The sequence below is a fragment of the Bos taurus genome, chromosome 3 (assembly GCF_002263795.3).
Source record: "Bos taurus isolate L1 Dominette 01449 registration number 42190680 breed Hereford chromosome 3, ARS-UCD2.0, whole genome shotgun sequence".
In the NCBI taxonomy this organism is placed as follows: domain Eukaryota; kingdom Metazoa; phylum Chordata; class Mammalia; order Artiodactyla; family Bovidae; genus Bos; species Bos taurus.
Genome location: NC_037330.1, coordinates 52,951,906 through 53,023,994, shown reverse-complemented (window position 1 = coordinate 53,023,994; position 72,089 = coordinate 52,951,906). Strand labels below are relative to the sequence as shown.

The window sequence follows — 72,089 nt, the reverse complement described above, 5'->3', positions numbered from 1 at the left end:
AAATGCCCTTGAAATTTCATTTGCTAAGGGAAGGCTAAACAAATAATTGCATACTAAAAGGGAGATGAGACTAGCAAGCTAGATAATTTGTAACATCAAATATTCCTTTTCCACAGTTAACATTTTCTCTGTGAGGAAACATGAGAAGTAAACAGACCAATGTATCTTAAATGTAATAACTAATAACAATGCCAAATGCATGAAGTGAAAATACCTCAGGATACACTTTCACAGTTCTGCTCCATCCCAGCTGAATGCAATATTCTGGAACAATAATAGGAGTCATGCTTGTCATATTCCCCTGATCTCTATAGAAGGATGTCGTTGCAATAGGAATACACCTTGCCTCTCTTTCTGGCTATCAACATTCTTTTTTGTTATTGGGGCCTATTACATACTCTGAAAAGTTTCTTCTGAAAACAAACTTGACAGTACTCCGAGGACAACGTAATGAGACAGACACCAGCGCTTAGTTTGAATCAATCATGACCACGAATGGAAGAGTTGGGTAAACATTGCAGACTTTATTTGGGATTCAGAGTGTCATTCTCCATGGGAAGGCAGCTAGGCGGTGTGGGGATGAAATTTCATTTCTTTGACTCAATGTCTTCCACTCCATCAGAAGGGTTTAAATGGTAAGACATACTTCTCATTGATTAAAGACAGAGTGGTGTCTTGGAAACGAAGGGCTACTGCTGCTAAGTCACTTAAGTCGTGTCCGACTCTGTGCGATCCCATGGACGGCAGCCCACCAGGCTCCCCTGTCCTTGGGATTCTCCAGGCAAGAACACTGGAGTGGGTTGCCATTTCCTTCTCCAATGCAGGAAAGTGAAAAGTGAAAGTGAAGTCGCTCAGTTATGTCCGACTCTTAGCGACCCCGTGGACTACAGCCTACCAGGCTCCTCCGTCCATGGGATTTTTCCAGGCAAGAGTACTGGAGTGGGGTGCCATTGCCTTCTCTGGGAAATGAAGGGCATTGTAATTTAAATGAGCAGGTTTGAATTAGGGAATAGCTTGATGTCTAGTTGCAGTTGAGTGGACATCTATATTTCTGTTTCCAGTTAAATTTCTCCTAAGAAGTGACTGTATTTTAACACTCAGTATTTGTGGGAAGATGGGTTCTGAGTGCTGAAAGAATATTAGGGAAGGAGTCAATCTATTTGTTGATATTGAGTGTGTGTGTGCTCTGTTGCTAACTCTTTGCAAGCCCATGGCCTGTAGCCTGCTAGTTTCCTTTGTCTATGCAATTTTTCCAGGCAAGAATACTAGAGTGGGTTGCCATTTCCTCCTCCAGGGGATCTTCCCAACCCAGGGATTGAACCTATGTCTCTTGCATCTCCTGCATTGGCAGGCAGATTCTTTACCACTAGTGCCACCTGGGAAGTCCTTGGTATTGAGTATCTGATCCTAAATCCCTACTCTGATCACCAAAACAGAAGATGTTTAGAGGTGGAAGGGGTTTCCCTTGTGGCTCACCTGGGTTCAATCCCTGGGTTGGGAAGATCCCCTGGAGAAGGGAGAGGCTTCACACTCCAGTATTCTGGCCTGGAGAATTCCAAGGACTGCATAGTCCATGTGATTGCAAAGAGTCAGACACGACTGAGCGACTTGCACTTTCAGAGGTGGAAGGGGATAGAAGAGAAAGAGGAAGGGAGTGCAAGGAGATTCTCAGGCTCTTCAGCCTCTAGACCTCTTCCCAGGCCCAAACTATTTTCTGGTAGTGTCTAAGAAGTTGGCTTTATTCTCCTTTAGTTATTTCTATCACCTACCCTTGTATATATTGTACAATTTCCTCCCCAACCACACCCCTGGTTGATTATTTTTACACTCACCACCACATACCTACTGGCCAGTCCTCCCCAGCTATCATCAGAGACAAACTTACAGATTACTTAGATTTTTCAGAATTCTCTTGCTGCTTCTTGTTGGAAACCACCAGTATCACATGATCATAACACAGGTGTGTGCCCTGGTGGGACTTAAAGGAGCAAAGGTCAATGAGAGTAAAGGAAGAGGATTTTATAGAAGAGAGATAGACCTCTAGGCCAACAAAGTAAATGGTCTTCCACTACTCCTGCCAAACTGGAGAGGATTCATTATTATGGAACGATGTGTGCATGCTCAGTCGCTTCAGTAACGTCCGACTCTTCGCTGACCCCATGGACTGTAGCCAACCAGGGTCCTCTGTCCATGGGTTTCTCCAGACAAGAATACTGGAGTGGGGTGCCATGTCCCCTTCCAGAGGATCTTCCCAACCCAGGATTGAACCCACGTCTCCTGTGGTTTGGGCATTGGTAGGCAGGTTCTTTACCACTGAGACACCTGAGAAGCCCATCATGGAGCCATGGGTTACAGTAAAGCCAGCATACAGCTTTTGATACTTGGTTCAGAGGAAGGCAACCACAGTTATAGATCACAGTGTGATCATAGGAGAGGTTGGCACCAGAGTTCTGCCTTTATTGTGATGATATCTGAATGAATGAGTGCAGGAGTGATCGGGCATACGAAGAAGCTGAGCTTTGATTACTGAGTCATACCTAGGTTTGTTGTATAAGTGAGGTGAAAAAATCTGCAGACCGATGTTTCCTGGGAATTCTCAGCCTATGAGTACTATGCAACCGTTGTGGACTACATGTGGCACATAAAATGCTTTAGTCATTGAAATTCTCTGTACATCCTGGGAATAAGAGTATCTGATCAGTCTATGAGAGGTGGTGGCGCTAATGGTAAAGAGCTAGGACTCTGGAGTCAGACTGCCTGCACGTGAACTCTGGCTCTGCCAAGGGATACCTGTGATCTTAGCAGATGTGTCCTCATCTAAAAAATGAGACTAACAATGATTCTCACCAGAAAGGATTAAATAGAGAAAATATATGTATTTATATATATTCAGTTCAGTTCAGTTCAGTTCAGTCGCTCAGTCATGTCTGACTCTTTGCCACCCCATGAATCGCAGCACGCCAGGTCTCCCTGTTCATCACCAACTCCCGGAGTTCACTCAAACTCACGTCCATCGAGTTGGTGATGCCATCCAGCCATCTCATCCTCTGTTGCCCCCTTCTCTTCCTGCCCCCAATCCCTCCCAGCATCAGAGACTTTTCCAATGAGTCAACTCTTCACATGAGGTGGCCAAAGTACTGGAGTTTCAGCTTTAGCATCATTCCTTCCAAAGAACACCCAGGACTGATCTCCTTCAGAATGGACTGGTTGGATTCCTTGCAGTCCAAGGGACTCTCAAGAGTCTTCTCCAACACTACAGTTCAAAAGCCTCAATTCTTCGGCGCTCAGCTTTCTTCACAGTCCAACTCTCAGATCCACACATGACCACAGGAAAAACCATAGCCTTCACTAGACAGACCTTTGTTGGCAAAGTAATGTCTCTGCTTTTTAATATGCTGTCTAGGTTGGTCATAACTTTCCTTCCAAGGAGTAAGCATCTTTTAATTTCATGGCTGTAGTCACCATCTGATATTAACAAAATATAAATTATACATATACATAGAAGTACCACATATGCATTTGTTATTGTTATTACTCTGTTTAAAGCTTTCACCTAGATTTCTGGGGATGGGAGGGTCATGTCCACTTGGACTTTATTGTTCTATTCCTTCTGTATCTTAGGCCAGCTGGACTCCTGCCGTGATTCTGGCTTGGGTTTCAAATTGTTCTTGGCCACCTCAATCTACGTTAGGTTTTATTTCCTTCAGAGACTTATTTGGGTTTTTCCAGGAAGCTCTGGTAGAGCCCAATTACATGAGTTGATTTTCACAAATGAAGTTAAAACAAAAGGTGAGCAAAAGTTTGCAGATCCTTTACAGGTTCTAAGAATAGTGGACCTTGGTTTGTAATTCCTGCCACCCTCCTAAGACACTGAGAGGAAGCCCCTACTGAGTTGCTGCTCCCCACTGTTATTTTGGGGAATAGAGGTATCAGCCCCTTATCCCCCTCTAATGTAGGCTGTGGGGGAAAGCTGGCCAGTCTTTCTCTTTATTATGGCCCCTCTTCCTACCGTGGATCTTGAAGAAGCATTTGGGACAGAGCAGATGTAGGGGGTTATTTCATTGACACTCTACTGCTTGCCAGAGAGATTTCTATGAGAAAATGCCATGAAAATGCTGGAACAATTGGTTAACCACTGAGGTAAAAAAAAAAAAAATGTATGTCAAGTAACTGGCTCAGTGCCTGACCCAAAATACAGCACCTAGTAAATGATGGTTCTTTTACACATTGTGTTACACACACAGAAACGATCACTTTGGGATATTTTCTCCAAAGACTGCTGAGATCATAACATATGTAAGTTACCAAACAATGTCTGGCACTTGGCAGACACTCCATCAATATTTACCTAATTCAACTATACCTCTTCCTTTGTCCAAATTCAAATGACTACATCAGGGCAGATCTGGGTCTCTAGGTACCCAATTAAATGGTCTTTACACATGTTGTTTCCATTCCAGAAACTTCAATTTTGTGATTTGAAAATCACTTGTGAAAAAGAACTACTTTTAAGTTGGAGAAAAAAATTTAAAGACAGAGTAGATATTTTGTTCAAATGCATTAAAGATTAGAGAAGCCTTGAATGGATTTAGCCATATTTATTCAACAGATTCAATATCTGTTGATTACATGTAATAATTTGTGGGGGACCAAAAATAGATTTTTACCCCTACTTTCAAAGAATTTGCAATCAGTTTGGGGATTAATGTCCCCTCTAAAAATCCCATGGGATTATTTTCAGGATAATGTAATTTTATAAGTAAAAGTCCTCTGAAAAGTGAAATCAAAGGCAAATTATGTAAACTTGAAATAGTAAATCATAATATAAAAACATATACCTGTAGATATTACTGGGCTTCCCTGGTGCCTCAGACAGTAAAGAATCTGCCTGCAATCCAGGAGACCAGGTTTGATCAAGGGTTGGGGAAGATCCCCTGGAGAAGTGAATGGCAACCCACTTCAGTATTCTTGCCTGAGAAATCCCATGGACAGAGGAGCCTTGCAAGCTACAGTATATGGGGTCGAAAAGAGTTGGACATGACTGAGAGAATCTCTGTCTGTCTGTACATATTATTAAAAATATTAACACAAGTTAATTGACTCATTGATTAATTCACTAATTCTTTCAGATATCTAATTTGCTTTTTTCCAGCTGATCTTCCTGACCCAGGAATTGAACCGGGGCAAACAGATTCTTCGGAGAAGGCAGTGGCACCCGACTCCAGTACTCTTGCCTGGAAAATCCCATGGACGGAGGAGCCTGGTGGGCTGAAGTCCATGGGGTCGCTAAGAGTTGGACACGACTGAGCGACTTCACTTTCACTTTTCACTTTCATGCACTGGAGAAGGAAATGGCAACCCACTCCAGTGTTCTTGCCTGGAGAATCCCAGGGACAGAGGAGCCTAGTGGGCTGCTGTCTATGGGGTCACACAGAGTTGGCCACGACTGAAGTGACTTAGCAGCTTAGCAGGCAGATTCTTTACCAATTGAACTGTCAGGGAAGCTTTAGAAGCTTAACATATTTTATTTAGTGAAAGCATTATTAATCTTAAAGATTAAGCCATAAAGATTATTCCCAAGGTTTTCTTTGTAGACATTGACACAGTGAACTTGTCTGTGACTTTTTTTTTTTTTTTTTTACTGCTCTGCTGTTAATTTGTTTCCTTATGACAAATTCCCAAGATTGGAATTACTATGTGTCTAGTCCCTGGTGACTCAGACTGTTAAGAATTTGAGCCATCTATGTGGGAGACCCAGGTTAGATCACGGGGTGGGGAAAATCTCCCTACAGAAGGGAATGGCAAGCCACTCCAGGATTCTTACCTGGAGAATCCCATGAATAGAGGTGCCTGGTGGGCTATACAGTCCATGGGGTCACAAAGAGTCAGACATGACTAAGCGGCTAACACATACAATCTGGTTTTTAATCCATTCGTTATATTTCTAACTGTATTTATTGTATTTTTAATTTCTTTTTTTTTTAATTTTCTAATTTTATTTTATTTTTAAACTTTACATAATTGTATTAGTTTTGCCAAATATCAAAATGAATCCACCACAGGTATAAAGTCTTATTTCTTTTTTTTCTAATCTGCTTGCTTGTTTATTTTTCTAGTCCCTTATTCCTTAGTCATACTTTTAGTCATTTCTTTTATTTAAAAATGTTAAACTTATATTCCGCATCTGGTCACTTGAATATCCACCATCTTTGCAGATCTAATTGCCTGCTTTTTGTTTCTATGAGTGATTTTTCATGGTGGCTTGATACCTCAGACATGTGAGTGTCTGTGTGTGTCTGTGTGTGTGAGGCAGGGGCAGGGATCGAGAGAGACAGGGCTCATGATCTGTGATCCCAGAAGTTTTTTCTGTGGTATGATTCTACAGAGGGGATTTGTATGTGATTCTGCCAGATCCTTGGTAACACTTTAAACCAAATTCATGACTTAGGTATTTGGGGCCATCAAATTCCAGCTCCAAACTCATGTGAAGACTGGCTGGCAGTTACAAATTCTCATGGAGATTTTTGTCTGCTCCCTACAAGCCATGGCTGAGATTGGAATTTTTTTCCTAGTTACCTCCTTATGGATGGCAGCAGAAATTTTCCCTGTCTACACATCAAAAGAGTTGCCTTCCGTGGTCCCAGCTTTATGTAGCAGGTTATCTGATACTGCTGCTGCTGCTGGTAAGTCGCTTCAGTCATGTCCGACTCTGTGCAACCCCATAGATGGCAGCCTACCAGGCTCCCCCGTCCCTGGGATTCTCCAGGCAAGAACACTGGAGTGGGTTGCCATTTCCTTCTCCAACGCATGAAAGTGAAAAGTGAAAGTGAAGTTGCTCAGTCGTGTCCGACTTTTAGTGACCCCATGGACTGCAGCCTACCTCCTCCATCCATGGGATTTTCCAGGCAAGAGTACTGGTGTTGGGTGCCATTGCCTTCTCCTATCTGATGCTACTCCTACTCTATATGTGGTCTAAGCTTTTTCCCCTTTAATCCTGTTGCCTATTAAAGCTGAAGGCACCAGCTCCATTGGGTGCTTCCCTGTCTTGGGCATTATGACCTGAGCTGTGAGGACTTCAAAAAGCTTGAAAAGATTAAAAAAAGAATTATCTAGAATTTTAATATGCTTTTCTCTTGCAAATATATTTTGGCTTTCCATACTGCTGAAATGAGGCCTTTCCATTAAATATCATATAGTATTTTCCTAATAGCATTTCCTGTAAAAATAACCATAATTCTCAAACAATATCGATGTTATTTCACTTACAGGTGTCCCCTAGTATTGAAGGTTGAAGGTGTTAATCCTTCCATGTGTTTTAACTTGGAAGTAGAATATGGGCATAGGGCACTGTGTATGGACAAAGTACCCTTATCAAAAAAGGCCTCATAATTCTCAGAATTTAGAACTTCCCAGAGAAGTTAGCTTGGAGAAAGAGAGCAGGATCTGAGAATTACCCACTGCCCACCACCACATCTCCCAATATTGGATATGTCTATCTGAATAACTGAGCTTACAAAGTGAATTCTGAGACACTCAGCTATGGCCACTCACATTGAAACTCTAAACCTGCGACATTAATCCAGTTTTTGCAGAATGGAGAATGTGGGAGCCTATGGGTCTTTATACTGAGACAGATCACACTGCTTATGAGGAAGCAGGGGTGGAGGTCTGGCCTTTCCTAATAATCCTGCTCTACCTCTGTGGCATATGATCCATCGATATGACGCCCTATGAAAACCATAAGCTATTTCTCTCTGGGAAAGAAGCGAGTAAAGAATGAAGAAATTTAATATATTCTCCTTGCCAGCACTTCCCAAGTGGGAGTGTGGACAGAAGTTGTCTATAAAGTGAAATGGTGACATGGAGACAGCAGTAGTGTTCTCCCTACACATAATTTATTTAGCCATTCTTATTGTCAGACATTTAGGTTATTTCCAATTGTTTGTGCTAGAGTGAACATATTTGTACACACCACTTTGACCATATCTTGGGTTATTTCCTTAGGGTAGATTCTTAACATGAATTCAGAGTTCCAGAAGAAGCACATAGTTGAGCTTTTTGGTGAAAAATCTTATATTTTACAAAGGGTGAATGCTCTGATATTTATTATACTCAATAAAGTTGTCTCACCACACTGCTAGCATTGGGAATGGCCATTAAGAAAGATTTTGACAAACAGATTGATAAACAATGGCATTTAATTATTTCCGTTTTAATTTTCTTTGTTGCAACTGATGCCAAGTTTCATGTTTACGAGACATTTATATTGTATGTTTATGTCTTCTGTCCATTTTATTGGTGCATTAGTTCAATTTGAATTGCCTCTATAGACTTCTTTGTATCATAATGATGACAACCTTTTTCCATATTTGCTGCATATTTTTTCTGTTTTTCTCTCTGCCTTTCAATTGTCTTTATGATGGTGTGGTGCATACTGCTATTTTCCACCTAAAACTGTTCTCCCTTTTCCACAGGCCAGATAACTGGGCGTGTGGACTGTGTGTGGACTGTGGACTTGCTCCACTTAATTCCACTTGTAGTTAAGTGGAGCAAGATGGCCAACTCCTTTCCAATTGAATGAGAGCAGAAGTGATGGTTGCCACTGTCTGGCCAGGTCTTTAAGATGGTGAGAGTGCATCCTTTCCCCTGCTTCCCACCTAGAGGACCGGCTGTGGCACAGATTAGCTGTAACCACAGGCAACAACAATGCCCTAGAAGATGGCAGAGCAAGGAATTTGAGAGAACCTAGGGAAACCTGAATGACACCTCTTGGACTTTTAGGTGAGAGTACATAAAATGCTTTGTTTTTTAAGCCATTATATTGTTGACTCTTTGTTACAGCAGTTAATCTAATATTTTACTTGAACTGTAATATCTTATATCATATAGAAGTTAATTTTAAAACTAACAAAGTATTTCCTAATGACTTATGTTCATGGAGAAGGAAATGGCAACCCACTCCAGTATTCTTGCCTAGAAAATCCCATGGACAGAGGAACCTAGTAGGCTATAGTCCATGGGGTCACAAAGAGTTGGACATGACTGAGTGACTTCACTATGTTCTCATAACTTAAAAAAATGTATTTATTTGTTTGGCTGCGCTGGATCTTCCTTGCTGTTCGCAGGCTTTCTCTAGGGGCTACTGTAGTTGTGGTGCACGGCATTCTCATTGTGGTGGCTTCTATTCTTGTGTAGCCTGGGCTTTAGGGTGCATGGATTTCACTAGCTGTGGCTCACAGGCTCTAGAGTGCAATCTCAGTCCTGGCGGCACACAGGTTTAGTTGCCCTGTGGCATGTGGGATCTTCCTGGACCAGGGTTGGAACCCATGTTCCCTGCATTAGCAGGTGGATTCCTTACCACTGAGAAGTCCCTGCCATAACTTTTACATAGAAAATTCTTTCTCAATCTAAGACTTTGTAAGTATTATTTTTCTAGCTCTTAACTGTATAATTTTTAAAGTGTAGTTCTTTAAACCATTTAGAATTGGTTTTGGTGTAGGTAGGTGAGGTAAAAATGAACATGTTTTTTCCAAAATGTATCCACTTGTTTCAGCACCAAGCTTTGAATAATCCTTCTTTTCTTCAGTACTATCTCATTAGGGCTTCCCAGGTGACACCAGGGGTAAAGAACCTGCCTGCCAATGCAGGAGATAGAAGAACGTGGGTTTGATCCCTGGGTGGGGAAGATCCCCTGGAGGAGGGCATGGCAACCCACTCCAGTATTCTTACCTGAAGAATCCCATGGACAGAGAAGCCTGAAGGGCTACAGTCCATAGGGTCACAAAGAGTCAGACATGACTGATGCGACTTAGCACTGGCACCATCTCATTATACACTTAAAGATACTGTTATTTCTGGAATAGCTATTCTATTTCATGTATTCCCCCTTTCCATTATTTTCCATTATTGTAAAATAGTAGTGTTTTAATTATTGTAACTTTATGACAGTCTGTTTTCTTTATGCTTGTTTTTCAAAATTCTTTTTTTTTTTTTGTACATTTTCTTATATAAATACAGAATCTTTTGTCAAGTCCTTGTCGTCTTCATGCCACACCAAACAAAAGTCCCATTAGGCTTCTGGTCATTATTGCACTTAAATTTCTACATTAATTTGTGAATAATTGATACTTTTGCAATAGTAAATTTTCCTATCCACTAAAATAACATTGAATTCCATTTTTTGTTATACCTAAATAAAGTTCTGTGGTTTCCTGTGTACAACCCCAAACATCAATTTGTAGTTAATATAAACAAATATATTACTTGTTTTATATTATTAATTTATTTATATTTTTAACATGAATGGAATCTTTCCCCATTATATTTTCCAGTAATTATTCTGATATATTAGAAAACTTTGCTTACTGAATATTTATCTTGTATGTCACCTGTTTAGTCACTTCACTTAGATCTCAACTGATCTTTGGCTGTTTCTCTGCATATATTTCCTCTGTGTTATGAAAAAAAGCTCTTCAAATGACTCCTTTGTAACCACTGACTTGATTTTATTCAATGACAATTCTACTCTTTACTGCTTCTTCTACTACAGATCTTAATTCTTCTATTTCATTTTAATTTTGTTTATAATTTTTACTTATCCCAGCCACATCCTTCTCATCTCATTCTATTAGGGTTAAATTGTACCCTTCTCCACTCCTTTGTAGAAAGCAGCGTTTTGGGTTTTTTTCTTTTAGAAGTTAAAAAAAAAGATAATCGTATAAGATTTTAAACAGCCTTTCTTATAATACAGTGACTGGAATCATAAGCTTCCTAGGTATAGGAAACCCATATTATTGAAAAGACTTATTTGTTACAATTTGATGCTTCCTTGGGCTTCCCAGGTAGTGCTAGTGGTAAAAAAACAAAAACGCCTGCCAAAGCAGGAGACATAAGAGACGTGAGTTCAATCCCTGGGTTTGGAAGATTCCCCTGGAGGAGGGTATGGCAACCCACTCCAGTATTTTTGCCTGGAGAATCCCATGGACAGATAAGTCTGACAGGCTATAGTCTTAGGGTCACATGGAGTCGGACATGACTGAAGTGACTTAGCATGCATGCAATGCTTTCTTACATATCTTAAGTCTAACATGATTTTTTTATCAGCTTATGTTTATTTTTATAATGGCTCAATAAATACACCTTCTGGGTAGGCTAAATTTCATTCTGCCACACTTGTCAGTCAGGGTCCCAGCAGCAAACAGATGGCAGATTCTAATTGGATAATTTGAAGGAAGTCTAACAAAGAGACTGTTGACAAGGATATGAGTTTTCCCATAGGAAAACTCATAGGGGTAGCACCAACTCCGGAGCAAATGAACTCCAGACCTGAATGACCAAGCGGAGTACTGGTTATCATAGCCCAGGAAGGAGAGTGGGGGGAGAGGGTCTCTAGACTGAGGCTACGTCTTTGGTTGAGGAACACTGCTGGAGAGCAGGAATCGAGTTTGAAGAATAAACAACCAGCCTCAACTCCTATCCCTAGATCTCCTACTGGTGCTTCCCACAGGACAAACTCAACTGGAAATCAGAGCAAGGTGTTTCATTAATCAGGCCATGCTAGTAAGCCCCCAGGGGTCTAGACCAAGATGAGGAATTGTAAACCTACACAGGCAGAGAAAAAGTATTAAGCATATCAGTCAAAGAGTCCTTAACTTTTCATTGGTTCAAACATTATTCTCCATTTATTGGATAGTGCTCAGTTCAATGAGTACTCTGGATTAAAAACCGTTCAAAGTCAAGGGTGCATTTCTGGAGGAAGAGAAGGGAAGACAGCCTAGAGGCTGATCCAAAGGAAGTGGCTGAATAGGACAAAATATCACTGGAGGTTGCAGAGGAGTTGGGTAGATAATTCATGTTTGTACAGAGCTGCACTCTGGGTAGGTTGAGAAGGCTTCTGCAATGAGTCATAGTTAAAGAATTATAGTGCCAATAAATAGTGCCATTTCCTTCTGGCAACCCACTCCAGTCTTGCCTGGAAAATCCCAGGGACAGGGGAGCCTGGTGGGCTTCCGTCTATGGGGTTGCACAGAGTCGGATACGACTGAAGTGATTTAGCAGCAGTAGCAGTAGCAGCACTGCCAATAAAAAATTGAATCTTCTTTGTATATCTCAGTCATTTAAGGACGTTCAAGTACATAGACCGCAGCAACAAATGGTAACATCACCCATTGTCTTCCATTGTTTCACTCAAGGGAACTTTGAGGAATTTCTCACTCACTTAGTCCAAAAAAATATTGAACGATTGTCCCTATGTTTATCTTTCTATCACCTCTCTTCTCCAAGATCCCTCACCTAGAGTCCTTCCCAATATGCCACATTTCTGTCATTTCACACAGCCCCTTGGGGGGTGCAAGCTTTCTTTTATTCTTATTGATTTTCTGTATAGAATCTTGCAGTGTGACTTTTACTCTTCCTTTTACAGAACCCTCAGGAAAGACGATCAGGTAAGTAGGCAAGTTCCCAAACCTGAGTCAGGCAGAGGGAAGGGAAGGCTGTGAACAAGTTAATACCTTTCTCACATCTTCTCTTTTTTCTCTTCCTACCCTCCCCTTACCAAGAAGGGAGAAGAAAGATCTGTAAAAATGCTGCCAGAGTTTGCCCACCAACCTGAATTACTATGTCAGATTTGTCCTGTGTTGGGTAAGCAATTTGGAATTCCACAGAGGGAAGAAAATGCAAGAAAGCTGCTGATACTATTATATTTGCATGGTGGAGTTTGGTATTCTGACAATAAACCTACAGATGTGTATGAGTTTTTCCCACAGAAAGTTTTTTTTAAGCCTAATTATTCCTTCTGAGTGAGATGTGTGCATCTGGAGATTTTCTTGTCAGGAAAACTGAGCAGATGGTGTGAGGGCCATGGGCTTGACCAGGAGTGTGTGGATGGTTGGTGGCTGTGGTTGGACCTGCCACCCATGATGCCTCCTGAACCCCCAAGAGCCCTACCTTGGGGTGTTCCCAAGTGTCACTGTCTGGACTGTGAGTATGCCATTTACTGGGGGTTTTCGAGGGATATGTGTGGTGGCAGCATTTTGTCTTTCTTGGCCTGCCAACCTGATTTCACAGAGTTTTTGAAAAACAGTACCCTCAGGGAAGTCCATGGTTGTTTTGACATTTGGGATAGAAAATATTTGCCATGTAACCTTTACATTAGAGGACTCGTAGCTGGGGACAAGCAAAGCATATTTATTTGCCTCCATGTGAGCATTTGGGATGGTGCTTAAAGCAAATCCTTTAAATGCAGAAAGGACGAATAGGCATGTAAGGAAAAAGGATAAAAAAAGAAGTTTAAAATGAGAATGTGCTCATCAAGACTTTCATCTGCTGATATATATTTCCCACTTTGAATTTGATGCCTGAGCAACAGTTTTTGAATATGAGGATATGAATTGCCACTGCCTAGAGCTTCCATCCTTCAAGGTCTCCATTGAGACCAGGGAGCTGTGTGGGGCAGTGGAATTAGAACTTGGTTGGATTGTAGGGGCAACATGTACCTGTTCACCATTTGTTTGTGCCCTCTATGAATATCCCCTGCAGAACTTTTTGAGATTCATGCATTTTGATAATCAAGATGAAGGCGGGGACTGGTAGGAGGCCCTCTGAGCTCTGGAGGACATGTAAGATGCGACAGACTTTGAAAGAGTGTGTGATGTGAAAGTCACTTCCCCACCAGCCTTCTGGCGTTTCAGTGCCTTGAACTAGAGGCTATTTTGTCCCCCAGGCAATCTTAAGCATCCCAAGCAATAAAGTACTTAAGGAATTTTTGTTGAGTGACAGAATCTGAAAAAGGACCATGGAAAAATCATAGTAGGACTCCCTCATGGCTCCTTGGTCACTCCGTATTTTGGCAAAAAGACCCAGAAGAGAAGAACTGGGAGACAACAGTCTTCACCTGTGACCACTCCTTGTTTGCACTAGGACTTTCTTCCACCTTCATTCTCAGTTTATCTGGGTTTAAAGGAAAAGAGAGAAGATGCGAAGAGGAATTCTACCCCTCATTTATATGGAATGACTCCACTTTTAACTGTTTCTTTACACTTCTGCATAATGTTTCTAAAAACAATCACAACTCTTCTCCCCTACCCCTTTCCCCTGGGGTTTCTGTTTAGGTGTGGAAGACTGACCACATGTATCTCTCTCCTCTCCCATTTCCATTAAAATAATATTCAAAGAAAACCAAAATTATATAAACACACAGGGACGAGGAAACAGGAAAGGAGACAATGGGTAAGAAAAGCTAAGATATTTTTGGTAGATGGGAAGTAAACGGAGATTGGTAAATGATTCAGCAGAGAGAGGAAGTTAAAATACAAAGATTTGCAGGGGATAAACACCCATAAGAAATCAGCAGATTCAGCCAATAAAGCTCCAGAAAAAAAAATCAAGGTTGGACATCAGGTACAACATGATGGGATTAGGAAATAAGGAGATACAGTAGAAATCAGTGAGAATTAGAGGAAGGTATGTTAGGACATGGAGCTTTTGGACTCCTGGGGCCACTGCATGAATGCATGCTCAGTTGCTTCAGTCATGTCCAACTCTTTGTGACCTTAGGGACTATAGCCTGCCAGGTTCCTCTGTCCATGAGATTCTCCAGGTAAGAATACTGGAGTGAGTTTTCATGACCTCCTCCAGGGGTTCCCAACCCAGGGATCAAACCCATATCTCCTGTGTCTCCTGCATTGGGCAGATCCTTTACCCACTGAGCCACCTGGGAAGCCCCCTGGGGCCACTGCACAGTCCAAACAACCAGATTCTGTTCCTCGCCTCTCCTCTCCCACCACCTCCCACAGTTCACCGCCCTCCTCCACATTCACCTCAGAAAATAGAGATTTAATCTCTGAAACGGCTGAACCAAGGAGGCTCTGGATTGGGGAACACGGCCACATCAGAGGGCAAAGGATGAGGTGCAAAGGCCAAAAATAGGGCATAAAGTGAGAGCAGGTACATCGATTAGAGAGAACTTTGCATTGTTTCCCTGCACCATCCGCAGATTGAGAAATCCAGTCATAAAGTGCCCAGGCAGGAGTCTGGAGGAGTCTGCTCTTAAGAAAATGAAGAATCCCAGAGAAAAGGCTATGAATATGTTGACATATGAAGTTCCTTCAACTAAAAAGCCAGCTCACCACTTACTTACCTAGCAAAAAACCCAACAATTGTGAAGGAATCTTGCATAATCCATGCAAAGTCCATGCAAAGGAATTTTCCATAATCTTTTTAGTACCTCGTTCTTAAACATGAACAGAGGGTCAAGGATTTCCATGCATCTAAGGAAAACCTTCAAAATCAAAGAGACTAACATATGGAAAACAGAAGAGAGAAGTTATGGCCTTTGCAATATGACACTAAGGGAAGGGATGCGGTAGAGCCTAGGAATAGCTCTTTTTTTGTTGTAGTACAAAATGGATGCTTTAAACCAGTGGTTCTTGACCTTGCTTGCACCACAATCACCTAGGGGCTTTAAAAATGCTGATTGATGTCTGGGCCCCACCTCCAGAGATTCTGATTTAATTAGTCTGAGGTGAGGCCTGGGTATTGAATTTTTAAAAGCTTCCGAAGTGATTTTGACATACATCCAAGTTTAAAAACTACTATCTTAAACTATGGATATATTTTACTTAGATTAAAACACAAAAAGTTAATTTTTATTAAAATATTATACTGTTTTTTTAAAATAGAAAAAAAAAATGGGTTACAGGATCTATCCTGGCACTCCTGTTTGGGGAAGCACACTGACTGAAATCGCCCACCCTGGCCAGGCACCATAGTAACCATTTGATGAGTTGTTTTCACAGGAGATCCTGGTAAGGAAGGCAGAACTAATAAGCCACCACCAACCAGAATTTGGGAAAGGTAAAAAGATGACACCATGTGTCCAACCACCTCCCAGAATCCTCGTTGGCAACCATCTTGGCTGAGCAATGCGTGCACCACCAGGAAGGACTCTGAGTCAGAATGATTGGCCAAGGACAACCCAGAAACTAACCCTATTACCATAATAGGGACTGGGAACCGTGTGGCAGAGCAGTTCTCCTGGGTTCCCTTATCCTATTGCTCTCAACCCTTGCATCCCTTCTTACTTTGTCAGCACATGTGTCTCCTCAGACAATTCATTTCCGAATGTTAGACAAGAGCCCACTTTCGGGCCCTGGAAGGGGTCCCCCTTCCTGCAACACTACAGGGGCTGCCATCTCCCCCGGCTCATTTTTTAGCTCCCACATACCCACACACACCTTGACCCTCCCTATGGACCTCTGTTCTCTTTCCTTTGCTTTTTGTTCCTTACTCATCCCACTTTGAGTACTCTCATAGTTACTACTTTTCTTTGCCTATTGGTACGGAAAGTGTCCTCATATGTCCTGCCCAATCCCACTCTGCCATGATCACCCAGCATAAAGCAAGGTCTTCCCTCACCAATCTTTTACCATTGCTTGCTTTCTGTCTCATTTATGTCATGATGAATGCTTCACTGTTGTGGACATCCAAAAATAGCTAGGAAGTCATCTGGCCATTCAAGTTTGTCTAAACTCCCCAAATTGTATGAACACACCACATTTTGAGGAGCCTTGTGGGCTACAGTCCCTGAGGTCTCAAAGAGTCAGACTAGATTGAGCGACTAACACAGGACATAAGGACCGTTTACCACAAACCTTGTTCTTGTTGTTTTCTTTAATCTTTACGGCAATTATGTGAGGTGAAATATCAATATCCTTACTTCACAATGAGTGCAAATAGTCTCGGAGAGACTGACTGACAAGCCTGGTGTTGTCCAGGCAGCAAACAGCAGGGCTTGGACCTAAATTTGGGTCTTTTAGGTCTGCTCTAGTTTTAGTACAACACCTCTGCCCTTGTTTTGAGATTTAAGTTGGGCAAATGTTCTTGCTTTCCCAATAGATGCTTAATATCATGAAAATGAGAACCATATATTATACTTTAAAACATCTAGTAACTGGTGCAAATTGAAGTGAAGTCGCTCAGTCGTGTCCAACTCTTTGCGACCCCATTGACTAAAGCCTACCAGGCTCCATCTATGGGATTCTCCAGACAAGAATACTGGAGTGGGTTGCCATTTCCTTCTCCAGGCACTCTAAAGGTATTTGCTTATTTGATTGTGGTAATAATGATTTGGAATATTTACTGTGCCAGGTCATTACAGGGATTTTCTTATTTAATCCTTGCAAGAAGTATATGAATTGGTAAATTATTGTTCTCCTTTTAAAAATCAATAACCAAGCTGGAGAATGTAAAGAGACATGCACCAAGTCACACGGCCTGTCAGGGTAAAGCTGAGGCTGAATTCAGAAATCACAGAGTTCAGAGCTCAGAACTTCCTTGCCTCATTTTACCTCCATGTAAAATCACCAAGACTGGCTCTTGTTATGAAGCCCTCTCAACCCAGATTTAGAGTCCCTAAAACACAACTGGAAGTGAAGATAGGACAAAATGTTACTAATCTGGTGGTTGGTATTCACCCTGGCGGGCTCAGAGTACTGTTCTAAGGAAGACCCACACAAATAAACAAACCAGTGTGTCAGCCTTTGTCTTGCAGTCCATCCCTGCTTCCTAAAAATAGTGCAGGCCCAAGAAACGCTAATGGATTTGTCAATCAGAACTTTAAATCTCATGAAAAAGAAAAAAAATCTGCAAACAGTATTTGAACCTTGGCCTCAAAAGTTTTAGAAAATAAACACGCATGCACACACATACAGACAGACACACAAATATCCACACACACGGGTTTTTTTGGCACATGGCAATGGTTGTGAAGTAAATATATCCCACTGCACTGATCTTACATCTTGTCACATTAATGTTTCAGAGCACTCAATATAAATATTAAAACTAATAGCTTCACTCTTCAGCTATTACTCCTCCATCCCCTGAAATCATCATAAAACTTTCAAAGCCTTTTAGAACATTTACACACTTGAATCTGATGGTGGGGAAAGGAGATTCACACAACGCAGCCCATAAGCTTAAATAATAGTGAAGAGCTGTTTATGGAATATGCTTTATTTATTCATCATTTCAAGTAAAGTTTCCATTTTGATGGAGGGGAAAAAAAATCAAAGTATAGCTGTCAAGGGAGAAGCCTGAAGTATTGCTTTTCTATACTGAGGACTTGCAGAAAAAAGAAGTCCATGAGAATCTCAGTCCAAGGTCAATCAATGCTAAGGCTGTGGGTACGTAAACAGCTAATGGATTGTAAAGACACATAGCAGTGTTATGAATTTTTAAAGAGCAACTCTTCAGCACAGAACCCCATAAATCAATGATGACTTATTGGCTGGATCAATTATGCAAACTTTTAAAACATTTAATGACAGGTAATGAACAGGTCTCTAGAGGACACCAGTCAACAGAGTTTTTGCAGTTGTAGTTACATCTGCTTAAGTGAGTTGAGTAGAGACAGTCATTCTTAGGAAGTAATTAAAAGTTAAATCTAAGAGGCTGCCCAAAGTGAAAGTGCAAAATAGCTGTAGGCTTCTTACATACCTTAGGTAGCTAGGGAAATGGGTTGCCTCCTGATGTATTTACAGACAGTCCAGTTTGGTTTTAGACTAAGATACCTTTTCCAGCAAGTTCCTATTTCTAAGCATTTATCTGGAGTTTTTTTTTTGGCAAAGCAATCTGAGCAGCAAGGAGAAAGAATTTTTGAAAGAAAAAAATGTATGGTATGGGTGATGACACACATAGGTGCTTATAATTACTTATTTTGAAATTAACTTTGGAGGAATAGACAAACAGGCAGAGATGGGGTGATACTGCAAGATTCTGCTCCATCTGGAAGCACAGGATCTAAAGATAAATGTGGGTTGACTAATCCCACAGAAAGTCTCTCATCGTCACTTACGGCATTACAGTGCTTTAATTGCATATTAAAACAATGACCCGGTGAAACATGAAGGACTTTGGAGAGGAGATTCCTGAACTTAACAGTCCTTTAGAGTTTAAACATTGATTTTTCTTATTGTATAACTTCAAATAAGTCTTAAGATTATGAGAAAGACCGAAGTTAAACATGCCATTCCATCCTAAGCATGGTTCTTTATGTTTAAACCACTACCACTAAAGCCGTTTTCTGAGTTAATATAGTTAAAGCATCACTCAGAACAGATAAAGCCTTCCAACAGAACCGGAAAACACTAAAAATTCTGATATTTCTGTATTGCTCATTCATTTGACTGCTCAGCAGAAGGATGTTAAAAAAGGAAATGTATAAAGGAAGTTGGTTGTAGAGTGCCTGAGTTCAAGGATCTCTGTCCTGGGATTGTTTCCTGTGTTGGAGAATCTTCTTTAGAATTGTGACTGGATTTTCAAATTGTGACTGGATTGTGACTGGATAGTTAAGAAGGGGGAAAGAAAATATCTTAATCACATTACTGATGTTTGGTTGTTTCATTTTCTCAAGAGGCTTTGCTAACTACCAAACTCACGTAAGAAGTTTGACTCTGTGTGTGTGTTTAGTGGAGCTAGGCTTCCCTGGTAAAGAAGATCACAAGAGATGTTGGCATCATTTCTATCCTCAAATTGTGAATATACTTACTGTCATATTCATATTCATGACTAAGTAAAATGAGTCAGTTTCTCTGATATCCAGATCTTTTATTAAAATGTATACATTCTAATTTGTACTGATAAATAAACAGGAACCCAGGATTAAGAAGTAAACAGACACAGTTTCAAATCCTAGATCTGATATTTACTGACTGTATGACTGTAGGTGAGTTTCCTAACTTCTCTTGTTTTATATCCTCATCTGTAAAGTGTATAGCATAATTTATACCTTGAAAAAAACGTCTAGCATACGGGTATCCAATAATGGCAGTGGTTATTATCTGTCAAATCCAAAATATCCCTGGGAGCAATAATTACGAAGTAACATCAGTTCAAGGGTTGTTGCAAGATTCGGGGAAATACCCTTCCACTAAAAAATGTGCCTTTTAGAATAATAACCGCTATTAACACTGAGGTATTTATCATGTATCAGGGGCTTTACCTGCTCTAGTTCATCCGAGTCTGTCAACTCTTTGATACAAGCATTACTATGACTATTGCACAGATGGGATCTTTGAAGCTCAAAGAAATTAGGAGACTTGCCCAAAGCCATCTAGATAGAAAATGGCAGAATCAGTATTCAAAGGTAGATCAAACTGGGTTTGGCCAGAGGCCACTAGGCCGTGACGCTGAGCTTTAATTGGCTAAACAAGTGGCTAAAAATACTATACCTAAATTTTTCTCCATTTAAAAAAAAAAGAACAAGTTTTACCATAGTGAATTTCTCCTAATTGTCTGGGCAAACAAGTAAAGATTATAATCCTCGTCATGAGGTTGAAATTTATCCTAGGTATGCAGGAACGAGAGACGACGGTGGGCAGCTTCAGTGCACGGTGTTGTGTACATGACGTACCGAGTAATTCTATCAGACAGGAGTCGTGCTGTGAGTAATAAATGGTCTGTTTCTCTGACCCAGGGGTCTTGTGTCTTCTGTCAGTTTATGTACATAAAACAATGGCAGGCTAACTTGTTAGCTTCCAAGTAGGGTAAAATCTCAGACCCTTCACAGTTTCTGACTTAACACCGAGGAGGAGAGGTCATAACTGTCATACTTCCACATGGAAGGAAACATCAGAAGTGTCCCCTGACACACGAGTTCTCAGAGTTTCCTGGCAGAACGAAGGGTGGGGCGTGGGATGGTGGAGACAAAACTTTCAGAACATCTTCTGCTGGGGCCTCTGTTCTCCTCAAGAGAAGAGCTAAAGAGAGAGATGTAAATTAAACCCAGTCAAATGTCATTGCACATTAAACAAACAGCAAATATGAAATGTTGGCCAGGACTTCCCCAGAAGTCCAGTGGTTAAGACTCTGTGCTTCCACTTCAGGGGGCATGGGTTCGATCCCTGGTCTGGGAGCTAAGCTCCCACAGGACTCGCAGCAAGGCCAAACAAACAAACAAACAAAAAATGAAATGAAAATGCTGGATAACCAAAGTGATGAGAAAATGTGAGGTGGGAGAACCACACATTCACTGCTGGTGAGAGTGTAAATGGGAGTGATTTACTCTTGAGAGAGTAATTTGGCAATACTAATAAAGTGGAAGATACCAACTCAGAGTTCTTGAAATCTGACTCCTAAAGGTATACTCTGAAGAAACTCTTACAGAAGTTACATATATAAGAATGTTTATTGTAGCACTGTTTGTAAGTGAAAATAGAAAAAAATGTAATATCCATGAAGAGGAGAATGAATAAATTAAGGTAAATTCATACTACATAGAAGCTTAAATGAATAAACAAAATGACATATAACAATATGGATAAATCTCAAACACATAATATTAAACTAATGAAAGTATAAATAAGTTGGTGACACATACTTAGAGTATAATGCCATTTGTATAAAATTCTAGAACACATGAAAAAATGGTAAATATTTTGGGCAGCAGTCCCCAAATTTTTTGGCCCCAGAGACTGGCTTTGTGGAAAAGAATTTTTCTGGGGACTTGGGGTGGGGGCGATTGTTTTCAGGATGATTCAAATGCATTGCATTTATTGTGCACTTTATTTCTAATCTAATGCTGCTGCTATCTGATAGGAGGTACTGGTCTGTGGTCTGGAGGTTGGGGAACTCTGTTTTAGGGATACATTTACATGCAATAAAAGTATAAAAACATGCACAGGGTGATATTTGATAACAGAACAAACGGAGTGGCATAAGGAAGGGTATATGGAGGTCCTTCAATTATGGCTGTGATATGTTATTTTTTAGGCCTGCTGGCAATGAGCGAATGGGACTTCCCTGATAGCTCGGTTGGTAAAGAATCTGCCTTCAATGCAGGAGACCCTGGCTTGATTCCTGGGCAATGAGAGAAGTATTTGTTACATTTTCTTCTATATCTTTTGTGTCTGAAATATTTGATAAAAACTTGTGAAGAGTATCATTTATATCAAAAGGACAGATAAGATTTAGGGAACTATATCACAATAACTTAATGATAAAAAGATTTCTACCTCAGAAGATAAAGAATTGTAATGTAAGAATGAATTGACTTGATCATCCATGAGTTGGACAATGCGTTTCTGAAATGATCAATCATTTCTATAGTATTGGATACAATTCTAGAAAATTTCTTCCTTCTGTTTTGAGTTTTCTGAGCCATTTGTAAAGTTCTTTACTTATTATAGCATATTATTAATTAACAATAATGCAATTAATAATATACTAATTAACTTAATTAATATTTGTTAATAATGCATGCATGCATGCTAAGTCACTTCAGTCGTGTCTTACTCTTTGCGACCTGGGGACTATAGCCCGCCAGGCACCTCTGTTCATGGGGATTCTCCAGGCAAAAATACTGGAGTGGGTTGCCATGCCCTTCACCAGGCATGCTTTCCAATCCAGGGATTGAGCCTACGGTCTCTTATGTCTTCTACATTGGCAGGCAGGTTCTTTACCACTAGCGCCGCCTGACTTAGGTCAGGAAGTAATGTCTTGGATCTTATCTTGGCAACAAATGGACACACATCTACCCTAAAGGATCAAGGGTATATTTCTGAGAAGGAAAGATTATTCCGATTATTATTCTTTCACAACTATCAAGTGAAAACATTTAAAAAAAATTCTAGATTCTGATGAATAATTTTGAATGTCTTTAAAATGGACACATAAACCGAATCATAATTCTCCCATGGAAGGAAGTGTCCCAAATACTTTTTCTGAATTTCTGAAACTGAAATTTTGTGACCTCAGTATCTCCATCTTAAGGACAATCTGGGGAACCACCATATCAATTCCTTGTTATCATGATTATTCTTTAGGGAAAAAGTGAGATGAAAATGTGACTTGGTGTGGTGTGCTTATGATCTGACACATAATCTCATCTTAAATCACAGGACTTGACATTGTAATCATTTCACGTTGTGTATCTGGATTTAGTGATGCTATCACCATTGGCAGGATATACTTTATCCTCTATATTTTAATGTTTGCCTCCTCTCTGAAACTTCAAAATATATCTCATACTCAATGGCACCAGTACTCCCTTACCTTGAGCTTGTTGATAATGTTTATAAGGTATCGTTAAACAGGTATGATCTGGTTCTGGTAGGAGACCAAGACTAAATTGTTGCTTCTATTGTTTGCCCAGTTTGGCAGTTAAAGGGTCAGGAAAGAGGGCTAAGAAGGAAATGTGTACAGGCCACAAACTGAACCCCCTGCAAGCCAGCTCTAGCTCTGCAAAGAGAAGATTTTAGACCCTTTCAGGTTTCAAACTTCATCTGGGCTTCCTTCTTGGACAGACCAGCACCAGTTCAGAAAAACACCTGCTCCTTGAAATTGAAGTGGTAAAGCCACCAACTTGCTGGAATATTCCAACTTCCAAAGTACTGATCATTTATGATGACAGACTTCTCTGTCATCTAGAAAAGCAACTGAAAGTTTATTGACCCTTGAATTAAAAAAAAATTTAAGACCAAGACCAAGACACAGTACAATTTACGAAACAAAACTAGACTCAACAAAACATCCACCAAGACTCCTCTCTGAAAATATTCACAGACTGTTGAAGCTTAGAGGTGAACTAGAAATCAATCCTTTTTCCTCCTATTTTACAGTAGAGGAAAGAGAGGCTCAGAAAAGGTGTATCATTTAACAAAGGCCAGGGAGCCAGTTAATGGGAAAGCAAAGACTAAAATTAGTCTTTGGACAAGTGTAACTTCCTGTACCATGTTCAATTCTGAGACAAATAATGTCATTTACTTATCAGTGGTATTATAGAGTGATTGTTATAGAAGTGATTTCATAGCACAAGAAAGAAATGAAGATACAGCAAATGTGGAAAGAGCTAAGAGAGTTACTATGATTAAATGATTAAGATATGTGTTACATGAGTTTTGAAAATGAAGGGAGTTACTTTGTTGGGAGAAGAAAAGAGAGGAAATAAAGAGCTTGTTCTCCCTTTCCATGAAGTTCTGACTTATTCCACAGAGAGTTTAGCAAGAAATATCTTATTTGAACATAAAGAACTTTGGTTAATATGTTAAACAGTGTTAATGATTATTGATGGGCTTCCCAGATGGCGCTAGTCGTAAAGAACCTGTCTGCCAATGCAGGAGACATAAAAGACACAGGTTCAGTCCCTGGGTTGGGAAGATCCCCTGGAGGAGAGCATGGCACTCCACTCCAGTATTTCTGCCTGGAGAATCCTATGGACAGAGAAGCCTGGTGGGCTACAGTCCATAGGATAACAGAGTCAGACATGACTGACGTGACTGAGCATGCATGCTTGCAATGATTATTGCCAAATATCTTGGTCTTAAATTTTTTTAAATTCAAGGGTCAAAAAACTCTCAGCTGCTTGTCCAGTTATATCCACTGAGTGCTTGGCTGCATTTGCTCTTTAACTTCAGAAATTCAAGATTTAATATTATTCCAGCTTTACTAATGGTAAAGAGAAACTGAGTGACTTTGCTAGAGAAGAAAAGTTCATATTAGGATTCCTCTTTGATGTAAAGAAAATCAGCTTCCTTTGTTCTCAGTTCTCTCCTGACCTGACTGAGCCTATGCTAGGTCTCGGCTGTATGAGGAGCTGTGGACTGATTCAGTCAGAGGACTGATACTGTATGGGATGGTCTCTGAGTCATCCCAGGAGTGGAAAGGGTTTAGTCAGGCACTTATATTTTGTTCAGTTAAATTCATAAATCTTCTGTTGATGACCCACTGTGTGCCAGATACAGAGCTAATGGGTCACTTTCAAATGAGACAGGCTTCACCATCATGGGGCTTCAGTCTAGTGGAATAGACAGGCCTTAGCAAATTACTTCAAATTTGATGAACACCATTCAAGGGGAGCTAGATGGGGAGAGAAACCTAGGCAAAGTCAACGTAGCTTTTACTTTGGCCTGGATGAGTCAATTTCTGTTTCATGGGACAAAATAAAATTTAAAGATCATTGCTTCTTAAGAAATACCTACTCATTCACTTTTATAAGTAAATACTTAGGAAAATGCTTCATTGGCCTAATTTTTTTTATCAACCCAAAATAATCTTAATTATTAAAGGACTGTTAAAAATATGTGGAATGGTTAATTTTATACACTTAAATATAGAATTTTTGGGGGCTTCCCACATGGCTCAGTGGTAAAGAATCTGCCTCCCAATGCAGGAAATTCACAAGATGTGGGTTTCATCCCTGGGTCAGGAAGATCCCCTGAGAAGGAAATGGCAACCTCCTCCAGTATTCTTGCCTGGAAAATCCCATGGACAGAAGAGCCCAGCACGCTACAGTCCATGGGGTCTCAAAGAGTCAGACACGATTGAATGACTGAGCACTCACACATAGAATCTTTATACACTCCCTGTATTTTATGGGGATGTAGACTAGGACATTATATTTTTTCATTTTATTAGGCATCATGGTTGATCCTGAACCGAGTCAAAGTATTCATTTAAATAGGCATTATGGTGGGTTAGTGACATCATGGCTTGGGCTTTGCCTGAGTTTCCCCAAAGAGAAGCCTGACCCTGTGATAGAAGCTTGCTTGCAGGTAGCTTTCTTCAGTGCAGACTAAAGTGGGGAACAGAAAAGAGTGAATCATGGAAGGAAGACCAATCCAACAGGATGTTACTGAGCTGATTATGGGAAGCTGGGGTTCCTTCCCCTAGGGACAGTCTAGGAGACACTGTGAGTGTGCCTTAAAATTATCAGCATGCCGCTTTTATTCCTGGATCCTCACCCACAACAGGGAGGGTTGTCTTCTCCATCATGGCTGAGCAGGCCTGGCAAGTGTCCAGTCCCTGGTGATGGAGCGGTCTAGGACACAAAGCAAGATGACATGAACTACTGAAGTGGCAATGTCCAGGAAAGGGACAGCAGTCCCTCACAAAGGACTATTAAAAATAGTTCCTTCAAAACTATAATTCAAAAAATAGCAGCGCTATTTACAACAGCCAAGACATGGTGACAACCTAAATGTCCATCGACTGAGAAATGGATAAAGAAGATGCAGATTACTCAGCCAGAAAAAAGAATGAAGCAATGCCATTTAGAGCAACATGGGCACAACTAGAAATTATTATACTAAGTGAAGTAAGTCAGACAAAGAGAGACAAATATCATATGATATCACTTCTATGTGGAATCTCAAACATGACACATGAACTTATCTATGAAACAGAAATAGACTCACAGACACAGAGAATGACTTGCAATCACCACAGAGGTGAAGGAGGTGGGGATGGATGGATTGGGAGTTTGGGATCAGCAGATACAAACTATTATATAGAGGGAGGATAAATAATAAGATTCTACTGTATAGCACAGGGAGCTATATTCAATATCCTGCCATAAATCATAATGGAAAAGAGTATGAAAAATGTGTACATATGTATAGCTGAATCTCTTTGCTATGCAGTAGGAATTAACAACATTGTCAATCAACTATATTTCAATAAAATAAATAAAAAACATAGTTCCTTTCCATACTGGTCACAGCATCTACAATGTCTAGCAATTCAATTGGAAATACAGAATTTTTCATTCTGAAGCTTCTTGGGAATAATTCTGTGAATTCAGGATACAAAATGGACCGCATGGTGTTAGCAGGCTTAGCAGTTTAATGAGTATTTGTCAGTAGAGCTTTAGAGAATAACAAGGAATCATTTCTAAATGCTGATGTTAGTGGACTGACACCAAGATTTATTCATATATCTATCAGACCAATGTTCTCAAACCCCTTCTATGAGCCATACTTATGATGGATACTGGGGATAGAAACTGAGTAAGACATGATTCCTTTCCTCAAAGAGAGCTCAGTCAGTGGTAGATAAAATTAAATAGATAAAGAACTCCCCAGATAAACTCTGAGCCATATCACAGATTTGAAGAGAGTGAGAAGAGCACAATCCACTCTTCCTGGGATGTTGGGAAGGAGTTACAGTGTTGGGGGCCAGGACTAAAGACATCTTTACTGTAACCATATGCTTTTCTTTTCCTTTATACATAGTTGTTACTTGTTGGATACATACAAAAACACAAGAATTGATGTCTAATGATTCCCATTATGATGTGGTGCTAACGGATGTGAAGTCAGCCCTGTCTTCAAACAGTTCACATTTCAGTTTTCCAAACAGAATGGTTAGATTCCATCACACTTCTTAGTTGCTAAGAACTTCATAAATTCCTCTTTGTAATTTGACTTGCTTTCAGACAATAATTGTTAACTGATAAACAGCAGAATTGTCAGGTGTGGAATCAGTAGTGAGAAAAAGATACTTTCTCTGTTGCATTTACAAAGAATCCTCGATAAGACTTCTGATCCCATTAAGGATATAAACTCTCAGATGGAGTTGATGACAGCCTCATGGGCTGCCTGAGTCCTCACCAGCTAGCCTGTACTCAGAGCATGCTCAGCCAAAGGGGGATGAAATCAGTGCAAGAATTTCATGGCCTCCAAGAAAATTACTGTTGAGAGATGACCTAGTTCTTCGATTGGTATCATCAGAAGACAGGCCTCTTTGAGAAATGGATGTAATGACAACTACCAGCTGCTTAAAATTTTCTGTATTATATGCATTTGCTTTCAAATGACTTTAGCGTTTTAGCATAAACCACCATTTCCAGGATCTGGGCTCTAGGCATTTTTAAAGCAACAGGCGGAGGCAGGCCTGGCAAAGCAGTGAGCCACTCTGCATCTCACAGGATGGATGAAAGCATTTTTGCTTGGATCCCTTAATAATTCCAGGCCAAGAAAGCCATATGAGTAGATTCCAAATTGAATCCTTTCCTCTCCGTTGTGTTCCTCTCCATTTTCCTCATTCACAAGGACCACAGATAGTGGTGCGAGATTAAACCCTCGGACCCTGAGCTCCGCATTGCCGCCTTCCCGTCCTCGGCCCACACAGTTTCTTGCGTAGATGTGCTTTGGACTCAACTCATTCTCATGTCTACAGTGACTTGTGAAAACTCTTGAAAGAATCCTACTTTGTTCCTATGAAAGATCTAGATGTTTATGAAGAGAGAAAGTGGGTACAGGAGTTGAAAAGATAAAACAGAAAACTAGAGCAGAAACTATAACACTCTTTGCAAATGAATGAAATTCCACAGGATTCTTTGTTGATTTGCCACCAGGGCTATAACCTGGAAGTCTCCTCCCTCTCCCCATCCACTCCCCAGATTGTTATCTTTAACCCCACTTATCCTCCATTTGCGCCATTCGCCCTTGGACAGGAAAAGACTGTGGATACCATATTGCAAAGATATAATAACAATAGCAACAGCAGAAAATTTTTAAGTTGAACTCTCTACTGGGCTCTTACTAAGTGCCAGGCACCACTCTTGGCAATTTTACACATTAACTCAGTTAATTCTCACAACAGTGCCCTGGGGACACACTGTAATAGTCTTCCTTTGTAGGTGAGGGACTGGGGCACAGAGAGCTCAAGTAACTTGCCCAAGGTTATACAGCTAAATGTGTCCCTTTCTTAGTCACCACTCTTCTGCTTGGGGTAAAGGACCAATTAAGGAACCTATATAATGGACTAATGTTAATTCCTATTATTTCTTTGCCAAATGGAAAATCAGGGATTAGAAAGTGTGGGAGGGAAGACCATCTTATGTCACTTCCAGGGGAAATAAATGATTTAAGACGTTTAACCTCTCTAACCCAGTAACATCCTTTTGGAATGTGTGAGCTCTGAGCCATCCTCAGGGTGCCCACATTCAACAGATGACACTAAATACTTGGCCATAGCAACTTGAATGCATTCCTCCATGTGGATAATACCTTTCGGAAAACTGTGAACGGTAAGTTCCCACCATACACCTTCCCAGGGACCCACACATGATCATATTCATCCACATGTGGGGGTGTTACTGGCTGCTGCAGGCAGGTGGTCAGATAAAGTGTAAAGTCTAACTGGCACTGGGATCTCATTCTGACCCAAGGTGACTGGAACAGAGCAAATTTGTGGTTTCTACATGCCTTTGTTGTTTAGTCGTTAAGTCATGTCTGACTCTTTTGTGACCCCATAGACTATAGCCCACCACGCTTCTCTGTCCACAGAATACTCCAGGCAAGAATACTGGAGTGGGTTGCCATTTTCTTCTCTAGGGGATCTTCCCGACCCAGGGATCAAACCCGCCTCTCCTGCATTACAGGCAGATTCTCTACCACTGAGCCACCTGGGAAGCCCTCTACATGCCTTTGCTGCTGCTGCTGCTAAGTCGCTTCAGTCGTGTCCGACTCTGTGCAACCCCATAGACGGCAGCCCACCAGGCTCCCCTGTCCCTGGGATTCTCCAGGCAAGAACACTGGAGTGGGTTGCCATTTCCTTCTCCAATGCATGAAAGTGAAAAGTGAAAGTGAAGTCGCTCAGTCATGTCCGACTCTTAGCAACCCCGTGGACTGCAGCCCACCAGGTTCCTCCATCCATGGGATTTTCCAGGCAAGAGTACTGGAGGGGGTCGCCATTGCCTTCTCCATACATGCCTTTGGCTCAAAGGAAAAACTGGGAATTTAGCTTTACTGGGACCTCATCATCCCACATTCCTTCTTAGAGATATACTCACCATGAAGAACCTGTGATGGGTGTCATCTGGAAGAGCTTCTTGAAGGAGCTCCTGGAGCTTCATCATTTTTGTTATGCATCCCTGGAGGTGCATGTGGGCTCAGTTGCTCAGTCATGTCCAACTCTGTGCTACCCCATGGACTATAGTCCACCAGGCTCCTCTGTCCATGCAATTTTCTAGGCAAGAATACTGGTGTAAATTACCATTTCCTTCTCTAGGAGATCTTCCAGACCTAGGATTGAACCCACCTCTCCTGCGTCTCCTGCACTGGCAGGTAGATTCTTTACTCTGAGCCACCTGGGAAGCCCTGGAGGATCAGTGTGCAAATATGGGCAGAGATGAAAGATTCCCACCACTCAGTCTAACTCTGACTGTGGGTTTAGGTTGGGTTTGCAGAATGACTTACCTGTTTTTAGTAACCGAGAGTTGAGTATAACATGGTAGACCTCTTAGAGAGGTCACCCACACAGCTGGGCCCCTCTGGGTCCTTTGGGGGAACTCCATGAGCTCTGTTGGCTCAAAATGGGCAGTTGGCACTGAGGGCTGAGTGCTGGTGCCCATCTGCTGACCAGAAGCCCAAAGCAGAAATGGTGCACCATGCTCTGTGCCTGCATGCCTCATGTGTGTGCTTCGGGCATTTGGGAAGAGGCAGCCCCACATCATAAAAACTCCCTGAAAGCCACTGAGGTACCTCTGCAAGAAACATAATGGACTATACTGAAAGCCTAGCTTTGACTGATGTGAGGTTTGGGACTCTACCCAGGTAAGAATCCATGCAGCAAGGAGACCAGAGAAGGCGAATGACCCAGGGTAGGGCCAAACTGTTTACCAGCAGATGTGTTTTTGAAAATCTTCCTTAACTGGTCATGGCAGCGGAAAATATCCTGCTGTTAAACGCATCTGCAATCCGCTGCTCTCCCAGTCCACCTACAAAAATTTTGACCTTTAAAGAAATGATGGAGAAGCTGGTGATTTTTTTCTATGGTATTGAAGCTCAGTCTATTTTAGGCTCCAAGGCAATTGCAGCCCTCTTTGCTCCCTATTTCGCATCACTTTTAAGTCTTGTCCTGGCCACTACAAACCCTTCAGCACTTCTCTCTGTGCAATCACTCGAGTCAAGATCTGTGATTTGCAGATGACATGTACATTTCTTGGCTGATGGTTACAGATGACATGTACATTTCTTGGCTGATGGTTGCTGAAGCAGTTTGTAAATCTAAGGCAGTTAAGGGGCCAGGGGTGGCGGAAGAGCAGATTACAACTGGAAAACTGTAATGCCACCCTAAATTTCTATTTTCATGCAAGTGTATAACTTCTTTCTCATTATTTTGATTGGAGGAAGGTAACTCAATATCCCTGCTGGTATGAATTACTGTATCCATGTTTTTGATGATCAAGCAATTGTCTGATTTCTGCTGTTTGTCATTCCTAAGAGAGTTCAGTACCTCAGAAACCTGGATTGGGGGATGCGGCATTATTAAAACTTTTCACCCCTGAAAAGTCCAAACAAAAAGATAAAATCTTAGGCTCTTCTAATTATGACAATCTGTTACAAGGATGCATCGAATGACATTCAGCTTCCTGAGCTTTAGAACAGTGATGGGTGCATTCTGGATCATCTTTCATGTGTATATTAACTAAATATGAGCAAATATTTGCTCATACCAAATCTATGAGCAAAGTTATTTCAGTGTCATTTATTGAAACATTCACTCACTTAAAAAAGACCTTAATGAAAAAATAAGGCTTACTTGATTTTTAAGCAGACATGACATGTGTATTAATATAATGTGATCTGAAACACATATTAATGAGATTTCCATCAGAAGGATTATTGAGGTTCTGTGGGAGAGCCAAATGGTTGTATCAAGTCCCCATTCCTAACCTTCAAAAGCAAATTTATTGAAGTGTCTCAATTTTGCCACACACCCTAACATCTGCATATGAGCCCAGATTCCTAATCCTGTTACACTATGAGGCTGCAGATTAAGAGAATGTATAAACAATGCCTCTGTCGCTACACATGAATATAGACTGCTAAATCAAGTGTGGGTGGGCTTTGTGACAGTGATTCCTTATCTTAGGGAGACTTTGCACTAAACATTGTTCAAATCCTGAAAAAAACAAAAATAAAGAAGCAGTGGTAGCCTTTGATATTTTTTCCCTTCATCTAATTCAAAGGAAGTTCATTGTTAAGTGGAAGCTATCATATAACTGCTTAAATAACAAATAAGAAGCAAAGGAAAGGAATTAACATGTAAAGAAACTTCCATCATGTCTTAGATGTTTAACAGGCATTATTCCAGTTCATAAGAAATCAATAAAATAAGTATTCATCAAGATTTCACATTCAGTGTTCTATATTGAAACTGTGGGCTTCCCTAGTAGCTCAGCTGATAAAGAATCTACCTGCAATGCAGGAGATCCCAGTTTGATTCCTGGGTTGGGAAGATCCACTGGAGAAGGGATAGGCTACCCAATCCAGTATTCTTGGGCTTCCCTAGTGGCTCAGATGGCAAAGAATCTATCTGCAATGCAGGAGACCTAGATTCGATCCCTGGGTTGGGAAGATCCCCTGGAGGAGGCCATGGCAACCTACTCCAGTATTCTTGCTTGGAGAATCCCACCAGGCTCCTTTGTCCATGGGGTCAAAGAGAGTCAGACATGACTGAGTGACTAAGCACAGCACAACACACTGAAATTGTATTACATCATTGCAGTCTATGTATCTATCCCCTTTACCCTTTTACTACTGTTAAAACATTATATTAGATATGAGAATGTTGTGAGACATTTGCAAATGTCCCTGAGACCTTTGCAAATCCCCCAGCCCATAAAACTCCTATAAGGAAACAAGTAGAGAATAAAGTCATGGTACCATGAACTTCTAGATGTTCAAGCTGGTTTTAGAAAAGGCAGAGGAACCAGAGATCAAATTGCCAACATCTGCTGGATCATCAAAAAAGCAAGAGAGTTCCAGAAGAACATCTATTTCTGCTTTATTGACTATGCCAAAGCCTTTGACTGTGTGGATCGCAATAAACTGTGGAAAATTCTGAAGGGGGTGGGAATACCAGACCACCTGACCTGCCTCTTGAGAAACCTGTATGCTGGTCAGGAAGCAACAGTTAGAAGTGGACATGGAGCAACAGACTGGTTCCAAATAGGAAAAGGAGTACTTCAAGGCTGTATTTTGTCACCCTGCTTATTTAACTTGTATGCAGAGTACATCATGAGAAACGCTGGGCTGGATGGAGCACAAGCTAGAATCAAGATTGCTGGGAGAAATATCAATAACCTCAGATATGCAGATGACACCACCCTTATGGCAGAAAGTGAAGAGGAATTAAAGAGCCTCTTGATGAAAGTGGAAAAGGAGAGTGAAAAAGTTGGCTTAAAGCTCAACATTCAGAAAACTAAGATCATGGCATCTAGTCCCATCACTTCATGGGAAATAGATGGGGAAACAGTGGAAACAGTGGTTGACTTTATTTTTTGGGGCTCCAAAATCACTGCAGATGGTGATTACACCCATGAAATTAAAAGATGCTTACTCCTTGGAAGGAAAGTTATGACCAACCTAGATAGCATATTAAAAAGCAGAGATATTACTTTGTCAAAAAGGTCTGTCTAGTCAAAGCTATGGTTTTTCCAGTAGTCATGTATGGACGTGAGAGTTGGACTCTAGAGAAAGCTGAGTGAAGAATTGATGCTTTTGAACTGTGGTGTTGGAGAAGACTCTTGAGAGTCCCTTTGACTGCAAGGAGATCCAACCAGTTCATCCTAAAGGAGATCAGCCCTGGGTGTTCATTGGAAGGACTGATGTTGAAGCTGAAACTCTAATACTTTGGCCACTTGATGGGAAGAACTGATTCATTTGAAAAGACCCTGATGCTGGGAAATATTGAGGGCAGGAGGAGAAGGGGATGACAGAGGATGAGATGGTTGGATGGCATCACCGACTCAACAGACATGCATTTGGGTAGGCTCTGGGAGTTGGTGGTGGTTCATGGGGTCGCAAAGAGTCGGACACGACTGAGTGACTGAACTAACTGAACTGATTGAGCTAAATGACTCATTCCTGCCTCCCAGGGCACGAAGTTCAGAGTCACGTCTCAGCGAAACTACAAATTACTACATGCTATGGACTTTCAGGGTCATTTAAGAACACTCAAAGCCATGAATGCTAAATCCACAAGCCAAGGGCTCATTGTACTACCTGTGTCAGCATGATACTCAATTATTATTTTTAGTGACAATCAAAATTGCATCCATTTAAATGAACCACTACAAGATTTTATAGGATTTCAAATTTCTGACTTCTCTGTTTTGGCTTTTGCTATTTTCTCAAAGCCAACATAAAGTCTAGGTGTCCTGATGGCTCCTTAGAGAAATTGCAGAAAAATCATTAGAGACAACAATCACAAAGCATGAGGCAAAGGTCGAGGTATGTCCCCTTGTAAATTTCCCAAACAAGGAAAAAAGTATAACTGTAGAAAATAAAAATGTATTTTCAAAAGTGTATGAATCAGCCATTTTATTATTTTTTTATTGAAGGATAATTGCTTTACAGAATTTTGCTGTTTTCTGTCAAATCTAAACATGAATCAGCCATAGATATACATATATTCCCTCCCTATTGAATCTCCTTCCCAACTCCCTCCCCATCCCACCCCTCTAGGTTGATACAGAGTCCCTGTTTGAGTTTACTGAGCCGTACAGCAAATTCCTGTTGGCTATCTATTTTACATATGGTAGTGTAAGTTTCCATGTTACTCTTTCCACACATGTTACCCTCTCCTCCCCTCTCCCCATGTCCATAAGTCTATTCTCTATGTCTGTTTCTCCATCTTTGCCCTGTAAATAAATTCTTCAGTACCATTTTTCTAGATTCCATGTATATGCTTTAAAATACTATATTTACCTTTCTCTTTCTGACTCACTTCACTCTGTATAATAAATTCAAGGTTCATCCACCTCATTAGAACTGACTCAAATGCATTCCTTTTTATGTGAATCAGCCATTTTAGATTGTGAAACATAAACCACAGTTTTATTGATTTTGTTGCTGGGCGGAAATTCACAAATTTACCATTCATATAGAGAATAAAAGCAAACTATAATCACTTTGGGCTGCCTCTACCATTGATAATGTCTATCTGGCTTGAGTCATGTTTGCTTCCTATAGAGACCTGTGTGTTCCTGTGAATATTTGTTGAATTTAGAATTGCTCAAAACACTATTTTTAAAATTCTAAGGTTGTCTCCAGCAGTCCAGTGGTTAAGACTCCAAGTTTCCACTGCAAGGTGGGGAGGATGGGTTCAATCCCTGTTTGGGGAACTACAATCCCACACTTCATGTAGTGCAGCCAAAATTAATAAAAAACAACATAAAATAAATTTCTAATTCAATTCTCTCAGTCTACAATTGGGTTCTATTTTTGCTAACAGAGATAATTCAAACATATGTCAAAATAAAAGCCTATTTTTTGCTATTTTTGAAGATCAATCTCATCAGACTACCTCTTCAATAGATTTGTCTAAATATTCTCCTTTATATGCTTCCCCATTCCATCTCCCCCACTCCACCACCTTTTCCTTCACTTCGTTCTGAATTCCTGGAGCAGCCTTGTGCCTAAGTGCTCAGTCGTGTCCAACTCTCTGTGACTGAATGGACCATAGCCTACCAGGCTCCTCTGTCCATGGAATTCTCCAGACAAGAATACTGGAATGGGTTGCCATTTCCTACTTCAGGAGATCTTTCTGACCCAGGGATCAAATCTGCATCTCCTGAATTGGCAGGCATTTTTTTTATTTTTACCATTGCACCAGCTGGGAAGCCCCAGAAGAGACCTGAAAGCCATCCTAACATCTCAGGGCTACAAGCACAACCAATTGCAATGCTTCAGAGCCATCAACAGTGATTCATAGGCCCTCACCAAAGCCCAACTAAATGTTGTGGCTTCCCAGGAGGCACAGTGGTAAAGAACTCACCTGCCAATGCAGAAGACACAGGTTCAATCCTTGGGTCAGGAAGATCTCCAGGAGTAGGAAATGGCAACCCACTCCAATGTTCTTGCCTGGAAAATTCCATGGACAGAGGAGAAGAGCCTAGTGGGCTATAGTTCCTGGGGACACAAAGAGTTGGACACAACTGAGTGACTGAGCATGTATACACTAAATGTTGAATATCTTTTATCCCAAAGCTCACCAATATATCCACAGTAGAATGCAAAAGGAGTACACACGTCCTATTTATAAGGTCCATGGTGGGTAGGCTCTCATATGTTTGTCCCAGCCACTTCATCTGCAATTCTAAGACAGGGTTGCTCTGCCCTCCATGTTTGGTTGGATAGTGGATTGAGATGACCTGAAATTGTAGGACTGGGGATAGAATGGTTTAAAACACCAGAAATGTCCCCTGGGGCAGAAATACCAACATCATACCAACCCTGAACACAGATGTGATTCTGCCAGATTCTCTTGGGTAGAAGCTATATCAATACAGCAATTTACGTGTTGTCCATAAGAGTTAACATAAGCTGCTTCCAGTGGTGTTCAAAATGCTCAACTGAACAGCCTGGGCTTTGGGGAATTGGAGAGTTCTCTTCCTGTGTTCTTATGTATGTATCATTTGCCATAAGAGTCAGAGTTCAAGCTGGTCACTTTTTACATGAATGAGTTCATATGTCTAATTCCTAAATCCCACATATCCCCTCCTCTCTCTCTCTGTCTTTGTCTCTCTCTCTCTTTTTTTGCCCCAGGAGGGTAAACAGAAGCTCAGAGAAGATGCTAACCCTGTGTGCAAAGGACTTGAAAGATTGCAAGTCCCAGGTACCCTGGCTTCCTAGACCAAAGAAATAAGCACAATCTTGTAGAAGAACCTCTTTGGCCTTTAGAAAAATAACCCTTGCAGGAAAACATAGTTGTCTTCTTCTATATAAATCTATATCATAACCATATATTAAAAGAATGCCTTTCACAAAAAATTCATCAAATTTATAAAAGGGATTTGAATAGTCAAGGAGGACTAAATAAATTATAAATTGGTTATACCTTTGGTTATCTAAGTTCCTTTGAGCACCAAGCTTGTGAGCATGGACTCATTTGCACAATTAGCTTAACTAATATATCTGATTTTAAGGCCTACATCTGCAGAAAATTAGATCAGAAATGTTTCTGGTTTCAAATTCCATTTTACTCTGGAAATAACAGATCACAGGAGTTTACACAAGTTAAATAAATGTAACCAAATATACTCCTACTTCCTGAAACTGTGAATGATCTGGTGATACTGAGGCAGCAATTACAATCTTAATTGGCATCAAATGATTGAAAATTTGTTTCATGGTAAATATTCATTCTCTGTTATCAGGTCTATTATTTGCATTAGACATTTAGCCTTGTAGAAAGAGCCCAATTTCATTTGCTTTTTTAATGCATTTTAATTGAGGATTAGAAACCAATCTTTTATAGAGATTGCATAGGAGAATTTTGTAGTTTTGTTCAGATAACACCAAAACAAACTTTTAACTTTAAATTCCTCTGAATAAAAATTAGTCTCAGTTGTTCAAGCACCATTTGAGTGAGATCAAAAAACAAAGGCGGGTTCATTGAAAAATGTGATAAAGGCAGTACCAACTGCTGTATAACTAACATCCTAAAACTCATTCACCTGAAAACTTTATTTATTATTTGTTCTCTCTCAAGGGTCTGGGAGTTATTGGGCTCAGCTGTGTGGTTTTCACTTGGAATTTCTCACAGGACTGCAGCTGGGACTGGAGTCTTCTGAAGAACTGACCAAGTTGATGTCTACAATGCATTCTTTCCACCCACGTGTCTTTCAGGCTGGATGGAATATCTGGAGGCTGGCAAAGTATCCCTTTCAGTTCAGTTCAGTCACTCAGTCATGTCCAACTCTTCACATTCCTCACAGCATGGAGGTCTCAGGGAAGTCAGGTTCTAACATAGAAGCTGGCTTCTCCCAGAGCGAATATTGCAAGACTGCCATCCAGAGGTTGTAAGGTATCTGGTAACCTAGCCTAGGAATCCATGCAGCATCCTTCTGTTGTATTCTACCAGAAAAAGGCACTTGTATGCTAGCTCAAATTCAACAAGGTGGAAGAAGAAACTTCATCTCTAGATGGAAGGATAAGTGAAGTCGTTTAGTTGTGTCTGACTCTTTGCGACCCCATGGACTGTAGCCTACCAAGGTTCCTCCCTCCATGGGATTCTCTAGGCAAGAGTACTGGAGTGGGTTGCCATTTCCTTCTCCAGGGGATCTTCCCGACCCAGGGATCGAAACCCAGGTCTCCTGCATTCCAGGTGGATGCTTTAACCTCTGAGCCACCAGGGAAGCCCAGATGGAAGGATGGTATGTTCAAATAGAGAGGGGAGGAATTGGTGGTGGTCATCTTGAAGACAAAGTATCACATACTTCTAGTGTGTCTATCAGATGGCTTTGGAAGAAATTCCCACTTAGTTCTCCATATAGAACATGTGGATATTAGAAACAGAGATATACATTAATCAAAACCAAGTGTTGGTAGAAATTTCTATAATCTGCAAGTTCCTGGTGGGAGCACAACATTTCTCTCTCTCTCTCTACAAGAGGGAAAAATAAGGAAGGGAAGGTTTCCAGTCTTTCACCACAAACTCCCTCTATCCCGCCTTGGGAAGATGAGAGATTGATATGGGAGTGTGTTTAGAAGAAGTAGTTGAACTGTGAAACTGAGCCTCCATTGGCTTTTCTTTTCATTCCCTCCTTTGAGATGGCTGGCCATGCCACTTGGCAAGGACTAAATGACAACCCTGCCTAATTTGGGGCTCGGGCTTTGGGCCCCCACATCTTTGAAATATTCTCCAGCCCAGGGACCAGCAAACCCTGAAAACTGATTTCTCCATTTGTTCACCTCTTGGGGCTTATTTGTAGCCCCAACTCCAACAGTAAGATTCTCAAACACTCATTCCTTCTCAAAACATTTTCTGGGGACAAAATTTTAGTTGAAGAGCACTCTTTCTTCCTGCTACCATTCATTGGGGATTGATTTTGTGTCAGTCACTGTTCAGGGTTTTAAATTTCGTAGCAGGTTTAATCTTCACAGCAACTCGGTGGAACAAATATTATCTCCCTACTTTTCCAGGCAGGAATCTGAGGCCTAGGGTCACACAGTGGCCATGTGGTGACACCAGGTTGGGAGCCCAGATGGCCGATGTTCGTTTTGAACTGTTCTGCATCATAAACTAGCTTCCTACATGCTTTCACTCACATGTATTTTATGACTGATGATGTTTTCATGTGACTTTTGTTTCAGAAAATTTTTCCATCAAATGATGATAATAATAATAGTTAATACATATTGTGCCCTTCATTTGCATCAGGCATGGCACCACAGACTTCCAAGGATGAACTTATCTAATCCTCATAATAATCCTGTGATTGTGTTTAGTCACTCAGTCGCATCCAACTCTTTGTGGCTGCATAGCCCGCCAGGCTCCTCTGTCCATGGGGCTTCTCCAGGCAAGAATACTGGAGTGGGTTGCCATGGCTTCCTCCAGGGGATCTTCCCAACCCAGGGATCAAACCCAGGTCTCCTACATTACAGGCGTATACTTTTACTATCTGAGCCACCAGGGAAGCCCAAGAATACTGGATTGGGTAGTCTATCCCTTCTCCAGGGGATCTTTCCAACCCAGGAATTGAATTGGGGTCTTCTGCATTGCAGGTGGATTCTTTACCAGCTGAGTTACTAGGCAAAGCAGGTTCAAGGTCATTCTGGAGGACACTGGGAAGAATGGTTTCTGGGATACAGGAAAATTCTCTTGTTCCTCAATGTCTTGTTTATTGAAGTCTGATTCTCCTTCATTGAAAGACAGCATAGAAAGAAAGCTTAATATTTATACACACATTGAAAGGTACGGCGTTGACTTAACACCTCACTACATGTATCAGGAGTGCAGTCTCAAGAGTAGGTTCCGATGCGGGGGACAGGTGACACGTTCAGGGGCTAGGTTATGCTTCAAGAAAAGGGGGATCACAAAGGGAGAGAAGAAAGTAAGACACAAATGAGGACATGCTGATTTCCCTCCACTCCAAATCTTTCCAGGGAAGGCCTTTTCCTATTACATTCTTACCCAGTAATTCATCCTTTCCCCAGAGTTCTTGAAAGCAGCAGCTACTGAGAAAGTAGCCCATCTGAAAGTATATTTCCTGCTGTTTATCTGTTTCTAGAACTGGCTGAAGTTTACTTTTTGGTACTCCAGAGACCTAGCTTCTTCTTGCCTTCTTCCAGTGTGGTCTATTTAATCTCCTGTCGTGTGGGAAATTATGTTCAAAATCTCCGTGACCCTCTGTCCATAGTAAGTTATGCATGTAGTGACAAGTACATGCCACAAGGCCTTGAGATTATATCTGCAATGTGTTGCTGCCGACTGTTGATCAAGACAGGCTGGAAGAAAAACATTATTTTCAGGTGTGAAAAACCGTCACCTTTATCAAATAATTTTTCTTGCATTTTTCCCAAGACATTGTAGCCTATTTAAACTTGGGAGGTTAAGTTTGTAGCATTCATTATGACTGAAAATTTAGTTCGCACAATCAGGATGCTCTCTTTATTAGTGTTACCGCTAAACAATATTAAAATAAACACAATGTGGCTGGCCTTTTGTAAGCTACATGGGATGTTTACGTCCTTGCCTGGTTTCTTAATTGCATTTACTCATCTTTCCAAATGCCAGCGCCACGGCCACCCACAATATTTGCTATTTGGGGGTATGTGGTTTACATTTTATACTGTCCGATGATGGCTCTTGATGGAGGGCCTCCTATCTGAGTGGTTTGTAGTGTGTTGTGGTTTGAATTGGGCTTCCCTGGTGGCTCAGAGGTTAAAGCCTCTGCCTGCAATGTGGGAGACCTGGGTTCGATCCCTGGGTCGGGAAGATCCCCTGGAGAAGGAAATGGCAACCCACTCCAGTATTCTTGCCTGGAGAATCCCATGGACAGAAGAGCCTGGTGGGCTACAATCCACGGAGTCGCAAAGAGTCGGACACGACTGAGCGGTTTGAATTCTTGGCAGGCAGACTGTCATCAAGCCCAGTTCTTGTCTCTGCATTCTACCTTTAGAAATGGAGGATGAGGGCTCTTTAAAAATGCAATTAAGAATCTCAGGACAGTAGAGGAGAGAGACTGTGGAAACACCAAAGTACACCTCTCAGCTTTTTAAAATCTTGTGGAGGATCATGAAGATAATTACAGGTGAAATGTTCAAACAAAGAAGCCAACTGTGAGATTAAAGACCCTATGCCTGGTTATTTAAAAACAATGAAAAAGGTAAACTTCCTCTTTCACTTTGTTTCAAAACAATTGGAAGAGTTGAGTTGTTTAGATCCAGTTTCAGAAGAACTGCCAAATACTGATCGACATTCTCAGTATCTTTAAGCTTTTTTTTTTTAATGTAAAAGCAGTGTTGCAGGCAGATTTGAGTGCAGGAAAATTCTACATAATCCGATTTCTCTAATACCAATTTTTGCACCTTTATCATCTTTTCCCTATATAGATCAATGTTTTCTTTCATAGTTAACATCATAAAATATATTCTAGTCCCTGAACTTTTATCTTTTAACATTGTATGGGATACATTGTTCCATGTAGCCACGTGTATCAAAATTGGTTACATGCATACATACCTCACTTATTTTTTTACTGTTAAATAATAACTTTAGAATGAATTTTTCATAGGTAAGGTTGTTTCAAACTGTATTAATGTTTTAATGATCCTTAATAACTCTTAATAATCCTTAATACTGTTTTCCAAGGAGGTATAGGAATTGTACATGTCATGCCAACAGTATGAAAGTAGTAATTTAATTTCAATGTAACAGCGGATGCTACCAGTGTCATGATATTTTCTACTGTAATGGAGACCCTGAAAAACTTAAATACAAACCCAGTTGATTATCGAGTCAACACCTTGGCATCTATGTTCTTGGGAAGACATGAGCTAAGTAGGAAGAATCAGCTAAAATGACCACTGGACAGTTTGTGCTCACTGGACCCACCGGGTGAGAGGCTTTTCAGAATGGTTCATCATCTCTTCTGGCGAGGGGCCAACCATACCAGCACTACTTCAGGCCTCAGGCCGAGAAGACAGGTACAGCCTTGTCGGTGTCAAGGAAGAACATGGGTAGCAGGAGACCTAAGAGTGAATGAAAATTGAATTATCTGTACTTCTAGGACTTGTCTATTGAGAAACAGCAGCGCTGGCAACCATTTACTACCAACAAGAGGCAGTTCCTAGAGAAGAATATAAAATATGCTCTGCTCAACCCCACAGAACTCAGAGTGTCTCACAATGGCCAATTTATTATTTTTACCCTGTCCAGTGACATGGAAGGATGCATCAGGGAGCTGCTAGCCTCTGCGATGAATAACTTAAGTCAGGCCGCAACATGTGAAATAATTCAGCTGACGAGGATTTATAACACTAGCTAGATTTTTCGCTTTCTTTGGGGTTCATGAAGCATGGTGTTGCGAGATACCACAGGAGTCCCGTGCTGAAGCTACATGTCTATTTCTCTTCTTTATTTTTATTTTTTGGTATTTTCATATTATTTTACTGCTTGGTTCAGGTGTCTTTCTAAGCAGGGTCCAGTCTCCTAGGGGACTCGTCTCTTCTGACTTTGAAAATTAGAACCACAGACAGATCAGACTTCTAAATACTCTGTTTTTATACTCCCTTCTTCACATATCTAGTCCCAGATGGTTTTGACTGCCTGCTGCTGTGTGGACTGTGTTGGGCTGCAATTTATTTTGTTCAATTATTTACATGCACTTGGCCAAATAAGAGGGTGGCAATGTAACACAGGCATACAATTTCAGCCCATCTCATTCCCAGGTCCTATGTCAGTTTGCAGGATGGCTGGTTAGATTTGCAAAGGAAATTCCATCCTCTGTCGGTGGAAAAAACGGCTTTCAGGAGCTACGTGTGGCAGGACTCTTCTCTTTGCAGGTGAGGTCTAGGCAGATTTCATGGTATTGAAGAGAGCCTGAATCTTTTTGCTCCAGGAGACCCAGAGGACTAGACACTGGGTGATCACACATCCTAACCTCTGTACAACTACATGGATGTTAGAGCTGGAAGAGATTTCAGAAAAACAGCTGGTCACACTCTCTACCTTCTTCTGATCCTCATTGTTCACAGGGCCAGTTATTTGCAACATTGCTTTGTGTGTGTGTTGTCCTTTGGAAACCATGTTAAAAGCTGTTCTTTCCTAAGTTACCCTGTGGACCTTCCAATTCCTATTTTAAATGGGAAATTTTAACAAGATCCTTCAAACGGTTAAGAAGGAGAAAAACATTTGTGCAAGTGGAATTTGGAGAGGAGCTATGGTTTTTCTTTGTTGACAAATCCCCTTTTGACCTCTTAACATCGCTGAATCAAGTCCCAGTGTCTTAAGAGGTTATTGCCTGACCACAGGTTAAATATTTTAATATTCACTGATTGGAGGAAAGTATCATGGGTAACTAAAGCCAGATATCCTTGAATGCTGAGGGCATTAGTGGCTCCATAAAATGTAAATGCATCCTTAATTATCTCAAGTCACTGCACGCCCAAGTAGTTCTTTTACAAGAAAAACACAGCTTACTGATAATGAGCACGAAAATTACTAAGAGATTGGTGGGGTAAATCTCTTAAACCTCTTCTCTTGTTTTTTTTTCTTCTCCAAATTTTGATGTGACTTTGCTCATTTGCATGTGCATCCTTTTCTAGATGGTACAGATAAATACAGAGCCTCAAAGGATTTAGGGGGTTGGGATTACAGCAGTTTCTGCCTTGGGGGCTAGCTCTAAAGATGATTATTATCATCATCATGACTTGGATCCATGAAGCTTTGGGGGGGTCTTAAGAAACGCAAGTTATATCCCGTAGTTGCAGTGATTTTATTTTTAAATTTATATATTATCTGTTATTTTAGGGCCATGGTGTCCCCAGGAGACAGATATTTTACTGCCATTTTTTCAGTGGGAACACAGGAGAACAAATGACTTCTCTTTGGCCATTCAATTTATAAATGGGAATTGGGGGCTGAACCTCAGGTCTTCCGGCCTTCAGCCCTGGGCTCTCTCTCTTTCAAAAAGCACCCTCATTTCTTCAAGTCCAGTAAGGGAAGTGATGGGGATGGCAGAAGGGGCCCTAACGGAGGTCCTGTCCATGTTCCATACGCTGAGGAGGGGTTCCATACACTGAGGGGTCAAGGATCCTCACTGGCATCTGGGGATGTGCCTAGAAGTAAATGTGTTCATTGTGAGGGCAAAGGCTGGACACCACAACTCAATATCAGGCAGAAGAGCAATGTTTCTGACCATCAACAGTGAGGTCTGTTCTCACTTGTCAAATATCCAAGACAGCTCTACCTGTTATAGAAACCATGGTGGCAGAAAGAGACAAGCAGCAGAAGATGCAGAAAAACAGGGTTTATTCAGCACCAGTGTGGGCTCAGTGGAGTCACCTCCAGAGGCTGATCACCCAGCCTTTGTTCTGGGTATCTTTTATACAGGACAGACTTCTGGGTCTTCAGAACTTTCCCGCTAAAGCAGCTCAGATCCCCCCTCCCCAGACAGCTTGCTGCTGCTACTGCTAAGTCACTTCGGTCGTGTCCGACTCTGTGTGACCCCATAGACGGCAGCCCACCAGGCTCCCCCGTCCCTGGGATTCTCCAGGCAAGAACACCGGAGTGGGTTGCCATTTCCTTCTCCAATGCATGAAAGTGAAAAGTGAAAGTGAAGTCGGTCAGTCGTGCCCGACCCTCAGCGACCCCATGGACTGCAGCCTACCAGGCTCCTCCATCCATGGGATTTTCCAGGCAAGAGTACTGGAGTGGGGTGCCATTGCCTTCTCCGCCCAGACAGCTTAGGTTCCCACCAATGCAATGAGCAAGTAAGATTACAGACGTGGAGGTGGTGGGTGGTGATCAAAAGCAAGATAAGAGGCAGAAGGCAGAAAGTTGTTATTCTAGATGGGGGTTGGTGTTCTAGCTGGGGGTTTCCACCTCATACCAACACACTAACCCTGACTGGCTGAGACTTCAGCATCACCTACCTACTTCTTGAGCATCGTAACTGGGGTGACTGCTAGGCTCTTTGCATAAAAGCTGCTATGCAAAATTACACTCCCAGACTTTGCCTGACTTTCAGAATAAAGTTAAGATCTTTAAAAGTTAAGTCTCTGAAATCTGGGGCAGTCCTGCCATGCCCGAGATCTGGAAAGGCAGAAGAGACAATCACGTGGGGTCAAGCCCCTCTGTGACTCCACCCTCACCACACACTATGTTGGGCCCTTCTTACTCGCCCTTTGCCTCATCTCTGGCTGCCCCTAACCTAACATGTGCTCCCTCCCACTTGCCCTGAGAGGTGAACCAGTTCCACCATGGCAGGCTGATAAAGCACTGGCTTTATAGGCTTGGGAATCTATGCAATCAAAGCACCCCGAATTTAGAAAAGTTCCACCCTTGATTTAATGCTCTGTTGCTATTTTCTTGAAATTCTTAATAAATTTTGGACATGGAGCCCCACGTTTTCATTTTGCAAAGGGCCCCGGTTATCACAGAGGTCAATCCTGCCAACACCATCAGGTTTCCTGACATCCTGAGTCCCAGAGCTGGGAGGAAGCTTAGAAGCCATTGTCTAGTTCCATCCTTGCAGCTGACCGAGAGAGGGAGGGAGAGCCACCACTGGGGTGACTGGCCTGAGGTCACCCAGGAAGCCAGAGGCAGAGACATAGCTGGGACCATCACTGCTAGCTGAGTGCTCATTCTCTTGTACCGTGATCCTAAAGCCACCTCCCAAGCACAGAAGCAGGTCTTTGTCAGGGTTGGGCATGACAGCTGTGGTGTCTCTCAGACACCTTTTCCCCTCCTTAGCTTGGGCCACAGAAACAGGGACAGTGACAACAACCTTCTTTCTGCCCTACCAATCAGTACTCCTACATTGCCTACATAAAGCACTTCTTAAAAGCTTGAAGAAAACAACAGATAATGGAGAGCTCTGGCCTAAGACAAGAGTTTCAACCACAGCATCAAAACAAAATTTTGTTTCAGTCAAAAAAAAAGAGATGCCCCAAGGAGACAATGATTAGTACGAATTAAATTAGCTGTGCTTGTGAATGATTCGTACCCACACTTGGATAATCATACCTGTCAGCGTAATTGACTTTCAGAGAATCTCATCTCGCTGGGATGATGATGTACTTTCTCGAGTAAGAACTGTGCCTGCTACTGAGTATACCCTTGGGAGGGTATCCCGCATGTGATGTCATCTGCTGTGGGAAGAAGAGCGGTTGAGAACCGAGGGAATGCTAGGCATTTACTCCTCTCCATTCTCCAAGATTTATGCTAAACCAGATCAGGAGAAAGGCACCTATTAATGTTTCATCTCTGAAGTTGGATTGCCTACACAAAATTGAAGGCGTACCTCATTTTATTGTGCTTGGGTTTACTGTGTTTTTTACAGATTGAAGGTTTATGGCAACCCTGTATTAAGCAAGTCTACCAATATCATTTTTCCAACAGCATTTGCTCACTTTGTGTCTCTGTGTCATGTTTTGATAATTCTTGCAAAATTTCAAACCCTCTGCCAATAAAGAGATTATGATTCCCTGAAGGCTCAGATGATGGTTAGTGTTTTTTTTAAGCAATAAATTATTTTTAAAGTCTTTATTGAATTAGTTACAATATTGTTTCTGTTTTATGTTTTGGTTTTTTGGCAGTGAGGCATGTGGAATCTTAGCTGTCCAATCAAGGATCAAACCCACACCCCATGCATTAGAAAGGGAAGATGTTTAACAACTGGACCGCTGGGGAACTCCCCTAAAGTATTTTTAAATTAAGGTATATACAGTTTTTTTTAGACAAGTCCATTGCACACTTAACAGACCTACCAGGGGTCCCACCCACCTGGGCCATGGAAGGTAATCAAAGCTTCATCTGCCACTCCTCATGGTTCCCCATTGCTTGCATTACCACCTGAACCATCCCCTCTTTCCCCTCAGTCCATGGAAAAATTGTCTTCCATGAAACTGGTCCCTGCTGCCAAAAAGACTGGGGACCTCTGGACTACACTATGTAAGGAAAGTGTTAGTCACTCAGTCATGTCCAACTTTGTAACCCCATGGGCTATAGCCCACCAGGCTCCTTTGTCCATGGAATTCTCCAGACAAGAATACTAGAGTGGGTAGCCATTTCCTCCTCCGGGAAATGATCCCAACCCAGGGGTCAAACCTGGGTCTCCTGCATTGCAGGCAGATTCTTTACCATCTGAGCCACCAGGGAAGCCCACACTATAGTATAACTATAACTTTTAAATGTGCTGGGAAACCAAAAAATTCATGTGACTCACATTATTGCAATATTCGCTTTATTGCAGTGATCTGGAACTGAACATACCTGCAACATGCCTGATGTATACCTGTTTAATTTTACAGTATTCCAGGTTACTTACTGAGAGCTGATTCAACACACCTACAGCACTACTGAGACATCTTTGCACACTGCATGGCATTGCTTTCAAAAACATTAAGTACGTTCAAGGTCCTTCATATTAAGATCCACTCAAACTTGAGACCTATGGTAAAGTTTCTTTCTTCTGGTGAAGTGGCAAACATAGGGGACTGCTTAATCCATTGCATTTCCTTCACTGATTGCTTTGGTTGCTAGGAAGCAAGGATGCTCAGAACTAGGTTCTTTTGTTTTCAACTGCTCACTCCTTTATATTTTAATAAATGTTTTCCTTCTTGGCTTTTTGTTTTAATAAATTTAAAAGCTACAGAGACATGCAAAGAAGAATATAATAAGCACTTATATTCCCAATTCTTACAATTAACCGCTGTTAATATTTTCTGGTGGGTTTCCCTGGTGGCTCAGCAGTAAAGAATCTGCCTGCCAATGCAGGAGATGTGGGTTCGATTCCTGGGTTGGGAAGATTCCCTGGAGAAGGAAATGGCAACTCACTTTAGTATTCTTGCCTGGGAAATTCAATGGACAGAGGGAGCCTGGCAGGCAACAGTCCATGGGGTTGCAAAAAGAGTCAGACAGGACTTAGTGACTAAACAACAACAACAAACAACAATATTTTCTTGTATTTATTTTCAGTAATTATTTTAAAGGACATTACCACTTAGCTAATGTCCCATTCTGTTGTATCATAAAGTATACTATACAAAGCTAATATCCCACCACCTTTGGCCCACTCTCCTTCAGTGTCTCACAGCAAATCACTGAAATAAATCTGTTGTACATTTTGGAGTCCATTTTCTATACTTTTGTGCACAAGTATGTGCATTTGTGGCTTCCCAGGTGGCACTAGTGGTAAAGAACCTGCCTGCCAATGGAGATAGACATAAACAGATGCGAGTTCAATCCCTGAGTTGGGAAGATCCCCTGGAGGAGGACATGACAATCCACTCCAGTATTCTTGCCTAGAGAATCCCATGGACAGAGAAGCCTGCTGCTGCTGCTAAGTCACTTCAGTTGTGTCCAACTCTGTGTGACCCCATAGACGGCAGCCCACCAGGCTCCCCCATCCCTGGGATTCTCCAGGCAAGAACACTGGAGTGGGTTGCCATTTCCTTCTCCAATGCATGAAAGTGAAAAGTGAAAGTGAAGTTGCTCAGTCGTGTCCAACCCTCAGCGACCCCATGGACTGCAGCCTACGAGGCTCCTGCATCTATGGGATTTTCCAGGCAAGAGTACTGGAGTGGGGTGCCATTGCCTTCTCCGACAGAGAAGTCTGGAGGGCTGCAAAGGGTTGGACACAACTGAAGCATCTTAGCAGCAGCAGCATGTGCATTTATAAAAAATATTTTTATGTGGTTTAAACATTTACACAAATAGTATGCTATACATGGAGTTATGCTTTTTGCATTTAATATTGTCTGAGATCTGATCATGATGCATATAGATTTAGCTCATTCCTTCAACTGTTGTAATCTATCATATGAATATGCCATATTTTATTTATTCCTTTACTCAATAAGGAACTTTTGGGTTATTTCTGACATTTTCCTGTTTCAAACAATGATATTATGAACACCCTTTAATATGTTCTTTGCTACACACATACAAGGATTTCTCCAGGGTGTGGATGTGTACACATATATAAATGTACCTGTATAAGAATTTTTTCCAGAGTATAGAGTGATGAGCAAACCAACAAGCAAAGGGGTTTCTGAGTTACTGTCTCTCCTTAAGATGCCATCATATTGCCAATGCCATCACCATTATCAATGCCATCACCATTACCAATGCCATCAATATTGTCAATGCCACCACCATTATCAATTCCATTACCATTGTCAGTTCTATAACAGCCATGTTTCCTTTGAAACTTAAAAACCACAATAGAAGACTAAGGCCTGTTGTGCTATGTGCTTAGATGCTCAGTCATGCCTGCCTCTTTGAGACCCCGTGGACTGTAGCCTGCCGAGCTCCTCTGTCCATAAGATTCTCCCAGTAAGAATACTGGAGTAGGATGCCATTTCCTCCTCCAGTGGGTCTTCCTGATCCAGGGGTTGAACCTACATCTCTTATGTCTCCTACATTGGCAGGCATATTCTTTACCACTAGTGCCACCTGGGAAGCCATGGATGCCTAGCTAATGTTCCATGGGTACAAGGTAAGATAAATGGAATGGTGTCCAAAATAAGCGTACATATGCCACACTATAAATTGCTGTCACCAAGTTAGAAAGTCTGAGAGAAGAAGCCAGACAACTCTCCTTTTAGGAATTTTTAGGTGCTTCTTCTTTGAAACACCAAGTATTTCTCAGGACTCTACCGCCATGTGAATGCTATTACCCAAATTTTTTCCTAACCATAGCTCAGTTTTTAAGCTATTTTTGAAAGTGACTGTTGCTATATAAAACCATAGTTATAGGAAAATGCAATCTGTTGATCTCTTCATGGTAGAGTCTATATATCATTTACACTTCACTTCTCTGTGGGTGGAAAAGCTTTTTTCATGGTTTATTTAGCAGGAAGTCATTTTGATCAGCAAGATGAGTAATACTTTACAGCTGTTTGCAATTACTGCCTCTGCTCTGCCAGGAGTTTTAACTATTATACAAACTGAAACACCAAATGAGTTGAGGCAAGATGGGAAGAAGAGAAATGCATATTTCATAGGTTCATTCATGTCATGAGAAATTACCCATCACTTGTTTTTTCATTGTAGGTTTCCAAATTCAGAGTCACATTTAAAGGTAATTTTTAATCACATTTATAATTCTGAAGGTTTTTTTTTTTTTTAAATCAATAAAGTACAATCCATAACACTAGGTTTCCTAGACTATTGGGAAGTTGCCATAGCTTAAATTCTCCATATGTTTAGTTTAGCAGGAAAGCTAGTTTAGCAGGAAACAAAACAAAACAGTCTTTCACTTGCATATCTACCTCTTTGAAACACTCATTGGGAAAATATAATAACTGAAACATTTCAATTACCAAGTGAATAAAGTGACAAAGACTCTCCCCTTCTTACCTAACATAAAACTGATATAACAAATTTACATCATGGGGAATTTAGGAGCTCTTTGTAAATCGTTAATTAGATTGATGAGTAGCCAGTTTATGGAGCATGAGAGCTAGGAGCTAGAGTAGCCAATTTGTGCAGCATGAGAGCTGGGAGCTAGAGCAAGGGTACCCAAGCTTTAGGATCTTATACCTGATGATCTGAGGTGGAGCTGATGTCATAATAATAGAAATAAAGTGTACAATAAATGTAATGTGCTTGACTCATCCTGAAACCATCTCCCTCATCCCCCTACTCCTGGTCCATGGAAAAATTCACTTCAAATCCTGACTGTCACTGTCTATTTGTGTGACTTTGGGCAAGTTTCTTAATGTGCAAAGTGTGCATAATAATAATATAATCTATTTCATGGAGTTATTGTGAGAATTAAAAGGAGACTGTCCTGGCTTCCCTAGTGGCTCAGTGGTAAAGAATTCACCTGCCAGTGCAAGAGACATGGGTTTGATCCCTGGTCAGGGAAGACCCCACAAGTTGTGTGGCAACTAAGCCTGTGTGCCACAACTATTGAGTCTGTGCTCTAGAGCTGGGAGTCACAATTACTGAAGCCCATGCCCTAAAGGCTATGCTGTACGACAAGAGAAGCCACCGTAGTGAGAAGCCTGCGCAACACAATTAGAGAGTAGCCCCTGCTCTCCAAAACTAGAGAAAAGCCCACATAGCAACCAAAACCCAGCATAGCCAAAGCAAATAAATAAAATTTTTTTAAAAAGGAGATGATCGATACAGTGTTTGGTGCAGGGAAGTTCTCCATCAGTGGTAACAAAGATCTTTCTAGAAATGATTCTTCATGGTTTTAGAGACCATGTTCCTTATTTGCCTCCCTACTGGTCTAACTTGCTAACCTGGACACATACACAAAAGTTGTCTTAACTAACCACCCTCTTTCCCAAACACAGAAATAGATACATAAATTCAGATGAGGGAAAGAGCCCAGGGGAAATGTCTTGGCATTACTGGGATTGTTCTGATTGTCTTTGATTGGGTCACGTGCCTATCCTGAACCAAAGGGTTCCCACTCTCTGATTGGCAAGATCTGGGTCCCATGCCCACCTCTGGGGACAGAGGAAGAATCAGCTTACTTAACTGGTTCACTTGGGCTGAACTCAGGTGGATCTCTAGCAAACTCTGGGTGCTGTTTCCAGGAAAAAAAGGAATAGAATAGAATGACCAAAAAGATCAAATCACCACTCCAGGCATTTTTCTTCCCTGGGCAATTGACCAGAGGGTACATGGGATAAACTGATCTAGATTATAATGATTTATCGAAAAATGCCATGCCTATTCAAATTGCCTTATTCAAGTTGACAATAATTTATAAAACTTGAGTATATTCAAAAGTCAGCACTGTAGTGAAAGGGTAGTGCAATGTATTATTAATACATATAAATAATTAATAACTAATCTTAGGGATACCCTGCTCTTCGCTTAGCATAAGATCTTAGATGAGAGATGAGCAATTGATCAAAAGTTCAGAGGGTCACAGGCATTCTTGTGATGCAGCAAGCTCTGGAGAACTGCTGTGAATATCCCAGGAATTTTCTGTGGGTATCAATAAAGCAAGATTTTGGTTCCCAAACGCTGACCAGAGTTCTAGTTTGGCGAACTTTGTATTTTCTATTCATATTTAGCTTCCAGTATTTTCAAATGGAGGTTAATGCAAGCGGATGACCCTAAAAATAAGAATGGGAAAGATAATTTTCTTACCACATGCCTTGTGACACATATGTAATACGAACACAGGGATGACAATGCCAATAATGTAAGGTTCTCTTAATTTACAGGATTAGAGGAAGAACATGTAAAGAGATCAGGATCTCATGACATATTTAACTTGCTCTGACATAGGTATCACAGGGAACTCAGAATTCAGACCTGACTGACCTGAGCACCTGCCACCTGCTGAGCCCTGTGCCATTTCTTTCCCAAGCATGGTATCATCTCATCCTTGCTAGCGTTCTGGGAGATGGCGGGGCAATCGTCTCCTTCTTCTAAAAATGAGGACACTGAGGTCAGAAAGATCAAGACCACAGAACTTCTTAGTGTTGGGAAATGGACCCACGTCTTCCAACTCCAACTCTTCCCACTAGATCCCTCTCTTTCCAAGACAAACTGTACTTTAAATCCAGCTTGATTTTTTTCCCAATTATTATAGACAACGAGGTGTTGTGTTTTTTTTTTAATTTTTGAAAAATACAAGCATGGCTTTACTTAAGTGGAGTGAAAATGCCAAGCAGACACCTTTCTCCTTCCCAGGAAGGCAGGCCACAAAGGCAGAGCGACTTCAGAATTTGGTAAACGGCAACTTCTCCAAAGTTGGTGCTTGTGACCAATGTTTGCGACTAGAAACTAAGTATTTTGACTACTGCTCCACGTTTCAGGAGAGTAAATTAGGAGTTAAGCTAGAAAGAACTGGTAAACAGCTTGGGCACAGGACTTGGACAATCACGCCAAGCAGAAGGAAGAGCGGTGAAGACTGGGACGAGGTGTGGAGCACTTGAGAGGAGGTCAGCCGCCCAGGACTCAGGGTGGGAGGAAGGGTGACAAGGGCCAGGCCACATTCATCTGTGTTAATAAACAAACTTCAACTGAATACATTTTAAAAGCATTGTTGGCTTGAACCAGACAGCATCCAATCCAGCAGACAGATAACTCTGAGGAGTTATCTGTAATTCCTCAGATAACTCTGAGGAGCTGTACAAAATGAAAGACAGACAGAAGGGAGCAGGAACCAGAAAGTTATTCTAGGAAAAAAAGTGGATTGACTAATGCAAGGTTCCTTTGGAGGACACCAGGGTTCTAGCAGGCAGATTACCTAACTAGTGCTGATCAGGCAATTCCTGATGGTTTAAGATTTCAATTCTAGGGGAGCCAAAACTATAATTCAGTCTAGGGTGGTGATATGGAGCTCAATTTTGGGCTTGTTGTCTTGCTTCTAACACCTAAGAAATTAGAATTCTTATTGCAATTTTTCTCTTAATTTGATCTCTCTCCGAAAGACCGTGATCAACTGGTTTGCAAAATGAGAACTTTGTGTCACCCAACTGAATTTTCCTGGGGAAGAGATTTTCCAGATTTCTAAAATAGGGGAGTTCGCTCATAAAATAACTGGTCTCCCCTCTACTGTCAGCATCCCTGACACAGAAACACACAAGGGATAACAACATCTAGAATTTTCTGTGCAAGCTGTTTATAGAACAAGGCCATGGAGGTTGTAGGTGGCCTGTTATTCACCTGGGAGGACACCCCAATTCATTCATTCACTCATTCTGCAGGGCTGCCTGGCTCTGCTCGAGCTGCCAGGTGGGGCTGTCATAGCCCCTCCCCCCGATGTCGAGCTGCTTTATAATCACCAAGCAGTGGCACCTCACACTGTCCCATTAGAGAGGCGTGTTCAGCCTGCTTGTTGGGCATGTTGATGCAAGCTTGGAAAGGAAAACATAATTCACTTTTGCCAGTGACAGAAATGTTAACACTTACTTGAAATAGCTGATAATCTGACACAGGAGAGTTAAAGGATTACTGTATTTCATTTGGCTAATAAGAAAAGCTGTTTAAAAGCTACATTAAAAAGACTTAATGTATGGTGACTGAGCATTGCTTTAATGTATTCTGTGTTATCAACTATTAGAATGCTTTCCTTTTCTTATGTTATCATAGATTTCTGCCCTGTTTCTCTGGGAAGAGATAAGAAGAAGCAACATCCATTCACAGAGATTGTCCAAAGACACATTCATTCAGTAAACATTTCTTGAGCACCTACTGTGTTCCCAGTACCATGTGATAGTGGGGAATCAAGGACAAAAAAGATGTGGTCTGTGACCTCTACACAGCGGCATGTTTTTGGAAAGGATTGATTGGAGAAGGCTATAGACAAAGGACAAAGGAAAAATGTTCGAGCTTTAGTTGATATCTGAAATATTCTTATTCAACTCTCATTTAATAGATGAGGAAACCAAGGTCTAGAAAGCTACTTGCTGAGAGGATATATGCTAATTAGTGGGAAATCGGACTCCAGGCTCCCAATCTCATGCTTCTCTCACTTTGATGCTAGCGCACTATTTCCTGCAGTCCCATCCTTCCTGTGGTAAGGATGAGTGCTCCACCCTTACAATCTCCCTCATGATGGCATATTTGTTACTCCCCAAGAACTCTACCTTCATCAAGGGGAGCAAACTTGATAGTGATTTCCATGGGCTGCAACCAGTGATCAGACATGCCTGGTGGACCATATTGAGGGAGTTATTATATAGGACTGAACTTTGTAACCATACAGTGCAGTTTAGACTCGAGGGTCCTACTGACCAGATCAGCACACACTCTCAGGGGAAAAGAGGAAGAAAAGAGCCGCCCTCCTCAGTGGTTCTGGATAGCTATGATTTCCAGGCTCCTCTGCCTTCCTTCACTCCCCTCCCCCAACATCTTTCAGTCTGTGGCCCACTTTCTTCGGAGGCCAGCTCTTGGTATCTCTGTGAGACACAAAAATGCTGACGTCTGGAAAGTGTACACACCGGGTAGGAAGGCTTCTGAAGAAGTGCGGCCCTTTAACTTCTGTAACATCACGGTGAACTGGAGAGTGGCGAGACCAGCACCTTCTCATTTTTCTGGTGGGACCATCAGAATAGGTGCAAATAAGGCATAGCTTTAGCCAGAGGTAAGAATTATGATGAAACCCAGGCAGTTGGACTCCCAAGCTGTCCTTTCTCACTGGATTCTCATCCCAGATCCCATACTCTGTATGGTTGCTGATTGACCATGAGTGACAAAATCACTCTTGCAGAAGGAGTTCAGACATACTAATAAGACTTCTTCCCTGTCATTGACAGGAAACTCAACTTTGTTAATTTAGACCTAACAGGGAAAATCCCATTGAATTAGAGGACACTAAAACATAAAGCATAGCTATATTTCAAGGAAGAACAATGAAGTCCAGTAGAGTAGAGACCATGCCTATTTTGTTCATTACCATATTCCCAGCCACTAGCACATTCCTCATACATAATGAGTGCTGAATATTGTCAAATGCATGGAACAGTGAGTCAATGAAAAGTAATGACAACTATTTCTACTCTCAGATGTATATAGTCAGGGCTGGATACATAAACTCTGGGACTAGGGCAAAATTAAAACAAGAGGCCACTGTTAAAACAGCAGGAAAAATGCTGTTAGAAATTTAAAATATAAAGTTTTTTTTTCTCTTGTGCAGTCTTTTCCAGTATGTCATAATGCTTAAAAAAAATTTTTTTTTTTAAATTTTTGGCCATGCTGGGTCTTTGCTGCCATGCATGATCTTTCTCTAGTTGTGGTGAGTGGGGGATATGCTCTAGTTGTGGTGTGTGAGCTTCTCCTTGTGTTGTCTTCTCTTGTTTTGGAGTACCAATTCTAGCGCCTTTGGGCTCCAGTAATTGTGGCTCACAGCCTCTAGAGTACTGACTCTAGTTGTGGCACATTGGCTTGGTTTCCTGGTGGCATGTGGAATCTTCCCAGACCAGGGATCAGACCTGTGACCTCTGCTTTGGCAGGTGGATTCTTAACCACTGGACCACCAGGAAAGTCCATATGCTTTTTATTTGGTATTTAATGTCATTCTGAGAAAATAAAAAAATTAAAATTATTAGCACAAATCTGTTAATGATTATATTGTTCAATGCCCACTTTAAATGCAAATATAAGTGCCTTTACCATGTTTGCAGAATCACCTAGATTACTCAAATTGTATTTCATAGTTTGTACATGTTTATGTATTTTTGTTCTTACTGGAAGAGTGGAAACCCTGCACAAGATTAACTTTTTTTTTCACTTCTTGATATGTGTACATTTCACTAATACTTTCTATCTACAGCTTACTGATAAGCAAGAAAGAACTGAAAGCAAAAGGAATTATGGCTTGCCATCTTTTCCTTTCATTCTATGTCATCATTTTCAGCAGAAGTGATTGGGGAGTAAGAAAAGATATAATAGGGTTTCTGGGTCATTTGTATTTTTCAGAATGCCATTACCTTCTTTCTGAACGTGAAACAAGTTTGGGTTCCACTCAATCAGAGCTAGAACACACTTCTCATGTGCTTGCTTTGAATCTCACTGAACTCCCACACATCATGGGTACCCCAGAATTCTGTGCTCATGGGGCATCATGTGTGCCACATGCAAATAGAGTGGTGTAGAAAGGAGAACAAACTCTTTCATTCATGCTTATGCTCCATTGTTTCATCAGACTTGACTTCCAAAACACAAGATCAAAGATAAAATTATCCAGAATTTCAATATAGTGACAGTAGAGGATTAAGCCATGCACAGTGTAACTGCATAGGATCACATGCTTCCGAAGCCAGCTCTGCAAGCTGATGGCCAGGGGCACCAGGTAGAGTTCTAATCCACTCATCCTAATATTCAGCAGAGGCCCATTGGACATTAGCAACAGCCTTTGCCAAAGACTCTAAGAATAATATAGCTTAAGCAACAATGTTTGTACAATATACATTTATTTACTGCCAGTGATGGAACAGAATTGGGCCTTCTCCTGGCTTATTTGTATAAAGTTTTTAATATAACTTTATTTTCTTCATTGTTTGGTTAGTACAAAACTAAGTTCCAAACAACTTGCATAGTTATTATAAATTCCAGATGAGTTGAGTCTGGCTAAATGACATTTTTCTACTTAAGCTGAATCATCTCAACTGTGGGCCTTCAGATTTGAAAAGTTAATGTGGTGATAGGATTTACTTTTGAGGAAAGGAAGGTCTTAATGGAGAATATAAAATTAAGACAAAGGTCAGAAATATTTGTGTAAAAGCTCTTAACTTGGCATTAAAAAAAAAAAAAACTGCCATAAACACCAAACATAGTCCATCATTTAACCTCCCCCACCACCCCCAAATTAGTAATGATGTGTGGTACATTTATTTTGCCTTTCGACATTTTGCTTGTCTTTTCATGATCTGTCTTACCCAATATTTCGATAGGAGGACTGTCGATTTGCTCTGCTTCCTCAAAGGTAACATGCATGCTAACAAGCATTTTTAAGTATTCTCATCCTCCAGCCAAACGTTCACACTTTTCTCATTTTGCGGCTGGGAGTTCTCTTTTCTGATGTCAGCTCCAGTCTGTGCAGTCGAGTCAGAGTAACTGCCGGAGATGGAAAAGGCACCCGAGAGCCTCAACTGTGCTCTGGCAGGGAGAGGTAGTCAGCATTCGTCTCTCCCCGCCGGGCTTCGGGGTTAGATTGCTCAGGTCTGCACGTGTTAACTTCGCTCCTGGCTTCTTGCAGCCGGTTGCTCCGCCCACCTCCTCAGAGACAGGTAGAGTTCTGAGGCGGGAGCCATTTATCTTTCCCAAGGCTGCAGTGCAAAATCGTGTCCTTCTTCTTTGCCATCTGTTTTAACTCCCTTTTCCATTCCCAAGTCGGACACGACTGAGCAACTTCATTTCACTGCATTTCCGAACCCCGGTTCTCTCTTTTTAAAATTACTCCCAACAGGACTGGCCTCCATTCATATGTACTGGAACCAAGCTGCTAAAAAGGTGTAGAGGCGTACATTTGTGTACCACTGAATTTTTCTTAAGGGAAATTTGTGATTACTAGGAATAACTGTATTCTCCTCCTTTGTTTGGAAGGAGCATGTGTTTGGATCAAATAAAGTTTCACATTTTAACTCTGCTCCCTTAGTGGCAAAAAGACTGACCTTGGGTAAATGTACACAACCGCTCTGAGCCTGGATTTCCCAATTCCTCCCAAATGGAAATAACAGTATCTGCGTTGCAGGTTCCAGGACATGTTGTTGAATTCAAAAGGCAGATTGTGAAAAGCACAAACAGCATGATGTCACATATGTAAATGTGTGTGTATAAAGGGAAGGGTGTGGAAGGATTTTTCGATAGTTTGTTGATAGTAGCTGCCTTTGGGAGACATTTGCTTTTACCCTTTTGTCTTCCTGTAATGTCTGAATTTTTATTATTAATAATTACTATTTTAGCCAAGGAAATAGGAAAAATGTTTCAACCTTAAATATGATTGTATAACTTTGAAAAACTAAATTATATGTATATATATTTACATACATACACACATGGAGACACATATATATGGATGTGTGTATACACTTCTATATCAATACATGTGCGTGTGTGTGTATATATATATATATATATATATATATATATATATATATATATATACACCACTTCCCTGGTGGCTCAGACGGTATAGAATTTGCCTGCAAAGTGGAAGACCCTGGTTTGATCCCAGGGTCAGGAGAAGGAAATGGCAACCCACCCCAGTACTCTTGCCTGGAGAATTCCATGGACTGAGGAGCCTATAGTCCATAGAGTCATAAAGAGTCAAACACAACTGAGCAACTAATACACACACACACACACACACACACACACACACATATACCCTGATATAAATAGCTGCAATTTATTTAATTTCTGCTAAATGCCAGGCATTGTTCTATGCTCTTTGTGCTTGTTGTTTAATCCTTAGAACATTTTAAAAGGTTTTTAAATGCTATTTCTCTTATCCTAGAAAGATGCCTCATTAATACTGGGTGCCTGGGAAATGCTGGCTTTCCTTCTTCTGTATGATTGCTTGGGCTTTTTTTTTTTTATCACCAGATACAGAAGCAATAGTCGCTATGATTTCAGGGCTTTTGGGCACTGAATATTGCATTAAATATTTTGGGGAAGGGTAATGAAATATTCCAGGCAAATATTTCACATATAATTTTAGGGAAAATGGCTTTTCTACTTTAATGTACACTTTAACTTTGATATCTCTCTAAAGATTTAGCTTTCTGTTTTTCTAATGACTGCTCTAGTAGGCTTTGTAACAAGAACAAAATATGAAACTTGCTTAAAACTGACTCACATTATCAATTGTTATCTTTTGCTATATAAATATTAACTAGGTTGTTTTCTTTTTAAAAGAGACAAGGTGGCAAGTACTTAAAACATAACGGAATAGACTGGGGACACAGAAATAATTTACTTTCTTCTAAAATGTGTCTTTTGCACTCTTCCAAGCATTAATTACCTAACTTTCAGACCCTGCAGATCAATAATTATTCATGACTGGGGCCCATCAGCAGCTAGTAAAGTGCTCTGTGCAATTTTCAGGTCACTTTTGTAGTTGGAGGGTTGCCATTCTGTCACATAGAAACCCTCTTCTGCAGAGCGTGAGTGAGTGCTCCTCCACTGTGCTCCACAGGGGAGAGGCAATTCCAAGAAGGGCAGAGAGGGAAATGGAAAAGGGGAGTTTCAACCTTTCTGGATGAGAATGTGCATTTATTCTTTCAAAAAATGGACCTTTGAAAAAAATATTTACAAAGAAAGAAAGTGTGTACAGTGGCTCCCAACTGGGGAAGGCGGCTGAAGGGTCCTGGGTTACGGGGGCAGATGTAATGGGAGGTAAGATTTCCTCTGCCGCTGAAGGGCAGAGCCGACCTAAAATGCCAGTGCAACTTTTACATTTCTCTGACATGCCTATTTCCAACAATCCAAGCACTGAATTGCTCTAAACTTAAAGTGGCTTGCTTTATAAGACAAGGCAAGAGCCCAAAGGGAGATGTCACAATTCTTATGGCTGTTGAATTGTTCTGTATTGATTACATCTAAAAGCTATTTGGCGGCTCTTCCCTTTTGGAGGCCCATATCTGTCCTTCAGTCTCTCATATCCTCAGATGACCCAGTGACCAACAAGACAGAAACTCTCTGGACGTCTTAATTAAACTTCATTGTCATATCATGGCCCTCAGTCAGGGACACCACTGAGGATTCTGACAAGGTGGGGAGATGAGCTGAATGATCTCTATTGCCAAGGTCTCTTACACTTCAGTGGTCTCTGATATTTTGATAAAGATGCAAACCCCCTTCTTTCATATGTGTGATTTAATTAATAAATGTTGATGATGTATATATTTAGGAAAAGAAGGAAATGGCAACCCACTCCAGTACTCTTGCCTGGAGAATCCCATGGAGGGAGGAGCCTGGTGTGCTACAGTCCGTGGGGTCGCAAAGAGTAGGACACGACTGGGCGAATTCACTTTCACTTTCACTTTCCTCAGAAATACAAAAGAAGCCCAATTTGTATATCTGAATGCACAGAAAAGAACACAGATACACACGCACACATTGCACCTGAAGTCTTGAAATTGGGGCTTGACAAAGAATTTTCACTTCTATGTTGCAAATGTGAAATCTAATCTACAAATAAATTCTAAATGTGAGGGCTGGCACTGCTTTAGAAACCAACAGACTGGATAAAAAGGTTGTATGGTGGGACCTACAGTTAATTTTTCATCTCTGTTGAGAATTTTCCATTGGCTTTTCACTGTTGTTTCAGGAAGAGGCCAGCTCCAAGTCAGGAGCACAGAGAAGTGGAGACTAAGAGAGAAGGCCACTCAGTAGAATCAAAAGCACAGAGTATTACTTTAAAAATTGCTTTGAGGCATGACATAAATATAGTGAAGTACCTAATCTTAAATGTCAGCTCAATACAATTTCATATGTGTGTACATGCTCAAGGTCCCACCCAATTCAAGACACAGAATATTCTAAGACCCACAGACTTAGACTCTGGCTTTTTCTGACCCTTTGGACTGTAGCCTATCAGGCTCCTCTGTCCATGGGATTCTCCAGGCAAGATTAATGGAGTGGGTAGCCATTTCCTCTTCCAGGGGATCTTCCCCACCCAGGGATCGCACTCCCATCTCCTGTGCCTCCTGCATTGCAGGCATATTCTTTACTGCTGAGCCATCAGGGAAGTCACTGGGATATGGGAAGAAGTATTTATGTCCCTTTTCTAAAGGCTTTGTCCCACCATCTGTAGAATGAGAAGTAATAATAATGTCCATCTAACAGGGTTTTGCCAGTTTTAAATGCTTTGTGTAAAGTACTAACACAGTAGCTTAGATATCAATAATTATTAACTCAGAAACTCTCTACATTTAATATAAGCAAATGCCTCCTTTTGAGTAGAACATTTAGAACAGAACTTTATCACAGTAATGCAACACCAAGGGAGAGTGTTAAACTGGATTGTTGGGCATGTTTATGAGAGTGAAAAAAGAATTGCATTGGCAGGCCAGTATTGGCCACTCATTTAATCAATTCATTTACTTTTCACAGCCAAAACACAGCCATTAAAAGGGTTTACTTAGATGCTTCCCTCTGTCTATATTGATTCCTTTTCAGTGAAAATATTGATAAGTTTATATAGATCGGGATCTTAAAGTTACTTAATTATTGATTGGAAACAGTTGCTCAGGCTGAGCAGGTGGGTTTTTACTTTGTTTAACAAATAGAAGAAACAAGAGAGTTTCTGTAGGATAAAGCTAGCACCAGAGCCCCTCCTGAGTGGGATAACCCTTGTCAGCTCTAAGCCTCAGCCTTGCGAGCTGCGGCATCTGTATCCCAAGGTGATTGTCCACATGCTCGATGTTTATCAGCGACTGAGAGTAAATTACAGAAAGCAGTACCACCTAGAGTGATTAGACGCTGGGCTAGGCTGAAAAATGAATATGGATTTGAAGTCATTTTTTTGAGTGTGCTTTTTGAGCTATTTCTTACCTCTGTCCGTCCAGAAGCAATCCAGCAGTGCCTACCAGCACCTGAGGTGCCCTGGAGGACACAAAAATCCATAAGATACAGCCCCTGACTTCAAGGAGTTGAAAAATTGCTTAAGAGTATGAGGTGAGCTTATAAGTCATCATAATAAAAGGTAGGGAAAGGTTGAAAATACTATTACAATGTAGTGTTACAGATGTTCAAAAAAGGAAAAATTTTATTAAGTCAAGAAGAAAAAAGTCTTCCTGGAAAAGCTTCATTAGTTCATTGGATGTGTGTGTAAAATCAAACTAAATATCATACTTTGTTTGCATATGGCCCTTCTCCATGGTCCTTTCCAGGCCCAAATGTTCACACTTTAATGCTACCTGCCTGATTGTTGTAGGTCTCTTGAGTTGCAGATGGCTGCTGGAATTCATTTCCTCAAAGTTCCTGTGGCCTAGTGTGCAGAAGTCTGGTGCCATGGGGAAGATGAAAGGGCGTAACAGTTACACTTTGGTTGTGAGACACAGAAACCCCAAAGTAATGGCTTAAGCAGGAGGGAGGTTTATTTCCTCTTAGGTAAACAGTCAGGAGATAATCCATCTAAGCCTGAACTTGTGACTCTTTGTGTCAAGCTACTCCGCTGTCTTCAACACATGGCTTTCTTCTCATGGTCTAATACGGCTGCTTAAGCCTCCAGGATCATAACTGCATTCTAGAGGGAGGAGAAAGGTGAAGAGAAGAAATGGAACACAGGCCTTCCCTTTAAGGATGTTTCCTAGAGGTTGCCTGTGCAACTCCTAGGCTTCCCAGGTGGCGCTAGTGGTAAAGAACTCGCCCGCCTATACAGGAAACCTAACAGGCGGGGGTTTGATCCCTGGGTCAGGAAAATCCCCTGGAGGAAGGCATGGCAACGCACTCCAGTATTCTTGCCTGGAGAATCCCATGGACTGAGGAGCCTGGTGAGCTACAGTCCATGGGGTCACAAAGAGGACATAACTGAAGCGACTTAGCAGGCACTCATGCATGCAATTTCTGTTTCTCTCACATGGGCAGAACTTAGGCATATGGCCACACGTCTAGCTAAAAGACAGGCTTGGAAATCTCGTCTTTATTCTAGCACTTAAGTACTCAGCTAAAAACCAGGGGTTTTACCACTAAACAGAAAGCAGGGAAGAGATATGGGGAGAGATATCAGCCTCTGTCATGGAGGTTACTGCAAACACGTATGCATCCCTGAGCTGGCAGGATGTACCAGTGCTATGATGGAGGCCTGATCCAATGCAATGGGAGGATGGGGGAGAGGGACCTAGGGGCCTTAGGGAGGAGATCCTAAAGGAGCTGGCATTCTGCTCCTTTGGATACAGGGAAATTGGATACAGGCCTTTCTGAGTAGAGGGGATGGCTTTAAATAAAATCAAGGAAACATAGAAGTTTCTTTTTGGTTAAGGAAAGACAGGTGGTCCACTGTTGCTGTTTTCAAAATATCAGGGGTCAGCCAAGGCTGAGGGCCAGGGAAGTAGTAGAAGAAAAGGCTGGACGTGTATATTGGAGCCAAATCTCATAGTCTTGATCATCAGTTAAAAAGTTTAAGCTGATTTTGTACTGCATGTAGCAGAAACCTCTAATTGCCTTTCGGTGTACTTACTTCTCATCCTAAAATTGACTGCATTATGGCAGACACTTCATATTCAGCTATTGTTGCGCTTGGCCTCTGCTGACCTCGATCATCTTTCATGGTGTTCTTCAACTTGATCCTGAGCCTCATTATTCGTTTTCATTCAGAGCAATCATTACTGAATATTTGAATTTAAAATGAGAGATAAAACCTGTTTTCCACCTTAATGACATGATCTTCTTGGTTGTTTCCTGCTATAAAATGTCTATAATCATACTTCTCTAAGAGGAATGCTTTCTGACTCAGTTTCAGCTGATGATGCAGGAGTAGAGGCTGAGTACAAAGCAATAAGTACCACATAAAGCTTTTATGCCAAAGCAAGAAGCTAGACCATGTATGCAGCCTTCCAGAAAATAGTTCACGAACCTTAGCTCATTGCTCACCTTGAAGGGCTGACATGCAAAAGACCAGGAAAAAGCCTGTCTGAAGAAAGTGTTGGAATGCTGGAGTGTTGGGCACCACTTGGAAGCCTTCCATATGCCCCTGGTGTTTGTGGGGGCAGTGGACCACTCAATGGTAAACCAATCCACTAAATATGTTTAAAGAAGCTACAGGGATAAGTGGTTTTCTGCTCTGATCTGAAAGCGTCTGGCCTATTCAATGTAATGCTTCCAGTTCTCTGATATTTTTTCATTCATTTTGTTTATTTTCAGTTTCCTCCTTGTCCCCAATAGCCATGATGGCAGAGATTTTGTATGTTTCACACAACATGTGAAAACACAGTATAGTAAGTATTCAATAAGTATTTGTTGAATGAATGAGAGAAATGCATACACAATCATCATTACAATGTAATTCAGTTTTGAGAATCATATCTGGGCGATGGCAAATATAGATGTTTGGGGTACAACTGAGTCCTATTTAAATTGACTTCAAGTGGAAGGTGTCTTTAAGAAGGTAGAAGGAGCTAAGAAAGCAGAAGGAGCTAAGAGGACAGAAGGAGCTGTGACGAGTGGGAGCCCATATTTAGGGAGGCTTCTTGCCCCCAGTAGAGCATTTGCATGAGGTTAGAGGTCAAGAGTAATCCATGGGTGCTGTCAAGTGTAAAACAGAATAGCTTGGTTTTTTCTTTTTGCCAATCTGTGAGGCTTTTAATGCGACATCACAACTATGGTTATTTTCAGAGCTTGACCAGACTTAAAGGCTCTGAAGATGTTTGAGACTATTATGTATAGCTTTTCTTGAACTTCCCAAGTAAAGATAGTTTCACATACTTTCATCAAAGGTACATGGCTAGAACATACCCAGACTGAGTGGTGGGAGGCTTCTAGTTACGTATTTCCTTAGCACAAGCAAAGTAGAGAGTCTTTAAAGAGTTTTAGTATTACAAATATCAGATATGCAATGTTTGAATAGCAGTGGAATTAAACAGTGAACAAATGCATTTCAGCCCCAGGCTGTTATTACTGTTTTCTAAAAATGTTAAGACTAAAACAGCACCACTTGGCATAAGCAACAGAGTGATTCCCTCCTAAACTTTTGTTTCAGGTCCCAGGGGTTATTAATAGTAATCATTTAGCCTGATTCATCCCTGCTATCTTTTCATCATTTAAGTTATTTTTAACAGCTTTCTTGAGTTTACTGATATATAGTACAGTAGGCATCACACAAAGTGTATAATTTGATAAGCTTGGACATCACCAGCATCAAGATGGTGAGCAAGTTCATCATCCCCAAATGTTTACCTGTTTTCCTCTCTGCTTCCGCCCTCTCGCTCCTCTTTGTGTTACCTGATCCCCCAGGCAATGACTGACCTGCTTTCTGTCTCTGTAGATTAGTTTGTATTTTCTAGAATTTTATATTAATGAAATTATACTGAATGTACTCTTTTGTATCTGGATTCTTCCACTCAGTATAATTATGTAGAGATTTATATATATGTTATGTATGTCAACAGTTCATTCCTCTATACTACTGGGTTAGCATTCCATTATATAGATATATTTCATCATTTTTCCATTCAACTATTGATAGACATCTGGGGTGCAACCAGTTTTTTTGACTACTGCAAAAGAAGTTGCTATATACATTTGCATATGAGCGTGTGGACATACCATTGTGTTTCTCTTAGGTACGTATCTAGGAGCATAATGAATGGCTCATATGGTAGATGTATGCTTAAATTTTAAGAAACTGTCAATCTGTTTTCCAAAGTGGTTGTACTATTTCATATTCTCACTACCAAGATATGAAGAAAGTTTCAGTTCCTCCACATTTCTCACCAACTCTTTTTATTTTCAGTCATCCTAATAGAGATGTGTAGTAGTATAAATATCTCACTGTGGTTTTCAGTTTCTCTTCCCTAGTGACTAAAGATATTGAACATCTTTTCATGTGCTCATTTGCAAACCATGTATGTTTGAAGAAGTGAAGTTATTTGTCCAAATCTTTTGCCTATTTATGTTTTTTTATTGAATTACTTATATTCTATAGGTAAGTCTTCTATTAAATATATGATTTACAGACGTTTTCTCCCAGCCTTTGACTTGTTTTCTCACTTTTTTAGCAGGATCTTTTGAAGAGCAGAAGTTTGCAGTAAATTTAACTTCCTATTTGTCAATTTGCTGTTTTATGGATCATGCTTTTATTGTATTCTTTTTTTGGGGAATTACAATTTTATATATATTAGGCTGCTTGAAGTTGTCCTACAGTTTGCTGATTTTTTTAACCTTTTTTTCTATGAATGTTTCCCTATGGCTAGTAATAATTGGCATATCTTTAAGTTCACTAATCTTAAAAAATTAAGCTTAATTTTAAAATTTCAATTAGTGTGTTTTTTCACTTCAGACATTGTAGCTTTCATCTCCTGAAGTTCAATTTTGACTATGTATGTGTATGTAGCAAGGAAGGTTGGGATGGATGGCCTGAAGAAAAAGGATATCTAGAATGGAAAGACACAAACTTGAGATATTTAAGAATCATCTGGAGAATCCATTAAATTGTAAACTTGTAGGGACTGTAGACTTCTATGGACTGCTCACAGAGTTATCTTAATAGAGAGAGCTGGAGGTGGCCCAGGAATCTGCATTTAGTAGGAATCTCAAATAATTCTGTTGCCAGAGAGCCATAGCCCATGTGGGAACACTGATCTTGACCTAACACTAGGTCAGGTGCCATGAAAATACATATGAGAAAAAAGGTTTTGTGATCTAAACTGACAATTTTTGGCACAATTGTCAGTTTGTACTTGGGAGTGTTTCTGATCCATTTCTACTAAATAAACAAGTGAAAAAATGGATGCCTGGATGAAAATGAATGAACTGATGTAAATCTCGTTTTCTGTGTTCATAAATTGATGAGACATTTATAATAACCATATTAACTATTGATCTATATATAATTAGTACCACCATCCATTATATTGGCTTTCTAAGAACATATTAACTTAGGACCTAGTAATCTATTTATACTATAAAACAACTTAGCAAATCCTTTGCAAAATAGTATAAGTGCAAATTCTAATCCAATACCAGGAACATACTCATAGATTTGGGGTTAGGAATGTAGGAAATATTGAAGCTTCCCTGGGTCTATGAGTGTCTGAATAATAAAAGAAAACCACCAGTTAAAGGAAAATTTTACATCTATAGTCAGATGTAATCATATGATATATCCTTATGATATGTCTTATTTCCTTAAGCATTTATTTTTGATGTATGACAAATAATATGGGCTTCTCAGATGGCTCAGGGTTAAGAATCCACTTGCCAATGAAAGAGACACAGGAGACACCGATTCTATTCCCTAGGTTGGGAAGATCCCTGGAGGAGGAAACGGCAACCCACTCAGGTATTCTTGCTTGAAAAATCCCATGGACAGAGGAGCCTGGCAGGCTACAGTCTGTGGGGTCCCAGTCAGACACGACTGAGCACGCAAGCACACAACCAATAATACACAATTGACACAGTATAAATATGTTAAGGACGTTCACTTTACATTGACCATTCGATGTATCATGGCAAATAAAATCTGAGCAGAGAAACATTTCTTGGTTACAGATAGATTTTATTTCCTTCCACAGCTTGGAATAGTCAATAAATTAATAATTAATTTAGTCCTACAAAAAATTCTTTCATTATCAAATCTGTTTCACTAAGAGACTATTCTGTCTCTGACAGTTCATTTGAGGCTGTCAGTACATGAGAGCATGGGTTTGAATTTCGTAAGTGAATCTCATAAAAGAGCTTTAAATTAACTCAGTACTGTAGAGACAATGGATTTTAAATTAATGAATGTTTAATTTTTTTTTTTTTTTACCATTGAGATGCCTAAGCAAAACTCTTATTTAGAAATATGATAGCTGCCTCTCTCAGGTGATGAAATTAAGAACTTTTAAATCTATAGCTACCCCTCTCACACATAGACACAGGCACACACATCACTGACAGTGTGTCACTGGCTAAAATACAGTGATTAAACATGGTTCAAGCCAAAGCAATGGGCTTCCAGGCTGGCTCAGGGGTAAAGAGCCAGCCTGCCAATGCAAGAGACCTGGGTTCCATCCCTGGTTTGGGAAGATCTCCAGGAGAAGGAAATGGCAACCACACCAATATTCTTGCTGGGGAAACCCCATGGACAGAGGAGCCTGGCCGGCTACAGTCCATAGTGTTGCAAAAACATCAGACACTACTTAGCAACTAAACAACAACAACAAGCAAAGCAGGCCATCCATCCATCTGGAATACCTGCCAAATTTCTAAGGAAGAGCTTCTCCATTGACCATAAAGAATATTCTGGTCCTTGCTTTCAATACTGAACCAATGAGTCATTTTCAAGACCCAGAAAAGGGAGACAAAGAAAGCTATGGGGAGGCTTAATTCCTAATGAATGTCCTTATCACTTTTCCCCACCAACATTCTCTCCTTGTGATACATCTGTCAAACTGGGTTAGTGGATAACATCTCCTTAAGTACATGCTTTAGCTAAGGCTTCCTCTATTTTTGATTCCTTCCAAACTCCATTTATATGCTAACCCACTCCAGTGTTCTTGCCTGGCGAATCCTAGGGATGGGGGAGCCTGGTGGGCTGCCATCTATGGGGTCGCACAGAGTCGGACACAACTGAATTGACTTAGCAGCAGCAGCTGCTAGAAGTTTTGTTCAATCTTATTTCTTTAACTTCCTCAGTTCAGTTCAGTTCAGTCGCTCAGTCATGTCCGACTCTTTGCAACCCCATGAATCACAGCACGCCAGGCCTCCCTGTCCATCACCAATTCTCAGAGTTCACTCAGACTCACGTCCATCGAGTTGGTGATGCCATCCAGCCATCTCATCCTCTGTTGCCCCCTTCTCCTCCTGCCCCCAATCCCTCCCAGCATCAAAGTCTTTTCCAATGAGTCAACTCTTCACATAAGGTGGCCAAAGTACTGGAGTTTCAGCTTTAGCATCATTCCTTCCAAAGCAATCCCAGGGCTGATCTCCTTCAGAATGGACTGGTTGGATCTCCTTTCAGTCCAAGGGACTCTCAAGAGTCTTCTCCAACACCACAGTTCAAAAACATCAATTCTTCAGTGCTCAGCTTTCTTCACAGTCCAACTCTCACATCCATACATGACCACAGGAAAAACCATAGCCTTGACTAGACGGACCTTTGTTGGCAAAGTAATGTCTCTGCTTTTGAATATGCTATCTAGGTTGGTCATAACTTTCCTTCCAAGGAGTAAGCGTCTTAATTTCATGGCTGCAGTCACCATCTGCAGTGATTTTGGAGCCCAGAAAAATAAAGTCTGACACTGTTTCCACTGTTTCCCCATCTATTTCTCATGAAATGATGGGACCAGATGCCATGATCTTCGTTTTCTGAATGTTGAGCTTTAAGCCAACTTTTTCACTCTCCACTTTCACTTTCATCAAGAGGCTTTTTAGTTCCTCTTCACTTTCTGCCATAAGGGTGGTGTCATCTGCATATCTGAGGTTACTGATATTTCTCCCGGCAATCTTGATTCCAGCTTGTGTTTCTTCCAGCCCAGCGTTTCTCATGATGTACTCTGCATATAAGTTGAATAAGCAGGGTGAAAATATACAGCCTTGACTTACTCCTTTTTCTATTTGGAACCAGTCTGTTGTTCCATGTCCAGTTCTAACTGTTGCTTCCTGACCTGCATATAAGTTTCTCAATAGGCAGGTCAGGTGATCTGGTATTCCCATCTCTTTCAGAATTTTCCAGTTTGTGGTGATCCACACAGTCAAAGACTTTGGCATAGTCAATAAAGCAGAAATAGATGTTTTTCTGGAACTCTCTTGCTTTTTTGATGATCCAGAGGATGTTGGCAATTTGATCTCTGGTTCCTCTGTCTTTTCTAAAACCAGCTTGAGCATCTGTAAGTTCTTGGTTCATGTACTGTTGAAGCCTGGCTTGGAGAATTTTGAGCATTATTTTAATAGCATGTTAGATGAGTGTAATTGTGTGGTAGTTTTGCATTCCAGTCCCCTATGATGAAAAGGGCATCTTTTTTGGGTGTTAGTTCTGAAAGGTCTTAGAGGTCTTCATAGAACTGTTCAACTTCAGCTTCTTCAGCGTTACTGGTCGGGGCATAGACTTGGATCACTGTGATATTGAATGGTTTGCCTTGGAAATGAACAGAGATCATTCTGTTGTTTTTGAGATTCTGTCCGCATACTGCTTTTTGGACTCTTTTGTTGGCCATGATGGCTACCCCGTTTCTTCTAATGGATTCTTGCCCATAGTAGTAGATAGGATGGTCATCTGAGTTAAATTCACCCATTCCCATCTATTTTAGGTTGCTGATTCCTAAAATGTCAACGTTCACTCTTGCCATCTCCTGTTCGACCACTTCCAATTTGCCTTGATTCATAGACCTAACATTCCAGGTCCCTATGCAATATTGCTCTTTACAGCATCAGACCTTGCTTCCGTTACCAGTCACATCCACAACTGGATGTTCTTTTTGCTTTGGTTCCATCTCTTCATTCTTTCTGGGGTTATTTCTCCACTGATCTCCAATAGCATGTTGGGCACCTACCGACCTGGGGAGTTCATCTTTCAGTGTCCTATCTTTTTGCCTTTTCATATTGTTCATGGGGTTCTCAAGGCAAGAATACTTAAGTGGTTTGCCATTCTCTTCTCCAGTGGACCGCATTCTGTCAGAACTCTCCACCTTGACCTGTCTGTCTTGGGTGGCTCTACCTGGCATGGCTCAGTTTCATTAAGTTAGACAAGGCTGTGGTCTATGTGATTAGGCTGAGTGGTTTCTGTCTGTCTGTCCTCTGATCCCCTCTCTCAGCACCTGCCATCTTACTGGGGCTTCTCTGTCCATGGTTGAGAACAATTCTTTTAGGTCTACATTAGAGAGGCAAGTTCAGGTAACACTCCTTACTGTTTCCTTTCAATTGTGCCCTAAATTGCATTTTCTCATTTGTAATAGAGCCAGCACCATCTGCATGAAATAAGTTAAAAGCAGATTACATATATATATATATATATATCACATAATACACATAGTATATATATATATGTATATATTAATATACACACATACGTGTGTGTGTGTGTGTGTAGGGACTTCCCTGGTGGTCCTGTGACTGGGACTTTTGCTGTCAATGAAGAGGGCCTGGGTTTGATCCCTGGTTGGAGAACTGGATCCCATATGCTGCAACTAAGAGTTTGCCTGCCACAACTAAAGATCCTGCACGCCTCAGATGAAAATCCTTCATGTCACAGCTAAAGATCCTGCATGCTACAACTAAGACCTGGCACAGCCAAATAAATAAATAAATATTAAATATATATGTATTTGTATATATGCAGTAAAAATGAAAGTGAAGTCGCTCAGTTGTGTCCGACTCTTTGCGACCCCGTGGACTGTGGCCTACCAGGCTCCTCCATCCATGATATTCTCCAGGCAAGAATATTGGAGTGGGTTGCCATTTCCTTCTCCAGGGGATCTTCCCAACCCAGGGATCGAACCTGGGTCTCCCGCATTGCAGGCAGACGCTTTAACCTCTGAGCCACCAGGGAAGCATATATATATATATATATATATATATATATATATATATATATATATATATAGAGAGAGAGAGAGAGAGAGAGAGAGAGAGAGAGAGAGAGAGAGAGGCATATTTTCAAAGGTTTATCACAGTGAGGAAATGAGAAGCAAGAGGAGCAAGTGCAGCTATGCACACATATGTAACTCCAGGGAATGCTGAGAACTGTGGTGAACTGAGAGCTGTACACTACTCATGACACCGTCTCCTGCTTTCCTCTTATTGTTTCCATGTGAGAATTTGAGCTCAATGTTGCTGAACATTCTAATTTTTCAGGAGAAACCACAAGATCCTTGTCTGTGTACATGATATATATGAAATGTTTCTACCTTTAAATGTAGATTTGTGATTTATCAGAATAGAGTAAACCTCACATTTGTGGGTTACATGTGGGCTTTAGGCTTCCATACTGCAACCTCTGACTTCCACCTGGCACATAATTATTACTTATTAAATGTTAGTTCTCTAATCATCCCCTATACTTGGAGGCACAAGGTTACCCACTTGGTTTGGGCCCCAGCAGCTTCCCTGGTAATCTCAGAGTTCCTTAAGATGCCTAGGAAAACTTAACTCAATGTTCCTGGATTCTACCTGCATTCCCATGGCCTCTTTGGTGTAGAGAAATAATTCTTTACTGAAGCTCAGTCAGTGTTTAATTGATCTTTAGATCACTCAATACGCATACCCTTTAGGTACTGCCTAAGGAAAGATTA

At 41.0% G+C, this 72,089-nt stretch overlaps 1 long non-coding RNA gene and 1 other non-coding gene across 3 annotated transcripts; both read right to left on the bottom strand.

The window, feature by feature from the left end:
• Positions 1-39,645: 39,645 nt before the first annotated feature.
• On the bottom strand, positions 39,646-57,346 carry LOC112445879 (uncharacterized). 2 transcript variants are annotated; one of them, XR_009494098.1, is made up of 4 exons: positions 57,093-57,346; positions 45,760-45,884; positions 41,626-41,762; positions 39,646-40,016 (listed from the first exon to the last, which is right to left on the bottom strand). It is a non-coding gene; the product is annotated as an uncharacterized lncRNA (long non-coding RNA). The 2 variants fall into 2 exon arrangements; XR_003033885.2 differs by lacking the exon at positions 39,646-40,016 and having other exon boundaries at positions 41,328-41,762; positions 57,093-57,332.
• Positions 57,347-71,275: 13,929 nt separating this feature from the next.
• On the bottom strand, positions 71,276-71,347 carry TRNAC-GCA (transfer RNA cysteine (anticodon GCA)). The gene has a single exon. It is a non-coding gene; the product is annotated as a tRNA-Cys (tRNA).
• Positions 71,348-72,089: the final 742 nt, after the last annotated feature.